Source organism: Lactuca sativa, chromosome 8 (assembly GCF_002870075.4).
Source record: "Lactuca sativa cultivar Salinas chromosome 8, Lsat_Salinas_v11, whole genome shotgun sequence".
Classification (NCBI taxonomy): domain Eukaryota; kingdom Viridiplantae; phylum Streptophyta; class Magnoliopsida; order Asterales; family Asteraceae; genus Lactuca; species Lactuca sativa.
In genome coordinates, this window is record NC_056630.2 from 338,400,342 (window position 1) to 338,472,430 (window position 72,089).

Genomic DNA, 72,089 nt, shown 5'->3' on the forward strand with positions numbered 1-72,089 from the left:
ACAGCGAAGTATAAGAGCTACGATTGCTAATCGGATTCTAAAGTCATATGTGAGATATAGTTACTAGACTTATCCGAGTTGGACACTTCTGTATTAGTGTCTAAGCCTGTAACTATATTTGGTATGTACTTGACCCAGTTGTGCATGGTCCTTTTGGGTTGCCTACTCCAAAGCAACTTGACAAGGTAATTTAAGGAGACAGAGAGACAATAGTATGGTCTAATAATATATTATAACAATAATGTATTAAAGGAGAAGAAATATTTATTTAGTTAGTATTGGTCATAAATTAATTAGGAATTAATTTGGTGACTAAAAGAGATTAATTAAATAAAGGGGTATAAACTGTCAATTGTATGATAGTTGAGTTTTGGGCTAGAGAACCTAATAGACTAAGGGGAGAACGAAATTATGATGGGGATCCGTCATATTTTCGTCCAAGGCCTTATTCCAGAAGGTTCCTTGGGCTGCTTGGTGGCTAAGCTGTCCATTAGGGTTTAGACTGAAACCCTAGCAGCCTGCAAGTATAAATAAGACCCTAGGCTATGGAAATCGGCTACACTTGATTCTAAGAGAAGCCTAGGGCCGGTTTAGCATCACTCACCATCTATCATATTGCCTTCTTGCTTGTGGGGTTTGTGAACCATTAGAGGAGTTAAAATTGTGACTCTAATCTCAAGATCAAGAAGATTACAAGGATTCAATCCACTTGAAAGAGGTAAAACACTTAGATCTATTTTCTTTATAATAATTTCGAATTATATATGACAGATCTAGGTTTGTAAGTCTTGGATTCAAAGCATGTACAATAGAGAAACCTAGAGCCAAGCATTAGGGTTTGTATGAGCACATAGGATTGTTCTTATGCATAAAACCCATCAATTTTATCATGTTGTAACCATGACATATGATACTAATTGAATACATAGTTAAGTCACTAGATGACTAAGAGAGCATTCTAAGACAGTTTTAGAATAACTAATAGAATGCGTATGTGACAATTAGTTTAGAAAGGTTCTTTATGGAAATAGCTACACAAGATGTTAATTTCTAAATAGATATAAATAATTATGAATTATAATTGGTTTTTGATTTCATTATGGAATGAAAGGTAAGTCTTGTGGGAATGAGGTCCAAGCAAAACATAATGCACAATATACTACAAAATAATAATACAATACTTTAGAAGTTGAATTCAAATAAGATTGGATGAATGGGATCATTGACAAACTATGTTGATTTTTTCCATTCAAGGATCACATAGAAATCTTTGTGACTTCGAGAGTATACTTAATCAAGCTAAAAGACTCTATGTCACAGAAGAACACCAATCATATTCTCCAATATATTTGAGTATACTTATAGTAAAGTTAAGTATGGAGATGATAGTTTTCATAGAATTCACACAAATTAAATTTTGTTAGATCCAATGATAAGGTCACTCTTTTGAGGTAAGTACGAATGGTCACACTTTAGCTATAAGACTTTATTATTCTAGAAATGGGTTTTGATTTGGATTTAGTATTTAGATATTGGAACATTATAACAACAACTATTAGATAATGTTATGATATATTGGGATATAGTCATCGCATTAATACTTGTTGTGTTCTATATTAACATTTTTAATCTATCAATAATGTTATTATTTTAACAGTTCATAGTCAGTTATAATTGTTGGAATAAATATGAAGTAAGACTAATATGAATTGGATTGGTTGACTCTCACTAGATGAAAGTAGGCAAGTGGTTGTAACCAAGTTTCATAGATACTTGTCTGAGAACAAGTATTGAACTAACCCGCATCAAGGTCATTTCATGGATCGCTATCATGAATGTTACTTGATTAAAAGGTACTATCTTTGTATCCTTAACACCTGAGATACATAGTGGGACTTAAGCGTAGGGAGTACTATGATTTCAGATGGTAAATGATGTTCCTTAACCAGGCAGTTATAAAAGCCATTTTCAGGTATGGTGTGAACTATGCAAGCGGATTATGTAGTCAATATGGGATTTGTTCCTCCTATGTCTTGAGAGTTAGACATCTAAGGCGCCTTATCAAATGTTGAACGACTAATGAGATTGACGCAATCGGTATCTCATGTTTAACATGATGTATGTAGCAAAGGGATAACTGATAAGCTTACCTTATACACCAATTGTAGCTTTGAGCTTTTTGGGAATTAGGAGTTCATAGAACGGAACAAAATCGTACGTTGTTGGGGGCAGTATGTAACACCGTAAAATTTAAAACAATTTTTCACATTTGAAAAACACATTTTAATTAAAACCACTCATTCATAAAATGTCATAACATCATATTTTAGTTTCACAAATATCTCCCAATATCAAATACATCCAATCGCATACGTGTGTACGAATAAAGCCGGCGCCTTCCCATGGTCATCACTGGTACCTGAAACACATAACACTGAACACTGTAAACATAAACTTAGTGAGTTCCACAAAATACTACAATAATCACATAATAGCCACTCGAGGCTGTAACTCTGTTGACCCTCTGGTCAATGTGTCTAAATGGGGCCCTCCAGCCCCAACTCTCTGTGGGCCCTCTGGCCCTAACACCAGGGACCCGAAAGTCCCAACTCTGTAACTCTGAATCATGCATATCACATATCAATAAATCACAACACATATTAACATGCATTCACACTGGCATATAACTCTATAATACTTTGTCTCTTAACTTTGTTACCACACTAGGTAAAGTATAGTGAAAAGACTCACCTCGGGTATCTCGGTAAATCCCTCACTCGGTAATGCTGGCCTAGCCTCCATCTAATCATATAAAAATAATACTCTATTTAGTCTAACTCTCAAGGCTAGACTATGCTCTCTTATGACACTCTCAGAAGGTTAAAAGACCATTTTACCCCTCCCATAACTCAAAGGCCCCACAATAGACCATACCCTAAAAGTCAACCAAAAGTCAACTCTCCGGGTTACCCTGCGCGTACCAGGTGTGTACGCTGGGCGTACCCGGCTGCACCACAGAATCGGGGAGTGCCTCCCAGTACGCGGCGCGTACTAGGAATTATGCTCGGCATACTCCCCTGCATGAGCCCTCTTGCTCTTGAGGTCTTAATCTGTTAAGACCTACGTCCATATTTTAGATCTGACCCCTTCTAAGCCCCTTAATCCATAAAGTTGATGACTTTAAGCCTTTGCATGGCTGAACAAGTCACTAACTCCCAAAATGATCCTACCGTCAACTCTAGAAGGCTTAAAACACATGCATGACTCCAAAGTAACATCCAAGATGGGAATTTTATGGCTCTACATCACTAATAACACTGAAAAGCGATAGATATCGGACCATGGAATACTTTACGCTCATAGAGAGGAAAGTTTCTAGCCCTAAAAAGGACACATACTACAACAACCAAAAGAAGAGGAAAGTTTTGAACTTTATACCCCCAAGGGTAGCTCTTTCCTCTGTAGATCTCAAATCCAAAATGGCACCTCAAGCTTTAGCCTCCAAGATCTCCTTTCCTTCTTCTTCACCAAGCCTTTAAAGAGCCAACAAGCTCAAATCAACACTCTCACACACTAAGAATGATGGGGCTCTCTTTTAGGTTTCACTCACTGATATGGAGGATAAGGAATGAGCCATAACACCCTTTAAATAGTGAACAAGGAGGATTAGAGTTTTTGCACCTGGGCCGGGTATGCCCTACCTAACTCTAGGTACGCTCAGCGTACCTTGCCGACTTCGTGTCCAAACTAAGCGTGTGAGTACGCACATCGTACCCCCTTGGTACGCCCAGCGTACTCACTTGCTATACATCCTCCACTCAAGGACTAAACATGACAATACAATAAAGAACAAGGATGTAAGATATGCACCTGAATCTCGGGGTGTTACAATTCTCCCCCACTAGAACTAGACCTCGCCCTCGAAGTATCATTCCTCGAACAACTCTGGATGCTGCCCTCGCATCTTCGAATCTGACTCCCAAGTCATCTCGGATCCCTTCCGATGTTGCCACTGAACCAAAACCAAAGGCACCTCCTTGTTCCTCAAAACCTTGATCTTCCGATCTCTGATCGCCACCGGTCTCTCACAATAATTCAGGCTCGCATCCACCAGAATATCCTCCAATGGTACCACTGCCGACTCATCGGCTATACCCTTCCGCAATTGCGACACGTGGAAAGTGTGATGGATCTGACCTAACTCTGCAGGTAGCTCCCACCGGTAGGCTACCCTGCCTACCCTTGAAATTATCCGAAAAGCACCGATATAACGGGGCCCCAACTTGCCCCTCTTCCTGAATCGGATCACTCCTTTCCAGGGAGAGACCTTCAGGAGTACAAAGTCACCGACCTGGAACTCGAGCTCGGACCGGCGCCTGTCCGCATAACTCTTCTGATGACTCTGAGCAGTCAATAACCTCTGCCTGACCTGCTGTATCTGCTCAATCGTCTAAAGCACAATCTCTGTACTACCCATAACACGCTGCCCGACCTCACCCCAGCAAATGGGAGTCCGACACCTCCTCCCATACAACAACTCAAAGGGTGGCATACCAATGCTCGAATGATGGTTGTTGTTGTAGGAAAACTCTGCCAAGGGCAAATACGTGTCCAAACTCCCCCCGAAATCCAACACACACGCTCGGAGCATGTTCTCGAGCGTCTAAATTGTCCGGTCACTCTGTCCGTCAGTCTGGGGGTGATATGCGGTACTAAAATGCAACCTAGTACACAACTCCTCATTAAACTTCTTCCAGAATCTGGAAGTGAAACGCACATCTCAGTCTGAGACAATCGAGATCGGCACTCCATGCCAAGATACCACTTCCCTCACGTACATCTCTGCCAACTTCTCTACGGAAGAGCTCTCACTGCTAGCAAGGAAGTGGGCACTCTTTGTCAACCTGTCCACAATCACCCAAATTGCATCGACTCCCCTAGCAGTCCTTGGTAATTTGGTGATAAAATCCATGGTAATCTGTTCCCACTTCCATTCGGGAACCTCCAACTGCTGCAACTTACCATGCGGTCTCTGGTGCTCGGCCTTAACCCTACGGCAGGTTAAGCACCTCTCAACAAACCATGCAACATCCCTTTTCATACATGGCCACCAATACTCCATCCTCAGGTCTAAATACATCTTAGTGGCCCAGGATGGATCGAGAACTTCGACCGATGTGTATGCTATCACATGCCCTCTCTGCATCAGCACCGCTCCCAACCCCAAGATCGATGCATCACAATACACCACAAAGTCCTCCATTCCCTCCGGGAGGGCTAACACTGGGGCTTCACATAGCCTTTGGCGAAGCGTCTCAAAGGAGGTCTGCAGCTCTGGTCCTCATGAAAAAGCGACACCCTTCCGGGTTAACCTGGTGAGTGGCACGACGATCTTGGAGAAATCCCTGATAAATCTCCGATAATAGCCTGCCAAACCCAAGAAACTCCTGATCTCGGACGGCGACCTCGACACCTCCCAACTCACCACTACCTCCACCTTAGCCGGGTCGACCAATATCCCCTTCTGGTTAACGAGGTGCCCTAGGAACTAGACTTCTCGCATCCAGAAATCACACTTGGAGAATTTGGCGTAAAGCCTCTCCGATCTCAGTACTCCGAGGATCTCCCGCAAATGCTCCTCATACTGCTCTCTAGATCTCGAATACACCAAAATATCGTCGATGAACACGATCACAGACCTATCCAACATCGGCCTGCACACTCTGTTCATGAGGTCCATGAGCACTGTCGGGGCATTGGTGAGTCCGAAAGGAATCACCAAAACTCATAATGCCCACAACGAGTCCTGAATGCTGTCTTCTAAATGTCCTCATCTCGCACCCTCACCTGATGATACCCCTACCTCAAATCGATCTTGGAGAACCAAGATGCTCCTTGCAACTGATCGAATAAATCATCGATCCTCGGCAACGGGTAACGGTTCTTGACCGTCAGCTTGTTCAACTCCAGGTAATCAATGCACATCCGGTGTGAACCATCCTTCTTCTTGACAAAAAGGATAGGTGCTCCCCACGGCGAGCTGCTCGACCGAATAAATCGCTTTCCCAACAGCTCCTTAAGCTGCGAGGATAACTCTTGCATCTCTGGAGGTGCAAGGCGATAGGACACCATGGCAATAGGTGCGCCCCCCGGAACCAAATCGATATTAAACTCCACTTGCCTCACGGGAGGTACACCCGGCAACTCCTCTGGAAATACATCCGGGAACTCACGCACTATCGAAACCTCCTCAACTGACCTCGGTCTCCCTGAATCAACCCGCGTATCCATCACATACGCCACAAAGCCCTTACAGCCCTGCTGTAGACACTGCCTCACCCTAGCCACCGAACAAAACGCTGACCCAGAACGTGTACCCTCGCCGTACACCGTAAGGACTCCCCCACTAGGGTCTCGTATGGTCACCAGCTGTCGCTCGCAGTCGATAACCGCACCGAATCTACTCAACCAGTCCATGCCCACAATGACACAGACACCACCCATCGCAATAGGAATCAAATCAATCGGGAACTCAACATCGAAAATCTCGAATACACACCCTCGGATCACCTCTGTGGCATAAATCACCCTCTCGTCAGCTATGGAAACTCTCAGAGGCCGACTCAACACCTCATGACTAACACTGATATGCTGACTAAAGGCCAAAGATACAAAAGACCGACTCGCACCCGAGTCAAATAACACCAAGGCAGGTACAGAATTCACAAGAAAAGTACCTACGCATAACATAATATAAGCACAATATCCTAACATCAAAATAAATACATGAAAGAATACATACCAGCCACGACATCGGGTGCTGTGCGGACCTCCTCTGCGGTCAACTAAAAGGCTCTCTCTCGTGCCCTCGTTGCTTCGGCCTTCACTGGTCGACTCTCGGTAGCTCTGATGGTGGCAGGGGCAGATCCCTGAGGTGCTCCCTGTGCTGATCCCTGCAACTGCGGACACTCTGCCTTCTGGTGTCCGGTCTGGTTGCAGTGAAAACATACTGCAAACCCCTTGGGGCAGTCCTTGGCCATATGCCCCTCCTTGCCATATTTGTAGCAAGACACTGCTCTGCACACTCCGTCGTGGCTCTTGCCGCACTTTCCACAAGTGCGGCCCCTCTAGCTCCCTGATCTCGAATCAGCGGGCTTGGCCCGCTTGGCTACCGGCTGGGACTGTGCCAGTCGCCGATCCCTCCCCTGAGACTCAGCCTCCTCCCTAGCCTGAGTCTACAACTCTATCTCCCTCTTCCGGGCATTTGCCTGAAGCTCGGAAAATGTCCGGTACGTCGAGTTCGCCACGAACTCACGTATGTCCCTCCTCAGAATGCTCAAATATCGACTCATACATGCCTGCGCGGAGGACATGTGCTCTGGGCAGAACATCACCTGCTCATGAAACATCCTCGTGATCACAGTAACAGATTCAGTACCCTGCTTGAGGGTCAGAAACTCCTGGGCCAAACGCTCCCTCTCCACCTGGGGAACATACTCATCTTGGAACATAGCAGTGAACCTCTCCCAGGTCACTGCTGCAAGCTCAGCAGGTGTATAGTGCACCGTCCAAAATTTCCACCAGTCCTTCGCCCCCAAGCGAAGCTGGTTCAGCACGAACTGGACTCTCAAATGCTCAGGAGATGAGCAAGTGAAGAAACACCCCTCTATGTTTGAAATCCATCTCATAGCCGAAATCGGGTCCCGGGTCCCGTCAAACTCCGGTGGTTTCGTGTTGCTGAACTCTCGGAACAGCAACGCATCACCACCTTGCGGCCTCGTCACAGCTATAGATGCAGTGGCTGCAGCAATAGCAGCCTCAGAAAGAGCAGCGTACTTCTCATCAAATGTCTCTATCAACGTGGTCTTGATATACCCGAACATCTCTGGTATCTCTGCCCTGATGGCCGCAGCCACCTCGTCCTGGATGATCCTATAGATCTCCTTATCCCTCGTGTCACTGGTCCCTGATGTCTGGCGAGACCCAACCATGATCTCTCTCTCTCTGAAATACATCATAAGAATAATACCAGGGACTCGCTCGAGTATACTCACACTCAAGTACTCCATCCTACTTGTTCCCTGGTACTCCAAAAATTCTTACTTGGACTGTGCACTGACCCGGTGTCTTCAGTAGTACGGGCCCAATACTACCGTCCACACCGCATCAGCATCCACCCCAAGTCCTCCTCCCAAAGTCCCACGTCCCAAGCACTCTACTCTCTCTAATCATATGATACTCATAACAGATCTCTCAAAATCTCCTCGCTGCTACCTAACCACTCTGAAATATTAAAAGCAGCAAGACTCCTACACTCAGGCATCACATATCAGGCCACTCTAGTCCTAATAAGAATACCTAGTCTACTCTAGCATGCATATCCTAGCTCATCAGATAACATATTACATCATATATTATAACACTTATAATGATGGTATTTTGGGAAATCACCGTTCGGGCGCTGGCTGTTCGTACACACGGCTCTACTCTGTTTGTCTCGCAAGTTCATCTTTTGAAAACTTGTTTTATAAATTTTTTTCTCAAATCCTCGGTTTGAGTTCAAATACGCCCGAAGGTGCACCCGAATCCCTCAAACCTAGGCTCTGATACCAACTTGTAACACCGTAAAATTTAAAACAATTTTTCACATTTGAAAAACACATTTAATTTAAAACCACTCATTCATAAAATACCATAACATCATATTTTAGTTTCACAAATATCTCCCAAGATCAAATACATCCAATCCCATATGTGTGTACGAATCAAGTCGGCGCCTTCCCGTGGTCATCACTGGTACCTGAAACACATAACATTGAACACTATAAACATAAGCTTAGTGAGTTCCACAAAATACCACAATAATCACATAATAGCCACTTGAGGCTGTAACTCTGTTGACCATCTGGTCAATGTGTCTCAGTGGGGCCCTCCAGCCCCAACTCTCTGTGGGCCCTCTGGCCTTAACTCTAGGGACCCGAAAGTCCCAACTCTGTAACTTTGAATAATGCATATCACATATCAATAAATCACAACACATAATAACATGCAATCACACTGTCATATAACTCTATAATACTCTGTCTCTTAACTCTGTTACCACACTAGGTAAAGTATAGTGAGAAGACTCACCTCGGGTATCTCGGTAAATCCCTGACTCGGTAATGTTGGCCTAGCCTCCGTCTAATCATATAAAAATAATACTCTATTTAGTATAACTCTCTAGGCTAGACTATGCTCTCTTATGACACTCTCAGAAGGGTAAAAGACCATTTTACCCCTCCCATAGCTCAAAGGCCCCACAATAGACCACACCCTAAAAGTCAACTCTCCGGGTTACGCTGCACGTACCAGGTGTGTACGCTAGGCGTACCCGGCTGCACCACAAAATCAGGGAGGGCCTCCTAGTACGCGGCATGTACTAGGAATTACGCTCGGCATACTCTCCTGCATCAGCCCTCTTGCTCTTGAGGTCTTAATAAGTTAAGACCTACGTCCATATTTTAGATCTGACCCCTTCTAAGCCCCTTAATCCATAAAGTTGATGACTTTAAGCCTTTGCACAGCTGAACAAGTCACTAACTCCCAAAATGATCCAACCCTCAACTCTAGAAGGCTTAAAACACATGCATGACTCCAAAGTAACATCCAAGATGGGAACTTTATGGCTCTACATCACTAATAACACTGAAAAGGGACAGATCTCGGACCATGGAGTACTTTACACTCATAAAGTCTGCACCTTTTGGGTTTTTAGCCCTAAAAAGGACACATACTACAACAACCAAAAGAAGAGGAAAGTTTTGAACTTTATACCTCCAAGAGTAGCTCTTTCCTTTGTAGATCTCAGATCCAAAATGGCACCTCAAGCTTTAGCCTCCAAGATCTCCTTTCCTTCTTCTTCACCAAGCCTCTAAAGCACCAACAAGCTCAAATCAACACTCTCACACACTAAGAAGGATGGGGCTCTCTTTTAGGGTTTCACTCACCGATATCGAGGCTAAGGAATGAGCCATAACACCCTTTAAATAGTGTACAAGGAGGATTAGGGATTTTGCACCTGGGCCGGGTATGCCTGGCGTAACTCTAGGTACGCCTAGCGTACCTTGCCGACTCCGCGTCCAAATTAAGCGCGTGAGTACGCGCAGCGTACCCCCTTGGTACGCCCAGCGTACTCACTTGCTATACATCCTCCACTCAAGGACTAAACATGACAATACAATAAAGAACAAGGATGTAAGATATGCACCTGAATCTCGGGGTGTTACATAGTGAAAAGTTGCTAGACATTCACCACTGTCTATATCAGTCTAATATGAGTCTTGCGCAAGTGGGAGATTGAAAGGTCTAGTATGCTCAAGAGTCATCTTAAAGTGATATTACTAATTAACATATGTTACTAATGGGTCACAATACCAAAAACTTGATATAATTGATTATTTATTAGAAATTGATTTTTATAAAATATTCAATGAACTCTTATAATTAAATTAGATATTATTTATTTCATGGAAATAGTAATGTGATGCCCTGGTTCTTAGGTATTGCTTAAATAAAATTTATTCGGTTAAGATCTACTCGACGATTTGGTTGACCCACTCGCCGAGTAGCAGCGGGGTGGGATCATGTGTTAAGTGACCTACTCGACGAGTCCAAGCTGGAACTCGGCGAGTAGGAGCTGGCAGTGGAAACCCTAAATCTTGGGGTTTGTACCTCTATTTAAAGGAGCGTTAGCCTCCTTTGTCCTCTTTACAGTCTTTGAGAGCCTCTTAAAACCCTAATTCGCGTGTGTGCCTTGGTGTGGTGTTTGAAGCTTGGAAAAGAGGATCTTGGAGCAGGAAAGCTAAGAGTGCATAGGAAATTGAAGCAAGGAAGGAGTGGGAAGTAGGATTTACCTCAGCTATCATCCTTTGGAGGTATCAAAGTGCCATTCTTACTTCCCTTTTTCCCTTTTGTTAAGTTTCTAGGGCTTTTTATGGATTTTCAAGTTGGTATGATGAGCTATGGGCTAGATCTGAAGTTGTAACTATTGGGTTTTGGTATACTACAGCATCCTATGGTGCATATACAACCCTAAATACCTTGGATCTATGTTTTCACTAATTATACATGCAAATGGTTTCGAAGGTATTAATCTTAAAACTAGCATGCATTTAACATAAAAATATAATATAGTAGTTAGCATGACATACCTTTTGATGGAGCTTGAATTCTTGGTGTATGGATCTTATGAAAATCTATTATGAAGTCCATGTAAACCTTTAAATGAAAATGTTTGATGTAAGTATGAAAACCTTAGAAAATCCCTTATTTTCTATTAGTTTGAGATGTAGTCTTCTACCAAGACCCGAATGTTTTGTTATAACAATGTAGTCTTCTACCAAGACCCGAATGTTTTGTAAGTAAATGATAGTTTTTCCTTTAATTATTTAGTACTAAAGTACTTAGTCTAACTCATCGTTTATGTGAAAGTATCACAAAATAAAGTAAACAGGAAAATGTACTACTGTAAGTGTTGTTACTGGGTACTAGGACTAACACAACATCGCATTAAGCGAAATATGTAACCTAATGAACATCCGAAGCTTGTCCAGAAAAAGTAATAATGTAAGTGTCATCGTTGGGTACTAGGAGTAACACAACATCGCAATAAGCGAAAAGTATAACCTTATGAACAATCGAAGATTGTCCACTTGTTCTCTGTAGCAGCAGCAGGTGGGTGGAGGGGTTAGCCCCAGTTATCGATCTACCTAGTATAAGTAGTAACCTTAGACCTCCATAGATGGTCATCGACCACTGGTGCTAATCAGTGGGGTTCGGAATGGTAAGTCCCGCTGAGATATCCCATTGAACCGGGATAGGAAAGATAATTTACACAGAAAGTACTAATAAATCATCCTCGTAGTTCTAAGTACAAGTATCCAGGTAAGTGAATACAAGATAATGCACCTATGTAAAAGTGTTCCTATATGGTATTCATGTATGTGTGTTGATGTAACAGGTAAGTATATGTAAACATATTCATGTATCAGGTAAACATCTGTGTATGTACTCATGTATCAGGTAATGTACTAGGATAGACTCATGAATGAACTGACTCTTGTGTGATTCCTTGTAATAGGAATAATGTTTGATATCTTCAAATTATCCCTATGATAATTTATTGAATGGTAATTAGTTGTTCAAGTAGTTTTATACACTCTTACTACTCAAGGGTGTGAGAAACTAAATGAAAGATGTAAACTATAACATCAATACATATATAAGAATATAAGTGTATATGCATATTTTTGTTGAAGAATGTAAAATAGTTTTGTAAGACATCTTAGGGGTTTTGAACAATAATTAACAATGACTTGATGTCATTTTAATTAAACATTTCAAAAGTAAAACATTTGACAACAAATTATTTTTAACATTTAAAACCATTTCATGCATCACATTTTGTAGTATGTGAAATCTGTTAAATGACAAACATAGTTATAAAATACATATCAATGATTTAATAACATGTTTGTTTCTACTTGTATCCCCCCCCCATTTAAGCATTTAAAATCATTTAAAACATTGATTAGGGGTATGAACTCACCTGTAGTTGGTGGTTCGGATGAACTGGACGGTGTAGGATTGTTAGGTGTCAAGTGAGGACTTGTACACACACTACGATCCTAAAGAACATATAATCACACATATATGCACTCAATTAGTCTCAAATTACTAATTGATAATGTTAAGACATCCTAGACATAATAAACACTTTATATAAGTGTTTTAAGCCCTAAGGATTGCATCTAAGCTATTGTGGGACAAGGCACTTGTGTTTAGGGTTCCAAAGGACCCCATATATGAGTTTACTCCTCATATACTAACACACATGGAGTTTACGGTTGTAAACTCTTGAGTTTACGGCTGTAAACTCCCAACCATTGGTGTATTGTGTGTTTTGAAGTTCCAAATGATTCCTAGAATTATTCCAACTTGGTGGTTAAATTCTTGGAAGGGTTTAAGGTCTAGAAACACTCCATTTAGGAGTTTACGGCCCCAAGGCCATTTCCTTTGGAGTTTACGGCCGTAAACTCCCTTGGAATGGTTTTTTTGTTGCTTTCAAGTCTTTTGCATATGTAGGATAGGTTCTAGACTTTTACCTAAATCATATGAAGACATTAGGCACACTTTGGTGCCCTTCTTTCATGTTTACGGCCCAAGAACCATGTCTTGGCCGTAAACTCACTTTGGAAGGTGATTTTGATGTGTTTTGGTCCTTTATTTAAGTGGAAACAATTCCTAGTAAATGTCCAATGCTTTAGGTGCCTTAAAAGCACCCTTTTGTGCATGAGTTTGGAGTTTACGGCCTAAGATACTCTTGGGCTGTTAACTCCCAAACTTGGGTGATTCTTGCTTGATTTCATGTCCCTAATACACATTTAAATGAGTCTAAGGCAGTAGCATAACACAAGGGTCGGTCTCGGCTTTGTTTCAGGAGTTTACCGCCCAAGAACACCTTGGGGAGTAAACTCTTAAATCTAGTGATTTAGACTTCTAAATCATGTTATAAACACATATTAAGCTTTCTAACACTACTCGAAAGAGGTACTCACGATTTGGGATAAAAACCCGAAGATCCGTGAGAGAGAAAATGGCTTTTCTCTAGTTGGGAATGCGAATAATGAATGAATTTGGTTCAAAATTCTATTTATAGTCCTGAGATATTTTTGGCAGAAAATATTTTTATTCCTGAAATGATCTCTAATATAATTGAGTGTTGGAATAATAGTGTTGCACAAAACCCTAGTGCACCCACTCTCCTGATATTTTCTGAAGTGTAAACCCTGAATTACTCAAACTTACGCGAAAAAGTCTGAAAGTTAACTGTGACTGCTATAACTTCAATTGAAGTGATATAGTTTGTACAGAATGGAAATTTCGGGTTGTCACAGTGTATTTGGCCTTAAAAATCTTAGCCCCAATAGTGTGGAAGCCTCAAATGGAATCACAACAAACCATGGACAAAGGATGAACTTGAGAGAGAATTCCATGCACACAAAAGACACCATGAACTCTAAAAAGTTACAATTGGCGATTTTGGGCAATGAAGTATCTATTTATATGTGGGATTTCTTGGGTCATGGATATAACCCAAATCCATACCGATGGTTTTTATGATCCATCGTTCATGTGGCCCAACTCTTTATGTATCCATACATATACTTGGTACAACATGGATCATAAGCCCAAAAAATATAAATATAACTAATTATCGTAATTCGTCCCCATAGATTTAATTAGTCTCTTTCGACCACTAAATTAATTCCAAATTAATTCTTGATCAATACTAATTAAAACATATGATTTCATATTAATACATTATTACTTATAATATATTAATAAACCATAAATAACCTTCTCTCAAAAGTTCATCCTAACAAATTGTCCTGATGATATGCAACCCAAATGGACCATGCTACTCTCGGGTCGAATACATACCAATAATAGTTATGGGCTTAGACACCTAATCCAATAGTAACTTCAGATCTGGACCCTCCTTGGATTCTAGAAACATAAAGTCGCAGTCTTGGTTGTGATTAAGGACCCTCTTGGCATGAAGTTCAATTAAGAACTTAGAATAGACATTTAGAGCCTTTATAGTCATACATGCACGTAAAGTTTGCAACTTTACGTGATAAGCATGCCTTAGAAGCTTGCATCTATGAGTTGGAGTCGTTTCATGGCTCAAAATATGTCTGTATGGAGGAGGAAAAGGACTAACTGGACTCGGCGAGTCGCAAAGTGACTCGGCGAGTCACATGATTATAGTCGTGAACTCGACGAGTTGGATGAACAACTCAGCGAGTCCGATGAAGATCGCCATAAGACTCGACGAGTTGAAGAACAACTCGACGAGTCGGATGAGTTTTCTCTGGGATATGTTGTTGGATTAATGTCTAAGTCCATAACTATAATTGGTAAGACTTGACCTAACCCGGCATGGTCCATTTGGGTTGCATGGCATCATGCACATGGATAGACTATAATAAGAGAAATAACACTTAAGGTTGATTAATTTATTATAAGTTCTAATATATTAATAGGATTATTTAATTAGTATTGATCAAGAATTAATCTAGAATTAATTAAGTGATCAAAAGAAGACTAATTAAATATATGGGTTGATTGTGTAAATCATCCATACTTGTACAGTGGGATAATGCTCCATGGATAATCAAGTTGGGCTAAAACCCATTGGATGTTCCATGGATGCTCCATGGTGTATTTGAACCCATGGATCCAAGGAAATGGAAGGCCATGACAATTAGGGTTTACCCTAATTGTAACAACTATATAAGATCATATTCTTTGGGAAAAATCGGCTACTATGAATAATAAGAAAGGGCTAGCCGATTTTAGGAGTGTTCAAGTTTCTCTCAAGTTATTCCAAGTGTATTTGGTGTTGTGTTTGTTGGGTTTTGAGCATTCTAACACTCCTAAGTGTACATGAAACCCTAAATACCTTGGATCTATGTTTTCTCTATTATACATGCAAATATGAACATCCAAGGTATTATCCTAATCTAGCATACATAACAATGAGTATAACAAGATAGAATACATACCTATTTAATGTAGAAAGTCTTCATGAAGCTTGAGTGCCTAGTGCCCCAAATGTCACACCTCAAATGGTTCACACAACACCAAATACACTTGGAATAATCTTGAGAGAAATCTACAACTCATGAAATCGGCTAGCTCTTCATTACACACACTAGTGGCCGATTTTGGTGAATAATATGATGCTTATGTAGTTAGGGTTACACCATGTAAACCCTAATTGACATGGCCTTTCATTTCCATGATCCATGGGTTCAAAACATCATGGAGCATCCATGGAGAATCATATGGGTTTTAGCTCAACTAGATAATCCATGGAGCATTAGCCCACTATATAAGTATGGATGATTTACATAATCAACCCATATATTTAATTAGTCTTCTTTTGATCACTTAATTAATCCTAGATTAATTCTTGATCAATACTAATTAAATAATCTTATTATTCTTATTATTAATATACTAGAACTTATAATATATTAATAACCATAAGTGTCTTATTTCTCTCATTTTAGTCTATCCAAGTACATGATGCCATGCAACCCAAATAGACCATGCCGGGTCGGGTCAAGTCTTACCAATTATAGTTATGGACTCAGACATTAATCCAACAGTCTCCCACTTGGATAAGTCTAAAACTAATATTGTGTATGACTTCAGGAACCAACTGGCAATCGTAGCTCTCTCGAAAGCTTCTGTCGAACTCTGACCTTGTCGATGAACTCTGACCTTTGTCAATGACTTGTCCATTAGATAAGGGATCATATATTCCTCCATTCTAGATATCATATGGACTGAGACATGGATTGTAATCATTCTCTCTGTCCATTTGTTGTTTCCCGATTTCCGATTTATGACGACTGACTAATTAAACAAATCAAATCAGTCCTGGCCCGGCCGAGCACTTCTGTCATCAACAAATCATCGAGGGGCCCACACATATAGCCTTTATCCCGAAGGTAAAACGAATGGATAAACTTCGACTCATATGGCTTGTTCTACTACTTGTTGAATCATACAGAAAGGCACGTTTTATAGCACCGAGTTACCAAATTCGTTTTCGTGCAATCAATGTACAACCAACTCATAGTAACAACTCATATCTCTAGGTTTGAAGAATATAAGATATTATTGCCTCATGATCACTCATGATAAAATCCATGAACTGATTCCAATGAGCACGGGTTGAATCCAATACTCAGAACTTATGAGCACTCATGAGTGTTGTAGCCCTTTGTCCAACATCCTAGACCTCTACAAGCCAACCCATGACAGTCTTAATTCATATCTACTTCCAACATATGACCGACCATGGATGGTTTGAATAACTTAGTCATTCCGCAAGAATAACCCAGTTTATTCGGGAAGTCAAAACATGCAAAGTGAAACACAATAATAATTGAATCGAATATGGTATTAAAACCTATGAACATAAATAAAACACCTTTTATTTATCACCATATGATTACACATTGTTCATTGTATACTGTTTCAGCTATCAACTTTATTCTTGAATTTAAAACAATAGTTGTCCCATGCTCCAAGCATGTACACTGTGTTTTCTAAACATTAGTCATGCCATACACCAAGTATGCATACTATGTTTGTCTATGATCTTTACTTTGTGAACTAGATCCATTGAACATAACTTCAATGATTCTTTTTTCACACTCCCAAATCCTTACTGCAAATACAAGAATTCCAAATTCATGTCATTTACTGAAATCTGTTAGATTCTAAACTTATATGCATTGATCCTCTTGTAATGATTATGCACAAAGTCAGAAAGACTTGACAACAATCATTACAGAGTATTCCAAAGGAGATCAGCTCCTTGGAAACATCCTTCTTCAATTAAGTTTCCTAATCTTACACAGATTGAATAATTTCTAACTTTGAAACATTTCCATATTCCATTTTGACTATCACTTCTGAACAGGAGTTGCCTCCTTACAGATTATGTCAATATGGTCCTTCCAAAATTATCACTATACTTCCAACTGTCCTTGAGCACCCAATCTTTGGTAAACCTTATATTGTCCTCGACAATTGTTTAATCCTTTTAGTCATATCCAGTTCTAAACCTTTTCCCTTCTTAATGCCCCAGGCATTTGGAAAATTTTAGAAAGGATGAATATAGCACATGTAATCGATCCTATATCCGAAGCATATGGGAATCGATTCATGATGTCTCACATAATGACTAAACAAGTCTTTTGCTATAACATTTCCATTTCAATTTGCCAAGTTCTCATAATTCAGATTATGAAAAGGGATGACGTAATCATAATCGAATTTTAGAACGCAAATAATGGACTCATATACAAAATTTCCTTATGTTGAGCCATTCCAACATGAAATTCATATATATCCTTGACTAAATGATTAAAACCTCACGATCTAAGCTTATAGATTTGAGATGAAGTATAATTTCCTCTCCCTTAATTATAGCAAAACAACTCTTTCCCAATTGAAACTTTTGTTTTCTATAAATAACATTGCTAACTTGCAATACTTATCATAATTATCATGCTCCCACTAACATGATGACTATTAGCGTAACAATTATGTTCCCACTAGCTTTGACATGTACTCAGAAATCAGCTGACTTTCTTACCAAAGATCAGATTTCAGATAGTAGATTGTTTTGATAAGACTTTATCAAAATCATACACCTTCCCTTAGATAGCACACTTGTGTCTCTAAACAATTATGAAGAGGGATGTCGTAATCATAACGATTAGACCTTTTTTCCACTTCTCACAAGTCCAGGTTAGTGTGCCGGTAAACCACACACGCTCCACTAACGACTTTGAGAATGCAAATATCACAATTGCTATCTAGCTAAAATCTACTTAGTGAAAGTGTTTCCTCACCATCATTTTCATGAATCGGAGAGAAACCTTATGACACTTAGATTTAATGGTGTATGTGTTCTTATCCATGTGAATTGTCAAAACCATAGACACAAGACAAGGATAATGACAAATCCACACTCATATGGATTGAACTCAATCTTAATTTCTTGCCACCTGGCAGCTCAAGGGCCTTCCATTGCTTCCAAGTTGTTGTGTAACTAATTGAGAACTCTAAGAACTCATATGCAAAGCCAACTTTAACTAGAATGGGCACAAAATATGTCAACACGATAGGTTATAAACCTCAAGTCGTGTGCTAGTGAAGAACTTCATGTTTTATTCTTGATTTGTTCTTGAGACTTTCAAGACCTTTAAGACTCCCATTGTCCTCTTGACATATAAGACTATCTTGTCGGTTATTCAAGAGATAGTGTGGATTCTAATCAAGACAAACACTTCACAAAATTGGCCTAAGTTGGTCTTTGTTTTATCCAAAACATCACAACTTACCAATTTCAAATGTACAAGAGTAAAAAACTTTTACTCTTACATTTGACAAGTGTTTTAAACCTTCTTTAAGACATGTCACTCAAGTTACAATCTTGGAGTATGACTCTAAGACTTGTATTGGAACGAAGTATGAATCATCTTCTTGATTTAACCATTTCAACAATTCAAGATCCCTCTTCTTAGTCATAAGAATGCACTAAGATTTCCTTAGAGAAATAATTGTGCTATGGTTTATTAATCATTAAGATGATCACAAAACTAATACTAAAGTACTCTCCCATCTTTTCAGATTTGAGAAACTTTTATCCTTCTGCCTAATATTATTCTTCTTATTCGCTCTGTCATACATTGTAACCTTTTTCCAATGTCTCATAGTTACACTTATGCTTGTAAGTATAATCATGTTTACTAAGCTTTTGTAAACTATGACAAGTAGTCTTATTAATCTTTTGTGGTGGACTTGACCAGTGCAAAAGAATGTGTACTTGATCCCTTAGTCCTTTACTTGACTCACACATCCATATGAACGAGTAATTAGTCTTAATTTTTCCAATACTTGAAAGTTCTCATTCATGATGCTATACAACTTGCATGATTCCAAGTTCCGGTCCAATTGAAACTTGGGTGACGAGAATCTTTCCTTATTTGGTAAATTTAGACATTACCACAAATGAAAGAATCAATTTCATATTTCCACTCTTGCTATTAATGGAATCATATAAGCAACAATTTTTTTTCCTCAAATGTCATTGTAAGGATATTTTAAAATAAATAAAAACAAAAATTTTCTTTTATTTTAAAACTATGCGAAACAACTTATCCTTACAATCCATTTGAAAACTTGTTGTTATCTTTTCCTAAGCAATATCTCATAACTCCTAAGAAGTAGCTCAAGAATCCGATCTTCAAACTATGCGATAGAAATCCATCTATTCCATCAGATTCAGCATATTCTTTCTTTAAGTTTCTTCACTTTTCTTTGATTCTTAAAACATCACCATGTGACCCAGTCACATCATGTATCAGGAATCTCAGAATAGAACTTAACAAAGTTAGATAGTGGACTTTACCTGAAGTAGAGTCAAACTTATTGACTTTAACATCCTCAGGTAAATTTGGCAGCTTCACAACCAATGCTCCTTTCTTTGGCAATATAAACATATGGACCCTTTGATAATGGTACACGGAACTATCACAGACTTAGCTTTTCTCTTTACCATTTGGGCAACCGAATTGACTATGGCCGATCCCATTGCATTGGGAAGAGAATGCTTTTCTAGATTTCCTGTGTCACTATTGTCAATATCCATCAAGTTTTAAGGAAGTTGATCTTAACAAATAGATAAGATCATTAAGGGTCTTGTCATAGTCTGTTTCATAGGTGTCCCAAAGGAACTCACTATGTGACTTAGAAAGTGGTTGAACCACCAACTTTCTCAAGACTTTGACACCCATCTCTCCCGGCTTGTCAATATGTGACTACATCTCCAACACGTGACCACACCTAGACCTTGCCGTGCCAGTAGGGCTTGAGTGACCTTAAACTTTTGAAGAACTTGTGGGTTAGGGAGGATAATTGGAGGAGGTGAAAGAAGTATGATTTCCAAGGGACATCATCTTCATTTAGGAAAGCTTGTTTCAAGAGATTTGGGAAGATCATAACTGTCTAAACCAGACATCTTTTGGGAGATATTCAAGATAGTTGATCTTAAGTCTTTAATATGACCCAACAAACTATTTTATAACTTAGAAGAGGTATGTCGAAATCCAAGCTATAAAATATTTGAAGGTAGGTGAATGACGATTCACCAATTTCCACCAAGATAAACGAAATGTATTATTAGGTTTTAATTGGTTTTGAAACTCCTAGATCTTTAAGATTCATTGAACCGTTCAATGGCATGTTTCAATCTCGAGTGTGCCCTTCAGGTTTTGTGACTGGGATGCCGAGGATCACAAAACAAGGTGTGAAGTAACCATGAAAATTACTTGGTACCCTTAAGTGTTTACCCCTCATTCGATGTGCCGGTTAACCACACACGCTCCATCAATACTATGATAAACATAAAGTTACCCTTTTCCTACCTTGTTAAATACGAGTTAGTGTGCCGGTTAACCACACCCGCTCCACTAACCGACTTAAACAAAGTGCAAAGTGTAATTTCATGGATTAGCACCTTATTCACATTTCCTATGTAACTAAGATTGGGTATTATTAAGAGTTTAGTTATTTAGTATTTACCATTAATACTTTTAATGAAGGGAGAATTATAGTCCTGTCAAACATGTTTGGCTAACGACCCTCCACCAGTCAAGCAAGTGGTGGGTGAGAGTGGACACGCATTAAGTTGCTATTTTATAGGCAACAACCTTATACCCACCTTATAGACCGGCTTCATGAATGAGGCGTACTAGCGGTAAGACTGACTTTACTCTTATATATATATATATATATATATATATATATATATATATATATATATTAACTTATAATATTATAAAGTATAAGGGTTGAATTTTAACTTTTCAAATTCTAAGGGCTAACTTGGAATTAAAGTATTCATAAGTGAAAACTTTTCAAATTCCAAAACTTGAGGGCAAGTTTTGAAACTATTCAAAACTAATTAATTCCATAACTTATGTGTTTAAAGTAGTTTTAATCCAAAAACTCTTCAAGTTCCATAACTTGAGGACAAGTTATGGAAGACTTTAAACTAATAAAAGAATTAACTTTTCTTTATTTTATAACTTATGGAATTAATTAAGGTTACACTTTTTTTTAATTTATTATTTAATGAAGAGACTCTTGGTCCTCCATAACTTGAGGACAAATTATGGAGTCATAACACCATTTAATTAGAACTAGACTCTTCATTTTGTAACCTTTGCCAACTTTTATGAGTTTTATAAAACATAAATGTGACTTTTCATATAACTTGAGGACAAGTTACAAAAACACATTTTAGAATCAACTCTTAGATTAATTTGGATTGAAAACAACAATTTCACTCAACTTTTCTATTAATCTAAGCAACTCAAAAGAACAAGATAATTCAAATCAAACTTTTTCATGTAATTAGTCTAAACCTTAAACTAATACAAAACATGAATCTATTGACAATTATCTTTGAAATTGGATTAGCATGAACATTACCACATCAAAAACATGTTTATAAGTCCAAAAACATCTTAGGGTAATGTTCCGAGTCCAATTCCAGCGAAAAAAAGTCGAATTTATGCTGTCTGGGGGTCCAACTCGTCGAGTGCTTGAACCAACTCGGCAAGTTGGATGCATTTTGTCTTGGACTCGGCGAGTCTGCTGGGCAGACAGCATCAAAACTCGATTTTTCAGCTCCTTTTGCAAGTATAACAAGAAAACAAGCCTAGGATCTGATACCAGTGTTGGGTTTTGAGCATTCTAACACTCTTAAGTGTACATGCAACCCTAAATACCTTGGATCTATGTTTTCTCTATTATACATGCAAATATGAACATCCAAGGTATTATCCTAATCTAGCATACACAACAATGAATATAACAAGATAGAATACATACCTCTTTAATGTAGAAAGTCTTCATGAAGCTTGAGTGCCTAGTTCCCCAAGTGTGACACCTCAAATGGTTCACACAACACCAAATACACTTGGAATAATCTTGAGAGAAATCTACAACTCATGAAATCAGCTAGTCCTTCATTACACACACTAGTGGCTGATTTTGGTGAATAATATGATGCTTATATAGTTAGGGTTACACCATGTAAACCCTAATTGACATGGACTTTCATTTACATGATCCATAGGTTCAAAACACCATGGAGCATCCATGGAGAATCATATGGGTTTTAGCCCAACTAGATAATCCATGGAGCATTAGCCCACTATATAAGTAGGGACGATTTACACAATCAACCCATATATTTAATTAGTCTTCTTTTGATCACTTAATTAATCCTAGATTAATTCTTGATCAATACTAATTAAATAATCTTATTATTCTTATTATTAATATACTAGAACTTATAATATATTAATAACCATAAGTGTCTTATTTCTCTCATTTTAGTCTATCCAAGTGCATGATGCCATGCAACCCAAATGGACCATGTCGGGTCGGGTCAAGTCTTACCAATTATAGTTATGGAATTAGACATTAATCCAACAGTGTGAACCATTTGAGGTGTCACACTTGAGGCACTAGGCACTCAAGTTTCGTGAAGACATTCTACATCAAAGAGGTATGTATTCTATCTTGTTATATTCATTATTTTGTATGCTAGATTAGGATAATACCTTGGTTGTTCATAATTGCATGTATAATAGAGAAAACATAGATCCAAGGTATTTAGGGTTGCACGTACACTTAGGGGTGTTAGAATGCTCAAAACCCAACAGTGGTATCAGAGTCTAGGCTTGTTTTCTTGTTATACTTGCAAAAGTAGCTGAGAAAATCGAGTTTTGATGTTGTCTGCACAGCAGACTCGCCGAGTCCATGAATGGTTCGTGCACTCGACGAGTTGGACCCCCTGACATCATATATTCGATTGTTTTTGCTGGAATTGGACTAGGAACATTACCCTAACATGCTTTTGGACATATAAACTTGTTTTTGATGTGGTAATGTTCATGCTAATCCAATTTCTAAGATAATTTCATAATTTCAAGATTTGTATTAGTTTGTATGTTGATGCTAATTTCTTGAAGATTGATTATTTGAATTATCTTGTTCTTAGATTAATAGAAAAGTTGTGTGAAATAGTTGATTTCAATCCATTTTAATCTAAGATTTGATTCCAATGTGTGTTTTTTTTAACTTGTCCTCAAGTTATATGAAAAGTCACATTTAAGAATCATAAAACTCATAAAAGTTGGCAAAGGTTACAAAATGAAGAGTCCAGTTCTAATTAAATGGTTTTATGAGTTAAAAATTACACTTAAAACTTGTAATTTTGATAATTTTTCATTGTAAATGGATTAACATGAACATTACACCAACTAAAACATGTTTTAAAACACCAAAACAGTTTAGGGTAATGTTCCTAGTCCATTTCCAGCAACAAAAATTGAAATTCTGAAAACTGCAGCCTCTACTCGTTGAGTGCATGAATTGACTCGACGAGTACCTTGAATTTGGCCATGGACTCGTCGAGGCCCCCCATGGACTCGGCCAGTTCATACGGGTAGAAAGCAGATAACTCAATTTTTCAAGCAGTTTGCACAAAAATCAAACAAGCAAGCCTAGGCTCTGATACCACTGATGGGTTTTGAGCATTCTAACACTTCCTAAGTGTGCATGCAACCCTAATAACCCTAGATCTATGTTTGTCTAATAATCATGCAATGTTTTTTTCCAAGGTTATGAACCTATCTAGCATACATGGGGTACAATTTTCTTTGTATAAAAGATACAACTACATACCTTGTTGTTGAAAGTGTTACTTGAAACCTTGTGAGCCTAGCACCTCAAGTGTGATGCCTCAAATGCTTCACACAACACCAAATCCAAAGACTAAACATGAGAGAATACTCTAACACATGCAAAATCGGCCAAGCCCTCTTATTTCTTTTGTGTAGCCGATTTTGGGGAGAGTTACATTGCTTATATAGTGTGTGACATTAGGTAAACCCTAATGTTCCATGACTCTTCATTTCCTGATCCATGGGTTAAATCCATGGAGCATCTTATGGGTGGAACACAACTTGATAATCCATGGAGCCTCTTAGCCCACTATATAAGATATGGAAGATTTACTTAATCTACCCATATATCTAATTAGTTATCTTTTGATCACTTAATTAATTCTTGATCAAAACTAATTAAATAATATTATTAATATATTAGAACTTATAACATATTAATAAACCATATGTGTTATTTCTCTCATTTAGTTTATCCAATTGCATGGTGCCATGCAACCCAAATGGACCATGTCGGGTCGGGTCAAGTACATACCAGAAAAGTAGTTATGGACGTAGACACCTTATCCAACAGTATCCACCATAGAAGTTTCCATAGGGCTACATGAAATGCCTATCTCCTCGATATTCGATTTTATAGGATATTTTTGTTGAATTAGTATCTAAGTCCATAACTATTTTGGTATGTACTTGACCCGATGGTGCATGGTCCTTTTGGGTTGCCTTCACCAAAGCAACTTGATAAGATGAATTATGGAGAGAAAGGATTAAATATGATTTATTAATATATTATGGGAATAATATATTAAAGGACAAATCTTATTGTTTAATTAATATTAGGAAATAATTAATTGGTAATTAGTTTTGTGACTAAAAGAGATTAGTTAAACTTAAGGGACTAGAATTGTAATTATAAGATAATTGTAATTTGGGCCATGGATTGCCTTGTATTAAGGAGTGGACGAATTCTATGGGGGAACCCATATGGAAATCGTCCAAGGCCTTAAGAAAAGGGATCCATGGGTTTCTTAGGGCTTAAGCATCCAAATTAGGGTTTCCTTGTTAGATAACCCTAATAGCCTCACTATATATAGAACCCTTAAGGCTCAAAAACGTGGGAAACTTCTCTTCTAGGGTTAGAACACGTTTTGGGCAGCCTCCATCCTCTCTCCTCTTCATCCTCTTACTTATGGTGTTTGTGAACCATTAGAGGAGTGACATTTGTGACTCTAAGCTTTCTAAAGTCAATACAAGGAGATTTGGGATTGTTATTGCTACATAAAAATCAAGGTAACATCTTAAACCTATTCTTATGTTAATATTATTACTTGTATTCTAGAATTAGGGTTTATAGTCTTGGATAACTTGCATGTACAATAGAGAAACCTAGATCCAAGCATTAGGGTTTGTATGAGCACATAGGATGTTCTTATGACTAAAACCCATTAGTGGTATAAGAGCCAGGTTGGTATCTATTGTATTGATGCATTGTATGATTAAAAAAATTCTTTTTTTGTGGTTCTAGAGGCTAGACTCGCCGAGTCCATAGATGAACTCGCCGAGTCCATGCTGACTCGACGAGTCCATGCCTGACTTGGCGAGTCGGCTCGTCAGAAGGAGGGAAAACCGGGATTTCCTGCTGTTTTTGCTTAAGGATAGTTGCCTTATCATATTAGATCAATATAAATCTGATTTTATGATATATTTGACTATATTCTTGATCTAATTGAATATATTTATCAATTAATAAAATATTTGTTTCCCTATGTGATGATTGATTAATTATTTTGATTAAATTGATAAATTGTTTTGCAAGAAATCATTAAATAAATCAAATATGGATAATTATGTGAGTAAATGTTAATTAAGATTATTTGTTATTTGATCCTTGTTGTTATGAAAAGTTTCATATTTTTCCCTTTAGGTTTTATAGTTTAAATTTGAACCCAAAAGTTTTGTTGTTTTGAAATTTAAATAGTTGAAACCCTAATGTTTTGAAAAAGGTTTCAAAACTTGCCCTCAAGTTTTGGAATTTAAATTTTGATTAATAGTTTAATTTTGATGTATATTTAAATTCTCAACCCTAATGTTTTGAAATGTTTCAAAACTTTCTCTCAGGTTTTGGAATTTAAAAGTTGATTAAAAGTTTAATTAGGAATGTTAAATTCTAAAACCCTAGTATTGTTTTGAAAAAGTTCAAATTACACCCTTATGGTTTTATTAATTAATTAAGGTGTATAATTAAAAGAGTTTTAATAAATCCATAAAAGTTTTGGTTTACAATTTAATTGAATTAAAAGTATAATTGTTAAATTTGACCACCTAATATTCTAAAAGTGTAAAATACACCCTATACTATATATAACATTATAAGTCTAATATTATATATATGTATGAGTAAAAGTCATTCTTACCGTTAGTAGGCCTCATTCACGAAGCTGGTCTGTAAGGGGTGTTTAAGGAAATTGCCTATAAAATGGCGATTGAATGGGTATCCACTCTTACCCACCGCCCTCTTGACTAGTGGAGGGTCGTTAGCCGAACGGGTAGGATAGGACGAAACCTTCCATTATAAGTATAATGAAGTATAAAAGTAACTAAATTTTTTCATAAAATTCCCAATCTTAGTTACTTAGGCAAAAGTGAATTGATGCAATTCCATGAAATTACACTTTGTGCCCTTGCGAAGACGTTAGTGGAGCGTGTGTGGTTTACCGGCACACTAAATGATTCTAAGCAAATGTAGCAAAGGGTGACTCAATGTTTGTCATAGTTCGGTGGAGCGTGTGTGGTTTACCGGCACATCGAATAGATGACTATAACATGTGAGGGCACCATGTAAGTTTGCATGGTTATTCACACCCGCTTTGTGATCCTCAGCATCCCAGTCACAAACAAGAGGGGCATATCGAGATTTAAACATGCCATTGAAATTTTCAATGAATCTCAAAGGATCTAGGAGCTTTCATAGATTTAAAACTTAAATTTCATTTTCGTTTCTCATGGTGGAAATTAGTGAATCGTCATTCACTTACCTTCAAATGTTCTGTAATTTGGGTTACGACATCCCTCTCCCGAGTTGTAGAATATTGTGTTGGGTCCTAGCCTTAGTATTTCATTTGGGTGATTTACTAAGGACTCAATCAATCAGCTAACTTGAGTTTCTTTTCTCCCGTTTTGTAGATGTCAAAGTTCGACAACTATGGTCTTCCCAAATCCCGTGGAACAAGCTTTCCACATGAAGATGATATTCCACGATTCGATCGAGGAACAAGAAATCATGCTTCACTTCCTCCACCTCCTCCAATTATTCTCCCTAACCCACAAGTTCAAAGGCTTGAAAAGTTCAAGATCACTCAAGCCCTTTTGGCAAGTAAACGTAAAGAAGGAAAGCCGGTGTGTGCACACGTCCTAGGGATGAAGTCACACATTGATAGGTTAAGAATGTTGGGATCCGTCGTCTGTGAGGAAATGGCTGTTGATTGGGTTCTTCAGTCACTTCCTAACTCATATAGTGAGTTCGTAAGAGAGTACTATATGATGAACAACGACGTGACCCTTATATATCTCACCTATATGCTTATTGATGCTGAATCAGCAATGGTTTGGCGCAATAGAAAAGCAAAGTTGATTGGTGAATCTGCCTTCAAGACCTCTATGGATATAGACAATGGCAACGAAAGACATGCTATGATCGAAAAGTTTGATCATAAGAGAAAGGCAATGTTTGAAGTAGTTCCATGTCATGTTCCAAAAGAGTCAATTTGCTTTTATTGCCAAGAGAAAAGGGCATTGGAAACGAAGCTGCCCCATTTACCTAAGAGATCTAAGAGATGGGAGATTCGAAACGTATGGCTCTAATATAGGTAAAATCCATTAACTAACTCTTTTGAGCTTCTATTCTAGATTCTTAATACATAATGTGATAAGATTACAATTGAAAAGAAAGGAAGCTTAAGGGAAGAAGTGAGCAGAATCTAACCTGGAAGGAATGGATTTCGATCGCATTTCTCGAAGATTAGATTCTTGAGCTACTACTTAGAGTTAGAATAAGATTGCTAAGAAAGATGTATTAGCATAGTTTTCCAATGAATTGCATGGTAAGGACAATTTTTTTCCGCAATAAAATAAAATTTGATTTTATATTATTTATTTATCCTTGCAATGGCATGCATGAAAATTGATGTTTGAAGGTTTCTAATATTAGCAATAATGGATTTGACTCTTAATTATGTTATTTGAGAAAATGTCGAAAATTTACCAAATAGGGAGAGTTTCTCATCGCCCAAATTTCAATTGGACAGAAACTTGGAATCATGCAACTTGGTTTCAAGATGAATGAGAAATTTCACATTTGGAAATTAGACTAATTCATTGACAAAGTGTCAAGTGAACGACTAAGAGATCGAGTACACAAAGTTGTGTGTTGATCATGTCCACCACAACAGTAATAAAGACATTCGTCATGAGTTACTAAAGGTTTAGTAAATATGATTATAGTTATAAGATTAAGTGTGATTCTGAATTGATTGAAAAAGTTTAAATCAATAGCAAAACGAATAAGAAGAATCAAGTAGGCAGAAAGATAAAAGTTTCTCCATTCTAAGAAGATGGGAGAGTACCTTTTATGTTTTATGATAGGTATTAATGATTAAGAACCATATCTCAATTGATCCTCTATGTGAGTCTTAGTATAATTGTATGTTTAAGAAGAGGAATCAAGAATTAAAAAAATTGTTAAATCAAGAAGTCAATCATACTTCGTTCCAAAACAAGTCTTAGAGTTAAGATTGTGACATTGAGTAACAAGTATTAAGAAGGTCTATAACATTCATCAAATATGGAGAGTTGTAATGTCTTGGATAAGACAAAGACAACCTATGACCAATTTATGAAGTGTTTTGATAAAAGCTACACTAACTCTTGAATAATTGTTTGTCAAGAAAAGGTTATTGACAAGAGAATCTTATATGTCAAGGAGTCAGTGGGAGTCTTAAAGGTCTTGAAAGGTTTCCAGAACAAATCAAAATAGACCTTATCGATCATCACTAGCACACGAGTTGAGGTTTACAACCTATTGTGTTGACATTATTTTGTTTATGTGCTGTTCCAATTGAGTTAATTATGCATGTGAGTTCTATGAGTTCTCATTTTGAATGCATAAAAGGCAAGGCAGCTTAATCAATGAAAGGTACATTGATAGGAAAGGGTGAGCTTCTTAACTACTTGGAAGACATGGTGGGCAACTGTGCTACCAGAAGGCAAGAAATCAAGATTAAGAAAGTTCGATCCATATGAGTTTGATTTTGTCGTAAACTTTGGTTTTCACAAATTCACATGGATAGGAACAAATACACCGTTTAAATCTAAGTGTCATAAGATTTCCTCCTTCATGAAAATGATTGTGAGGAAATACTTTCACTAAGAAAGATTTTAAGAAGATAGTGATTGTAAAATTGCATTCTCAAATTCGATTATGGTTACGGTATCCGTTTCCATAATTTGAATTGTGAGGTTTGGCAATTGTTTAGACACACATATGAACTATCTAAGGCAAAGGTGTATAAGTTCAAGAAGCCTTGATAAAACATTATCAAAGCACTAAGTATTAGAAACATGAACTTAAGAAATTCAATAAGCATTGTTTTTCTGAAAGTTACGTTGTTTCTGAATACATGTCAAAGCTAGTGGGAGCATAAGTGTTATGTTTATAATAATCATCATGATAGTGGGAGCATAAATGTTATGATAGTATGATTATTAAGGAAAGTTGTAAGGATGAAATAGTTGTTTTACTATAATTAAGGGAGAGAATATTATGCTTCATTTCAAATCTAAAGGCTTAGGTTGTGGAATGTTAATAATTTAATTAGAAGTATATAGTGTGTTCTTAAATTTCGATTATGATTACGGCATTCCTCTTCACAATTTGAATTTTGAGAACATATCAAATGGAATATTATGGCGGAAGATTGATAAAGTATCAAATCTTTATGTAAGACATTATGCATTGTGTCCCATACGCTTCGGGTATAGGATCGATTGCAAATGCTATAATATTTGACCATTTTAAAATTTCCCAAATGTCTAGCGCATTTAGAGGGAAAAAGGACAAGAATCGGTTTTGACTAATATAATTAAACAACTATCAAAGGACAATCCAAAGTTCGCCGAGGATTGGTCGCTTGTGAGTAGTTGGAAGTATAGTATTGGTAAATATGGAAATGTTTCCATATTGGATGGACCATATCAACATTATTATGAATAGATAAGATTCTATTAAGAATAAGTTGTCATATGGAAAATATGGAAACGTGTCCATATTGGGAATTGAATATTGAAAATATATGTCTAGATTGGAAACTTTTATGCAAAAGGATGTTTAAAGGAAAGTACTTTGAGTGAGAGACATCATATCTAAGGAATTGTCTTGTAACAATCTCTGATAGAGGACTTTGTAATATCATTGGCAATAGTCTTTGTGACTTTGGTGCGGTGATATCACGAAAGGATCATTGCATAAAATGTTAGAATCTAGCATAATCTATAAGTAGCAAGAATTTGATATTCTTTCACTTATGGAAAAAGGATTTGGAGTTGTGAAATGAGAATCATTGGGAATGTGCTCAATTTGGTCTATTTCACAAAGTAAGAACCATAGGTAAACATTGTGTGCATGCTAGGAGCATGGGACAAGTGTAATAATTCAAGTAAGAAGTTGATTACCCGAAACGAAAAATAATGAGTAATCGATATGGTGATAAATAAAAGGTGTTTTCTTTATGCTCAATGGTTTGAGGCCGTATGGGATTAGTATTATTCTTGTGTTTCACTTTGCATGTTTTGACTTCCTGAATAATTTAATTGGTTTAGAACAGTCAAATTATTCGAACGGGCCACAGTCGTTCATATGTTAGAAGTAGGTATGAATAAAGACTGTCGTGAATTGGTGTGTGGATTGTCTAAAGAGTATTAGACATAAGCAAATGTTTGCTGCAACATTCATGAGTGCTTATGAATATGAATTTGAGCATTGGATTAAACCCATGCTCACTTGGATCACTCTATGAATTGTATCACGAGTGATTGGTGAGACGATAACATCTTATATTCTTGAAACCGAGATGTGTGAGTTGTATCTTGCGAGTCGGTTGCATATTGATAATGTAAGTCCCAAAACTAAGGATCCAATTTAGTAATAAATGAAGTTAATTGCAATAAGATTGAGATTGAGATGAAGAAGAAGTTAAATCAAGCATGCACACATCTATATTCAGTAAATGTCAAGTACATCTGGAGAAAAGTACAACTGCTGCAGAGCTCTGACACCTAGCCAAAAGTGCAGACTGACACAACTCAGTTGCTATAAATAGTACTCCTCTTACCAGCACAAGAGAGTGCAACCAAACACATGTGTGCGGCCGCACACACATGTGTGGCAGCACACATTACATAACAAAACACAAACACTGCAAAATGACACAATTATCTATAAAAAAATGATGCCTAGCTCAAACCACAAATTATGTTCTTTCAGTCTCCCCCTTGGTTTGAGACTAGCATAGTCTTGTCATCATTCCTTTGGCTCCTCAGCAGGCTTCTCAAACAACCTCAAATCTGATCTCCCCATTGATCCCATCCACAATCTTCCATTTATGAGTGTAGCTACCATTGCAGTGTATTCTTTAGCAGCAGCTTCCATTACGTCTTTTCTGCAGATTATCTGGTGACGGGCCAAAGTCCGGATATCCCTTTCTCGAAAACGAAGAAGATCTTTTGGATTAATCAGCCTCAAAACATGTTCTTGATCTTTGAATTTGATAGCGGCAGTTGCAGTTTCGTCATCGTATGCCCAAAATTCCATGTTATCAAGATATCCCTCTTGGAAGTGCTGGGGGATTGGAATTTCTTTTTGCTTCTTTCTAGCAGGCCATAAGATAATCTTCATAGGTTTGCCTGTTTCTGGGTCGAGAACATCCTTATCCTTTCGATAAAGAGCTTTGGCAGTCTTCATGCTGGGAAAATTTTCTTTGACCTGCCTATCAAGGAACCTCTTAAAGTTTGATGCACTTGGATCTTGCGAGGGATTGTGAAAGGGGACTCTAGATAATTTTGCTAGATCAGTCTTAGTCCAAGAATTGAAATCATGGGTGCTTTTGTAACATTCAGATATTCCTGAATTTCGCTTCACCACCCACAAATTCGTTTCTGGATCGAAAGCCCACATACGGATACCAGATCTGTCACCATACTTATCGCCAAACTTTCTCTTTTTCAAATCTGTTACAGTACTTATCGCCAAGCTTTGCGATTCTCATTTGTATTTTTCATGAATAGAAGTCCTTCGCGTTGATTTGCAGTCACAATCCTTTTACCCTGTTTGATTGTGATTTTGGCTCTGCTTCCTTCTGGTTCTTTTTCAAATGTGTCTACAATGGTAGTTGTTCTTGGAGCAGGTGGGTCAACAGGTAGATCATCAGTTTCAGCAGGTGATTGAGCAGAAAGATGATCAACGACTCTATGAGGCTGTTGGAAGAGGGATTTGACTTTTTCACCAAAAGCATCATTCAAAACGTTCTTGAGATTGAAATAACTGGCTAGAATGTATCCAAGAATCGTTTGTAGATCTTTGATTTGTTTGGTCTTTTCTTCATCCTTTGCCCTGAGCTCAAAGACATATGCAGAAAGTTGATCCATTTGAATTGATTTTTCAATGAGCTGTTGGCGGAGAACTCCGATTTCCTCTCGAGGATCAGACGAAGAGAATTTGTCATCATCTGTCCGACCCTCGTTAAATGATATTCCTTTACCACGTGAAGAGGTTGGACTAGATTGAGGCAAATGTCTTACTAATCTGATGGAAGCTTCATCTAGAAAAGGTCGAGTTGGAGAATATTCTGGAATAGAAGATGATGCACCAGTCTCAAATATGGTACTTGGACCTTCATCAGTCTGCTTTGGAGGAGAGTGAGCGGAGGTTGCAGTGATTGTTGAGGTAACTTGAGGAGCACTTTTTACAGCGGGAATCACCAGACTTTCAAGAAATTGGCTTGTTCTTATGGAAGTCTGAGAAATCTGAGGTTCCGAAAAGTCAGAAATGATTGGAGCTGATGTTGAGACAAGTGAAACAGAGGGAGGAATCTCTGATGTCACATCTCCTTGGCTTGTTGTGACCTCCAAGGGCTTCGAGGTGGAGAGTATAATTTTGAGAAAGTTTCCTTCATCTCTAGTCTTGGTTGCTAGAGAAGCAACTTCATTGACTTTATTTGCACGGCTGCTGGGAATATTGAGAAGAGAATCAAAATCTTCATCACCAAGATCAAACTCTATGTTTATTGGAATGTCATCATTGAATCCTATAAAGTTAATTTCTTTCAAGAATTCTACATCATCATAAATATTATCGTCATCATCCCCTCGAGAAGATTTTGAATCATTTGCCTTCTGATAATCATGTTCATCAGCTACACAAGCTGTGGGGGAGTGATGAATTTCTTCGACTTCAGGTTCGGAGGGAGAGTGATGAATATCTTCATTTTCAATTGGCACAGATTGATCTTCCGATTCTTCTCTATCATCCTCTTTAAAAATTCCAAATTTTATCAAAGGGAATTTTCCTTCAAATACAAATTTCCCGCCTCTCTTTTGTTTCATTAGCCCAAAGGCACTTGGACCAATGGATTTGAAATCCAATATATCATTTCCTCTCTGCAGCTCGGCGTGATTCACATTGAGGATAATTTGCAAAAATCTTGGATACATCCAGAATTTGTCTCTTTTGGTCCCTTCAAGATTTAAAATCATTTCATTCAGAATGAACTTTGAGAAATTATACTCAAAACCTGCAGCCAATGCTGCAATGGCACCAGTGTTGGCTAGAGAAATCTCATTTGCTCCAGATCTCCTACCAGAAATACAGCTTACGAACACATGAGCCAAATACTTCCAACACAGAGGAAGCAACTTCTTGATTGTAGGGGGAAATGTTCCCTCATAGTCCATATGCTCCAAGACATCCTGAGTTTGATTAATATCAATCTCCATGGTATACTCAGGTTTGTCTGATATTTGAAGGGATTTTCTAATGATGCTTTCTGTTACTTGGATTTTCTTGTCTTCAATTGTTGCTTCAACAAATTTGTCACCCTGACCATTTTTCTTTACAACAGCATTTCTCCAAAATTCTTTAATCAAACTCTGGTAGATAGCAGGACTTGTATTTAGGGCGTGAACCAAGCATGATTTCTTCAAACCATCCACAATGAATTTCAAGTCACTATGGGTTGCAGGAGGGTCTTCAAGAAAAATTGCAGAATTATGAGCTTTAGCAAACTCCTGGTCTCCCATTTTAATCTGAAAGTAAACACATGAAAAATTAGGGCAACAAGGAAATGTTCAGCCGCACACGCATATACATACAGCTGCACATCCACAAAATCATGCAGCCGCACACGGTCAACCGCACACGCTTGTGTGGCAGCACACGGTCAGCCGCACACTCTTGTGTGGCAGCACACGGTCAGCCGCACACTCACGTGTGCGGCTGCACACACACAGAGTGTGGCTACCCAAACAAACAAATTTTATGAAAAATTAACAGCAAACAATAGAGAAATTTGTGAAAGTGATAAAAAATTCAACCGTGTTCATGAGAATTCTCGAGTAAGATCTTGTTTTCACAGAAACTTGATGGAAATTTTCAAAGAGTTTGAGAGAGAAAGTATGTGTGTGCGGTTGAGGCAACAGTAAATGACAGTGAAAAAGGCTCACCGCACACACGCTATATATATGCACAGAATTTACCCTTTCTCCCCCTTTTCCTTTAATAATTTATCCCAAAGCCCTTTTCACTCACAATTTTCTCAAAAATGAATTGTTTTGAGGATTAATAGAGTTTTAATTTCAAAGAATTAAAGAAAAATTTAAGATAAAAAATAAAAATAAAAATAAAAATAATAAAAATTAAAAATAAAATAAAAAAGGAACTTATTAACGACAAGAATCAATTTAAACCTATATAAATTTCTTTAACCTATTGAGGATTAGGGATCAAAGTTTTTAGACGACCATTATCTGCTTGTCGGTACCTTTCATATTCACATCTTTGTCTGGTCGATTGTCGGTATTGTGGTGCACTTAAACACGAAAAATTGTGACAAAAATAGGACACACTATAAGTGACAAGACAATGTGATCCTAAGTTCCTAGATAATTATATCTGATCCTAAGTTTCTAGATACTATATCTTAAGGACCATTAGCTGATGATGACCAGGGATATTGTTGTCCACCTAAATTGAGCAGCGAGATCTACAGACAATTTGTATGTGTTTAATTTTAAGTGTACTAGAACGTGTTTCCCGCTTCCTGATATGCCCCAACCATCAAGAACTTCCAGAGTACTTCTTACACCGGGTGAGTAGACAACCATTCAGAGAGAGAAGAGATTCATAATTTTATTGCTAACTACTTCAGAGGGGTTGAGAAGAAGAATGTTGCATATGCTGTGTACCAGGTCGGATTAGAAGTCGCGCAAAGGAGACAGCATATGGCTAACAGATAAGAAGTATTTCACACATTTATATATATAGCCTACAGAGAAATAGAGTTGCATATGTTGTGTACCAGGTCGGATTAGAAGTCGCGCAAAGGAGACAACATATGACTAACAGACAGAAAGATAGAAAATGATATTCTACAGACCTAGTTTATCGGAGTTTACCAGTCGCTCCATCCAACCGGAATTAAGGACAGAATCCGCACATCAAGGAAAAGTTAATCCACAGTTCCAAGTACGGGTTGAATTAATGTGACGACTAGATTCCCATATTTATCTCCCTGCTCAACCTATCCGAGCGTCGTATTGTCAGGCTAAACGAAACTATCTAGGTCAAGATTTGTCAAGTCATTTGATTTCCTAAGTTCATATCTGCCTAGTCATGTCCATTTAAAAATATTTCCTGCCTACCGACACATCAAACCAGAGCATAGACCCTTCAACTTTGGGTACGTTACACAGACTCAGGTTGCCTGTTATCACATGATCATATCACTTCCCAAAACATATCCCTCAAACACATTCTATAACAAGCATAATAATTTTTATTTTTCTGATTTTCTAATGTTTTTGGATTTTCTATTTTTTTAATGTTTTTGGTTTTTCAAATTTTTAATGTTTTATTTATTTATTTATTTATTTATTTATTTAGTTTTTTAATGTTTTTGGATTTTCTCCCCCTAAATTTGTGCATAAAAGAAATGAAATGCACAAATTTATTTAAAAATCAATCCTCAAAACGAATCATTTTTAGAAAATTAACCAGCACATCGAATCGAGCTTTGCTAAAAGGCTTGGTGAACAGATCTGCTACATTATTATCAGAGCGGACCTGTTCTAACCGAATAAGCGAACGATCATAACATTCTCGAATAAAGTGAATTTTAATGTCGATGTGCTTGGTTTTTGAGTGCTGAACCGGGTTTTTGGCGATTTGAATCGCAGCCTCATTGTCACAAAAAATAGGGGTTTCTTGAAAATTCAAATCGTAGTCCAACAATTGATGTTGGATCCAGATGACTTGAGAACAACAAGCAGATGCAGCAACATATTCCGCTTCTGCTGTTGAGGTTGAGACTGTGTGCTGCTTCTTGCACTGCCATGACACCAATCTATCTCCCAGAAATTGGCATCCTCCTGAAGTCGATTTTCTATCAAGCTCACATCCACCATAATTGCTGTCTGCAAAAGCATAAAGATCAAATTCGGGATTTTTCGGATACCAAAGACCCAGTTTTGGGCACCCTTTGAGATACCAAAAAATCCTTTTAACAACAATTAAATGAGAGAGTTTAGGATTAGCCTGGTAACGTGCACACTGACAGACCGCAAACATAACGTCTGGGCGACTAGCAGTAAGATACATGAGTGATCCGATCATTGATCGATAAGGAGTCAGAAGAGGTCGTTCCGCCATGGGTATAAGAGCAGGTTTTGCGTCTTGAAACCCGAACTTCTCCAGTACATCTTCCACATATTTTGCTTGATGAATAAGGATTCCGGTTGAAGATTGTTTGACCTGAAGCCCCAAAAACGTGGTCATTTCCCCAAGAGAACTCATCTCAAAATGCTTCTTCATCACCGCTTCAAACTCCTTGCAAAGTTGTTGGCTTGTTGACCCGAAAATAATGTCGTCCACATAAATTTGAATGAGAATTTGATCTGGACAGACATGCTTGAGAAATAAGGTTTGATCAATGGTACCTCGGGAATAGCCGTGATTGAGCAAATGCTGAGTAAGAGTAGCATACCAAGCTCGAGGAGCTTGATGCAATCCATACAAGGCTTTTTCTAACTTGTAAACATGGTTTGGAAGAGATGAATTAACAAAACCAAGTGGTTGGTCAACGTAAATCTCCTCCTTGACCTTTCCGTACAAGAAAGTCGTCTTGACGTCCATTTGGTATACAGTAAAGTTCATGTAGGAAGCATAAGCAAGAAAGATGCGAATGGCTTCCAACTGAGCAACTGGAGCATAAACTTATGTATAATCAAGACCCTCAATTTGTCGAAACCCTCGAACCACCAATTTTGCCTTGTTGCGCACAATGACACCTGAATCGTCTTGTTTATTTCGAAATACCCAACGAGTATCAAGAGATTTCTTTCCTTTTGGTAGCTCCACCAATTTCCAGACTCCGAGTTTTTCAAATTGATTTAATTCATCATGCATGGCTTCAACCCAGCTAGGCTCATTCAGAGCCATTTCAACAGATTTAGGTTCTATTTGAGAGATGAAGCAAGAGTAGAGACATGTATTAACATTCCCACTTTTACTTCTAGTTTGAACACCTTCGCCCAACTGGCCAATGACGTTCTCTATCGGATGATCTCGCTGAATGCGTGTAGGGATCTGATGACTAATATCATTGACAGTAACAGGAAGATTATGAATATTAATCGCTCCATCATTTGATATATGGTCTGCAGAGGATGAACAAGGTTTGTTTGAACAATCCGCTACAAACTCTTCTGCAATATTTTTTGGAAAGAGAAGTTCCATCAAATTTGAAGTTACAGCGGAAGTCTCGTGGTTCATGAACTCTCTTTCCATTGGAGTTAAAGGAGTAGCAATAGCATCAGGAGAAGGTTGTTGAGGAGGCTCAGAAGATTCAAAATGAGTAGAGGGTACCAAAGGAGGATCAGAGGAAATCAATGGAGGTCGATAAACAACTTCATCTTCTTCATCTTCACTGGGAATCTTCGAATTGGAAGTAGATCCTTCTTGATTATCTGAAGAAATATTGAATGATTTGAAAAGAGATGTGTAGTCAAATAACCAATCAGGACCCACTCTAGCATCTGTCTGATTTTCCTCAAGCCAACGAACACCAAACGATTCTACAATTTCTTTAGTCTTCTTATTGTAAACCCTGTACGCAGTTCGAGCAGCATATCCAACAAAGTAATAGTCATCGGCTTTGGCATTGAATTTGGGATTAGATTCCAAGTGGAGAAGGGTGCAAGGGCAGCCAAATACTCGGAAATGACTGACAGATGGCTTGTGTCCAAATAAAATCTCATACGGTGTCTTCATTCTGGCTTTGTTGATTAGCACATGATTTTGAACATAACATTCGGTGTTAATCGCCTCTGCCTAGAAAAATACAGGAAGCTTGGAATCATAGAGCATCGTCCTTACGGCATCTTTTAGAGTTCGATTCATACGTTCGGCAACCCCGTTTTGTTGAGGTGTTCGAACAGAACTGAATTGATGTACAATCCCTTTCTCAGTGCAAAAATGATCAAGAACAGCGTTCTTGAACTCTGTTCCATTATCGGTACGCAGCACTTTCACTCGATTGTTAGTCTGATTTTCAATCATCACAATGAATCTTTTGATAAGGTTAGGAATTTTAGCTTTGTTAGACAAAAAGAAAACCCAAGTGAAACGAGAGTAATCATCTATCACAACAAGGAAAAAAGAGTTGCGATTGATACTCAAAACATTAACCGGTCCAAATAAATCCATATGCAATAACTCGATCACTTGACTTATGGAGTTTATCTGCTTTGGAAAGTGTGGTTTTCGATGATGTTTTCCCTGAGCGCATGAAACACATTTGTCAAAAGTAATGAAATCTTTGATGGGTAGCCCGCGGACCAATTCGTTCTTCGCAAGCCGATTCAGGTTCTTTGCATTCGCATTACCGAGACGACGATGCCATAACATCGCATTTTGTTCAGAAGCTTTGGAGAAGAGACACGTGACATTGTCAGGGAAGTTGCTATTCATGTCTATAATGTAGGCATTTCCATCTCGCTTAGATCTTACAAGAATCCAATCTTCAGGGATAACAATGCCAGGTTTTAAGATCAGACATTCCTTATCTGTGAAATGAGTAGAGTAGCCCTTGTCACATATCTGGGATACACTCAGCAAGCTGTGCTTCAGTTCCGGAGCAAAGTTAACATTCTCAAAATTCAACACTCCATTTGACACAATTCCTCTTTGAGTAATTTTTCCACCCTCTCCGCCCACAAAAGAAACATATCCCCAATTAAAAGTTTGAATGTCGTGCAATTGGGATATATCTCTAGTCATGTGCCGGGAGCAGCCGTTGTCGACATACCAAGGTCTGGCGACATTCCTCTGCAACTGTCCCTGCACGATGAATGGAATTATTTAGTTTTGGGAACCCAGGTCATCACAATCCTAGGTTGACTCTTTCCTTTTACAAGTTTTTCATTTGAATTGGAGAGTAATGGAGATTGATCTGAAATTTTTTTTGGAATCCATTGAAAGTTAGGTTTCAAGAATTTGTTAGTTTGATTTGAACCGGTGGATTTCCTACTTGAAGAGTTAGAAGATCCTTTCCTGCTCTTTGACAAATTCGACTTAGGCTTGGCCTGAGTTGATTTTGGTAAACTTCTGTTATTTTTGTGAAAAACCTGTTTGTTCTTTTGAAATCTTTCGAATTTTTTCTTTTAATGTTGTATTCAAATCTCCATTTCTAGAATGAATTTTGGGAATTTTTCTAGTCAAAGATCGTCCCTAAAATTCATTCTCCCTCCTTTTTGTTGTATGAGATACAAACATCCGGTTCATACAATTTCTTGCAATGTGTCCAGCAGTGCCACAGTTAAAACAGATTTGTTTGTTATCAGTAACTTTGACACTACTTTTGACAATGTTATTCTTTGCTTTTTCATTTTTAACACATTTACACTTGCAAGATTCATCATAGAATTTAGTAACAGATGTGTAAGAAGCAGAGACATGTAGATCAGGTTTAGTAGTTTGATCAGAAACAACATTATTAGAAAGAACATTGTCAGACTGAAATAAAATACCACCCGACACAAAAAAGTTTGTGTTTGATTTTGACACAGACTCATTACTGTAATTAACACCAGACTCAATCACAATATTATTTGACTCAAAAGTTTCAGCAGCATGCTCCCCCTGAACTATTGATATATCTGCACTTGAAGTAAAAACGTTAGTATGCAAAGTCTCATAACTAGACTGTATTTCCTGGTCAGAAGCTGACTTTCCATACACCATGCAAGGTTCTCTGTCAATTTCTTCTTGAGACAGAGGAATAGTAGTGTAATTGTGATTGAAAGGAGGAGGGACACTCTCAAAACCTAATCCAACTTTTATTTGATTTGCATGAGTAATATCTCTCCAATGTAATTGACCTTCAATTAATTTTGCAATCTTTTCACTTGACCCATCGTACTTTTTGAAATTAAATTCAGCTTTTTCAAAACGATTTTTCAATGTGTCAAGTTCCAAGGTTACAGCAGCAAGCTTTCTTTTGAGATGATCATAGTTCTCGCATTTATTGCTGTAATCCTCTTGCAATTTTTTAAAATCTTTTGTTTTATTTTCTAATTGAGTTTTTATGGGCTTTTGATTTTTTCTAAGAGTATATCCCTCATATTTCATGTCCTCGTTCCCTCTTTTGATTATTTCAATTTGATCTCTCAAAAACTTAACAGTTTTAATACAAGATTGAGAACAACCGAATTCACTAACCTCAGATTTGACTGGTTCAGGAGTGGTCTGAACCATGAATGCAAACTGCAAATTCATCATCTCCTCCTCTGGATCTGCTTCAATTTCTTTACTTTCATCCTTGACTTGAGCAAGATTTGCCTTTTCAGCATCTGAAATGTTTAGGGCCTGAACTTGATCTTCCTAGTTGAACGATTGAGCTACCATTGCCATGTTTGCAGACTGATTGTTTGAAGATGATCCTCTGTTGTTGCTGTGAACGTAAGTTACTGGCACCATGGTTCTTTCGGAGTTTTCTCGCTGATTTGGTTTTGGACATTCCCTTGCAAAGTGTCCTGGTTCATGAAAATTATAACAACGTAACTTTCCTTTGCTAAAACCCATCTTTTTATCAAAATTTACACCCCAATTATTCTCTCCAGTCTTTTTTGTGAATTGTTTAGCCCTGAATACTGCCATTGCCATTTGCCAAGTAATATCCATTTCTTCCACATCTTCAGGATGGATTTGATCAAGATCAGTGAATGAAAGTGGTGGAGAGAGTTCTCCAGCAACAAAGGCATTGTATCAGTTCACCAACCCAGTAGCTAAATCCATATTTTCCTCTTTTTCTTTTGTAACTGAACTTTCGGAACCAATTCCATGAGATTGAACTGAAACATCTGTGGAGGGAAAAACACTAGATCCAACTTGAGATATAGTTTGAGGGATTTGAGTTTGTTGCATGTTAGGTATGATGTATGGTATGTTTTAATGGACTGTATGAGGTTGAACTTGAGGAACTTGGAATTGAGTATTTTGATGAGTGGTGAAGCTTGAAAAAGCAGTGTTGTTATTTTGAAGTCCAAGATTTGCTGTAGAGTATGAATTGGCATGATTGATTTCTCTTTGTTTATCATCAAGATCGCAAACTTTGATGATTACCATTGTTTCAGACAAGCTTAAACAGTTTAGGTCTTTTATCTTTTTAATCACTGAGACAAACATGTCCCATGATTTTGGAAGAGAATTTAGTAACTTCTTGTTGATTTCAGATCTGGTAACCATCACACCTGCGGAGCTCATTTTAGTGGTTAGTGTGATAAATCTTTGCAATTGATTTTCCAATGTTTCTCCCAATACATGATTGAACATGTTGAATTTTTGTCGGAGCATGTCTTGTCGACTTTGCTTCATGTCTTCATTTCCTTGATAAACTTCTATGAGTGCTTCCCACAATGCTTTTGCTGATGTATACTCACAAAATCCTTGTGCAATTTCAGGAGACATTGCCATAGTCAGTGTGGCAAGAGCCTTTTCTTGTTCTTCAACTCCTTCAAAATCATCATCAGTGTAGTTTTCAATCTGTTTGTCAATTACCGTTCCATCTTCTAAAGTAGAAGTAATCCGAATTGGTCCTCTTAAAATGCTTCTCCAAATTTTGAAATCCTTCATTTTTATGTATTTTTCAATTCGATATTTCCATTCAGGAAATCCTTCAGCTGATAGCAATCTAGGAATACGAGTAGTTGTTCCCATAATTGCATCCAAATCTTGATGAGCAATCATGTTTTGAGATTCCATTTGAGTAATTTCAAACCGCACACTAATACACTTAAACACACTCCTTAACTGCACACACTAATCCAGCCGCACACCGATTTGAACCGCACACACCAATGTGACCGCACACTGAATTGAACCGCACACACCAATCTGCCTGCACACTAGATTGAACCGCACACACCAATCTGACCGCACACTAGATTGAACCGCACACACCAATCTGACCGCACACTAAATTGAACCGCACACAATTATAACACCTTAACCGTCAGTCACTTTAACAGCACACACACTCTTGGCAGCAAACAAGAAAATTCCAGCAAATACAGTAACAGCACACACTCAGTCAGCAGCAAACACAATACCAGCACACACTTAATTAGACACACTCCACCGCACACTCACTTTAACCACAAACCTTCAAAGTCAGCAGCAAACCTTCAAAGTCAGCAGCAAGCCTTCAACAGTTCTTCGATCAAAATTCTTAAAAATACATCAACAATTCTTCGATCAAAATTCTTAAAAATAATGAAATTTTGCACTCAAAAAAATAACTTCAATTGATACCAAAATGGCTCTGATACCAATTGTAAGTCGCAAAACTAAGGATCCAATTTAGTAATCAATGAAGTTAATTGCAATAAGATTGAGATTAAGATGAAGAAGAAGTTAAATCAAGCATGCACACATCTATATTCAGTAAATGTCAAGTACATCTTGAGAAAAGTACAACTGCTGCAGAGTTCTGACACCTAGCCAAAAGTGCAGACTGACACAACTCAGTTGCTATAAATAGTACTCCTCTTACTAGCACAAGAGAGTACGGCCAAACACATGTGTGCGGCCGCACGCACATGTGTGGCAGCACACATTACATAACAAAACACAAACATTGCAAAATGACACTATTATCTATAAAAAAAATGATGCCTAGCTCAAACCACAAATTATGTTCTTTCAGATAATATGTAAACGCACTAGTAACTTGGTGTTATAAAACATATTGTTGTGTGTGATTCGGTGAGTGAGTGCAAGCGAGCATTGAATCAAAGTTTATCCGTTCCTTTTATCCAAAGAAGGATAAAAGCGATATCTTTGGGCCCCTCGATGATTTAGTAATGACAAACGTAAATGCTCGGCCAGGCTAGGGCAAATTTGATTTGTTCAATTAGTCGGTCGTCATAAATCGGAAATCGAGAAACAGTACAAAGAGAATGATTAGAAATCATGTCTCATACGATATCTAGAATGGAGGAATATATGATACGTTATCAAAAGGACCTGCGTATCTGATAGGATCAGAGTTGACAGCGGCTTTAGAAAGCTACGATTGCAGATCAGGATCTGAAGTCATACCCTCCAGCACCTCTGAATCATCAGTCATACACCTTTATTTTGTTATTCTTTAGAAATCAACCCAGAAACTGAAATTCCTTCAATCATTCCTAGACCTCCCAAGATTCTCACGAATGATTTTTCATCTAATGGATTTATGAATATATCAACAAGTTGATTAGTGGCTTTCACAAAGTGAACTTTGATATTGTCATCCTCAACATGATCTTTTATAAAGTGATAGCGAAGAGCAATATGCTTTGTTTTCGAATGTTGCACAGGATTGTGATAAATGCGTATAGCACTTTGTGGATCACAATACAATGGAATTTTCTTCATGTTGATTGCATAATCACACAGTTGGCTTTGAATCCATATGATTTGTGAAGTGCATGTTGCAGCAGCAACATACTCTGCTTCTGGTGTGGAAATCAAAACACATGTTTGCTTTTTTGATTGCCAGCTTACTAACCTCCCATCTAGTAATTGACATCCGCCACTTGTGCTTTTTCTATCAAGATTTCAACCTCCTAAATCATCATCTAAAAATGCTTGTATGAAGAATCCAGATTTAGAAGGATACCACAATCCTAATGAAATTGAGCCTTTGAGATATCGAAAAATATTTTTCACCATTGTTAAGTGTGGTTCTCTTGGATTCAATCGATATCTAGCACAATTACAAACAGAAAACATAATGACATGTCAACTTTCCATAAGTTAAAGTAACGAACATATCATGCTTTTGTATAAAGTAAGATCAACAGTTAGTTTGTCTAAAGAAGGTGTTAGCCTTGTTCCAACTGCCATTGGTACTCGTAATTTTGTGCTGTTCGTCATGCCAAAATTTTCAAGCAGATTCTTTGATTCATAAAGATTCCTTATCTTCTTTGACGAATATTTGGTCCTAGAAAATTGTTTATTTTACCCATCATGCTCATCTTGAATTGACTTTTAATTAGATTTTCGAAATCTCTAGACAAAGCAAGGTCAGTTGAGCCAAAAATAATATCATCAACATAAATTTTAACAAGCAGTAGATGATCCCCAACTTTCTTTCGAAATAGTGTGGGATCAACTGTTCCTTGTTAAAATTTTGAATGTTTTAAAAATGAGGAGAGAGTTGCATACCATGCTCTTGGTGCTTGTTTTAACCGATACACGGGTTTATCTAAAATATAAAAATGATTAGGAAATTTTTCACTTATAAAACCTGGAGGTTGTTCAACATCAACAGTTTCTTCAAGTTCCCCATTGAAAAAAGCACATTTAACATCCATCTGATAGACATCAAAATCCTTGTGTGTTGCATAGGCCAAAAATATCCTAATAGCCTCAAGTCTTGTGACAGGGTAAAAGGTTTCATCATAATCGATACCTTCTTGTTGCGAATAGCCTTTAACTACAAGCCTAACCTTATTTCGAACAATATTATCATCTTTTTATATTTTATTTTTGAAATTCCATTTTAATCCAACAATCGAAACATCTTCTGGTTTAGGAATTAATCTCCAAACCTTGTTTCTTTCAAATTCAGACAATTTAGATTGCCTTGCAACAACTCAATCTGAGTGTTCCATTGCAGCCTTAACTAATTTTGGTTCAATTTTCAAAATAAAGACATTAAACATGCAAAACTCCTGATGAGCATTAAGTAGCTCATTCTTTGCATGAAGTTGAGCTCTAGCTAACACACCATCTTGTGGATTTCCAATAAATTGTTCTTTTGGATGATTTCTTGTCCATTTCTCCAATGGTGGATAAGTTGGATCAAAATCCAATGGTGCATCTTCGAACATTTCTTCATTCTCTGAACCTGCAACATAATTATTATCATTAAAATCATGAAGAGTTTCATATTGATTATTATTCGACGCATTTAGCTCCCCCTTGACAACTTCATTTTCGGTTTGCTCCCCCTCAACATCATCATCCATTCTCCTATTCTCCCCTCGAAAGAATGTTCCCCCTCAATATGAGACTTTGAATGCAAGTGCTCCCTCTCCACTTGATCATTTTAATGGGTTTTGAGCATTCTAACACTCCTACAGTGTACATACATCCCTAGAAACCTTGATCTATGTTTTTTCTATTATACATGCAAATATGATTTTTCCAAGGTTCTCATCCTAACTAACATACAATGGAGCAACCATACTACAAAAGTCTAGTTAGATGACATAACTTTTCATGGAGCTTGAAGTCTTGAACCTTTATGAGCTTATGCCCCAAGTTTTACACCTCAAATGGTTCACACAACAACAAAAACTCTTGGAATAACTTGAGAAGAAGAATACTTGCACCAAAATTGGCTAGCGCTCTTTGTCTTATGAACTAGTGCGAATTTCATGAACTAGAAACCTCTTTATATAGTGTGGAGGATTAGGGTTACATTCATGTAAACCCTAATACCCATGACCTTTCATTTCAATTGGATCCATGGGTTAAAACTCCATGGACTATCCGTGAAAGCTTATCCCAACCTAAATGAACTTTGCCCATCCTATATATATATATATATATATATATATATATATATATATATATATATATATAAGAGTCCATATTCAATTTGTTCCTTTCGATCACTAAGTTAAATTAATTCTAAATTGATTCTTGATCAATACTAATTAAATAATATTATATCATATTAATATATTAGAACTTCTAATATATTAATATAAATCATAAGTATCCTTTTTCTCATTTTGTCTATCCAATTGATCTGATGCCTTGCAACCCAAATGGACCATGCTACTCTCGGGTCGAATACATACCAATAATAGTTATGGGCTTAAACATCTATTCCAATAGTGTCCCACTTGGATAAGTCTAAAATTGTTATTGTGTATGACTCCAAGATCCTGACTAGCAATCATAGCTCTTAAAGTCGCTGTCAAACTCTGACCCAGTTAATGACATGTCCATTAGATAAGGGATTATATATTCCTCCATTCTAGATATCATATGGACCGAGACATGGATTATAATCATTCTCTCTGTCCATTTGTTGTTTCCCGATATCCGATTTACGAAGACTAACTAATTGAACAAATCAAATCAGTCTAGGCTTAGCCATGCACTTAGGGTTGTCATCACTAAATCATCGAGGGGCCCACGGATATCCCTTTTATCCCTCCAAGGGTAAATGGAATGGATAAACCTTGACCCAAGTGTTCGCTTGTACATACTCATCAAATTATACATAGCGATATGTTTTATAACAACCAAGTTACTGGTTGCGTTTACATATGTCAATGTGCAACTGACGCGTAACTACAACTCACACGTCTCCGTTTGAAGAATATAAGATATTATTGTCTCATGATTCACTCGTGATAAAATCCATGAAGTGACTCAAATGAGCGTGGGTTGAATCCGATACTCAAATCTCATTCTAGGAGCAATCATGAACACTGCAACCACTTTGTCCCAGACAAACTACAGACCCTTCATGACAGTCTTGCCTCAATACATGCAAAGTGAAACACAAGAATAATCGAATCTAATATGGTCTCAGAACTTATGAATACAAATAAACACCTTTTATTTATCACCATATTGATTACACATTATTCATTGCACAATGTTTCAAATAATCAACTTAATACTTGAATTAAAACAATAGTAATGCCATCCTCCAAGCATGCACACTATGTTTTTCCAAACAATAGTTATGCCATACACCAAGTATACGCATTATGTTTGTCTATGATCCTTACTTTGTGGAATAGATCAATTGAACATAATTCCAATGATTCTCATTTCACAATCCCAAATCCTTATCGTAAGTGTAAGAATTCCAAATTCCTGCCATTTATCGAAATCTATTAGATTCTAAACTCATATGCATTGATCCTCTTGTAATGACTATGCACAAAGTCATAAAGAGTTGGCAACAAACATTACAAAGTACTCCAATGGAGATCAATTCCATGGAAATGAAGTCTCAAATTCAAAGTACATTCCTTTGAACATCCTTCTTGCATTAAGTTCTTCTAATATGACACGGATTGACTAACTTCCACCTATGGAGACATTTCCATATTCCCATTTTGACTATCACTTCTAAACATGAGTTGCCTCTCTTTTAGAATAAGTTAATTATGTCATTTCCAAAAATTTACACCATATTTCCAACTATCCATGAGCAACCAATCATTGGTAAAACCTCAGATTGTCCTCAACATGTAACATCCCAAAATTCCAAACTAAAAATTTCTTTTATAAATCATTACTTAAAACATATTTATCAATCCATAACATAATCAGAGTATTAATTTCCAAAACATATGTTCATTATCAGAGTAAAACATCCCAGGCAGTTTAATCCATGGTGTGTGCCATACGATCACCCCGAGCTCTTCCCTCTGCTGTCAGGAGTACCTGAAACTAAAACTGAAAACCGTAAGCACGAAGCTTAGTGAGTTCCCCAACCTACCACATACCCAGCATAAACACATACAACATATACTGGGCCACGCCCGCTACTTCGTGCCTCGCCCGCTACAACGGCCCCGCCTGGCTTCGAGCCCTACTCGGATACATATCTGTTTCACATATGCCTCGCCTGTCACTGGGCCTCGGTCCGCTAACATATAATAGCACATAAACATATCACAAAACATAAGCTAAACATATACTAATGGAACCCTGTCCATGCTCCTACTAATAGTGAGATCCCGGCCCAACCGACACTCACTCTTTCCCTAACTTGGGCCTCGCCCCTGTTCTGCTGCTAATGAGATGTGGAACACCATCCTCACTCTTCTATTGGTGAGATACGGGACCTCGCCCACACTCACCTCCCTACCAGGCACATACATGTATCACACAGACAACAAGTATAAACTATCATATAAGCCATTCCTTGGGCACCCGCCCGCTATCATTGGACCTCATCCTGAATATCATATTAGCATACTGTGCCTAGGGCTAACCCCCGGGTCTTGTACTCATGACTACATGGGTCGGCATTATGGCCATACACCCATTCACACAAAGGGAAACTCACCTGCGCTTTCTGAACTTGCTGATAACCCCTCTAGCTGCTTCCCGGCAACTCTCTAAACTCCTGCTCCACTAGCTCCCTAAGCTACCAATATCAATGCAACACTTAGTCTAATTGTCCCCCAAAAGTCAACTAAGTCAACTCTGGTCAAAGTCAAAGTCCTGGTCAAATTCAACCTTCCAGGTCAACCCTACTCGCCGAGTCTGCCTACTGACTCGCCGAGTTCATATGCTCAGAGTCCTTCCATTCGCGACTCGACTCGCCGAGTCAGTCCATGACTCGCCGAGTCCATTGATTTCCGAGTCCTGACCTGTCCAACTCACCGAGTCCCCACTGAACTCACTGATTCAAGTCTCAACTCGAAGGGTTCGGGGTTTCACGACTTGACTCGCCGAGTCCAAGAACAGACTCACCGAGTCCAAGGCAATCTTCAACAAACTCGTCGAGATGTTCTTCCAACTCGCGGAGTTCCTGCCCAACTTCATCCAACTCACCGAGTTGCTGCAGTTCTTAATACATTCAGTGGATTTTCGAGCCATGCAGGGGCTCCAAATCATAGATCCATACTTCCAAAGCCTATCCCTCACGTAAAGGCGCAAACTTTACGTGTAGCTAAGGAGAGCTAGGCCCAAAACACTCCAAACTTGATTTTAAGACAAAGAGGCTGAACAACCAACCCAAAGACTAATGCTTTATGATTTTCTAGGCCAGAATACACTTAGATCTGAAGTAGCAACTTCAGATTTGGGCTCCAACTCGAAATGATCCAAGGATATGGCATACAAGCCCCAAAACTCATAACCAAGATAGATCTAGATGCAAAGAAGTCCAAGTACTAGTTTATTACCTCCAAATGCTCTAAAATGTCTTCCCACTCCCGGATCTATAGCCCCTTCTCGCACTCCCAAGATCCTTCTTCCTTCTCCAATCTTTAATGCACTATTCAAGGCAAGAATTAGCTCAAAAACGGATATGGTGGCTAGGGTTTGGTGTTGTGGGTTAGAGAGGCAATAAAGGAACCCTTGGGAAGAGAATGAGATGTTTAAATAGTGAACAAAGTCCCGGATTTAGGGTTTCCCTCTTCAGACCGGACTCGCCGAGTCCATACTCCGACTCGCCGAGTCGGTCACTTACTCCTCGACTCGGATCCCGCTCGGACTCGCCAAGTTCCTCCTTGGATTCGACGAGTTGGCCCTTTAACTTAGGGTTTTCCTTTCCTTTCTTGGTCTTTCTGATTAAGGGTGTTACACAACAATTGCTTAATCATTTTAGTCATATCAAATTCTAAACCTTTTCCCTTCTTAATGCCGTAGGCATTTTGAAAATATAGAAAGGATAAATATTATAGCACATGTAATAGATACTATTCCCGAAGCATATGGGACACGATTCATGATGTCTCACATAAAGACATGATCCTAGACCAGCCTTTTGCTACAATACTTTTTTATTTGCCATGTTTTCATAATTCGACTATGAAGAGGGATACCGTAATCGTAATCGAATTTTGAGAACGCAATATATATAGAATTTCTTTATGTGGAACCATTCCGACATAAAATGTGTATATATATATATATATATATATCTTTGACATGTATTCAGAAACCAGTTGGACTTCTAGAAATCAATACTTTATTGACTTTCTTACCAAAGTTCATATTTCTGATACGGGATGCTTTGATAAGAATTTATTAAAATCATACACCTTTTCTTAGATAGCTCACATGTGTGTCTAAACAATTTTTAGAACTATGAAAAGGGGTGTCATAATCATAGTATCAATTGTTTAGACCTTTGCCATTTGTCACAAGTCTATGTTAGTGTGCCGGTTACCCATACACGCTCCATTAACGACTTTGAGAATGCAAATATCACAATTTCTATCTACTTAAAACCTACTTAGTGAAAGCGTTTCCTCACCATCATTTTCATGAATCGGAGAGAAACCTTATGACACTTAGACTTTATGGTGTATGTGTTCCTATCCATGTGGATTTGTCAAAACCATAATCACAAGACAAGGTTAGTGACAAATCCAACCTCATATGGAATAAACTTGTGCAATCTTAACTTCTTGCCACTAGGAAGCACAAGGACCTGTCATTGCTTCCAAGTAGTTATGCAAACAACTGAGAGCTTGTAGAACTCAGATGCATAGTCAACTTTAACTTGAATGGGCATAGAAATAGGAATATGTCAACACAATAGGTTACAAACCTCAAGTTGTGTGCTATTGATAAACTATAGGTTTTATTCTTGATTAGTTCTTGAAACTCTTTTAGGATCTTTTAGACTCCTACTATCCTCTTGACATATAAGACTCTCTTGCCAAGAACCATTCCTTTACAAACAAATATTCAAGAGATAGTGTCGATTCTTATCAAGACAAACACTTCTCACAATTGGCCTTAGTTGGTCTTTGTCCTATCCAAAACATCACAACTTACCAATTTCAAATGTACAAGAGTATAAAACAATTTACTCTTACATTTGACAAGGGTTATAAACCTTCTTTAAGATACGTCACTCAAGTTACAATCTTGGAGTATGACCCTAAGAATTGATTTGGAACGAAGTATGACTCATCTTCTTAATTTAACCACTTCAACAATTCACGACTCCTCCTCTTAGCCATAAGAATGAACTAAGATGACCTTAGAGGATGAATTATGATATGGTTTCATAATCATTAAGATGATCATAAAACATGACACTAAAGTACTCTCCCATCTTTTTCAGATTCGAGAAACTTTTATCTTTCTGCGTAATTTGATTCTTCTCATTCGTTTTGCCATATGCTGAAACTTTTCCAATGCTTCAGAATTACACTTAAACTTGTAAGTGTAACCATATTTACTAACTTTTAGTGAATCATGACAAATAGCCTTAGCAATCTTTGTGGTGGACCTGACCAGTGCACAACCAAGTGTACCCGATCCTTTTATCCTTCACTTAACTCACATATACATGTCAACAAGGAAATAGTCTTAATTTTCCAAAGATGAAAATTCTCATTCATCATACAATATAACTTGCATGATTCTAAGTTTCAGTCCAATTGAAACTTGGGTGATGAGAATCTTTCCTTATTTGGTAAATTTAGACACTACCACAAATGAAATGATCAAATTCATATTTCCATTATTGCTAGAAACATACAAACATCAATTTTCCATAAATTCCATTGCAAGGAGATATAAAATAAAACAAAAAAATATTTTATTTATTTATGAAATGTGGAAAAAACTTTTTCCATACAATGAAACTTTAAATGAAATCTATGCTATTACATATTTCCTAGCAATCTATCATAACCCCTTAGTAGTAGCTCAAAAATCCGATCTTCGAACCATGCGATTGAAATCCATCATCGTGATCAGATTCATCATATTATCCATTTAAGCTTCCTTCCCTTTGTGTAACACCCTGTTCGGAAAAGCATTCATTTATGGATCTAGAAGTCAAGGCTAGGGGCGTTTTGGTCATTTATGGGTTTTGAGTTTCATTCGAGAAGGTTTTGGACCGGGGTGTGTTGTTAGAAGCGTAGGACTTTTCGCCACCTTTCCGTAGATATAATGTTCATCGGAAACGGATCTAGGATGAAGGAGTTATGACACTTTGAAGATATTATCAATAATGGCCCTTATGGAGAAAAGCTCGCATAGAAGGCCATGCATGCAATTTGGAACGCACATCAGTACGCCCAACGTAATGGAACAAGTGAACGCGGGTGTGGGGAGGCGTACGCCCAGCGTACGCTCAGAGTCTTAAAACCCTATTTTTAGGGTGTGCCACTATATTAGGAGCATAATGGATCAAACCCTAGCCCATTATCAGCCTCCGTAACTTCGGAGAAACCCTAGCACGCCCCAACCCTTCATTTTGTGAGATCTTGACCTTAGGAAGCTTAGTTTGGTGGTTTAAACCTTGGAAGAGAAAAGAAGAAGAGTGACATGGAGGAACCTTGGCGGCCAGAGCTTATAGATATGTGATAAAATCATCTTTTGGAACACTTTGAAGGTATAAACCTCACAACTTTACTTAAGTATGCTTAGATCTAGTATGGTTTAGTGTTTTGTCCAAAGGTGAAAGCTTTATGGCTTAAACCATAAATTTGCTTACTTTATGGCACTTGTAACGACCCAAAAATCATAACCAAAAATTTCATTTTTAATTTAATAATTAAACCACAAATGTCAACCATTCATGAAGAACATATCACATCAGAGTATCATGTCTATTTTATTTTATCAGAGTAAACATCCCAGGCTAAAACTCATTTGGTGTGTGTGTGTCATGCGATCACCTCGAGCTCTTCCTTCCGCTACCGGAAGTACCTGAAACCATAACTGAAAACCATAAGCACGAAAGCTTAGTGAGTTTCCCAACCTACCACATACCATGCATAATCACATACTACAAGCACTAGGCCACGGCCGCTACTTCGGGCCTCGCCCGCTACATCGGGCCCTGCCCGATCCCAGGCCCCGCCTGGCTTCGAGCCCCGCTCAGTATACAGATCTGTTTTACTTTAGGCCCAGCCTATCTCTGGGCCCCGCCCGCAAAACTCATGCAAACATATAACCATAGCACATAACACATAAACTGAACATACTGTACACTATTACTGTCCTAAGGCGTCACCTATCATGGGCCTCGCCCCTGTCCTGCTACTAGTGAGTCATGAAACCCTGTCCACACACCTACTGATAATGAGATACGGGCCCCAACCCACACTCAATACTTTCCTACCTCAGGCCTCACCTCTGATCTTCTACTAATGAGATATGGAACCCCGTCCATACTCTACTAATGGTGAGATATGGAACCTCACATACACTCACCTCCCTACCAGGCACATACAAGCATCACACAGACAACAAGTAAAATCTAACATGCAACTTTCCTTGGGCTTACCTTGGCATTGGAGTTTGATCCGGAATAACTAACACATAAACCATCCACAGGAACCCGCCCGACATCGGACCTTGGTCTGGAATAACTACTAGCATACAGTGCCTAGGGCTAACCCCCGGGTCTTCCTACTCATAACTACATGGTCCGGCATTGTGGCCGTAGACCCATTCACACAAAGGGAAATGTTGGGTCGAGTAGATTGCATCATGGGCTCGGTCCTTAGCCCAGTTTGATTGTCGGTATTGGGCCTGTCCAACCATGCATATTTTTGTACTAGGGTTTAGTATATAAGCTGCATGCATTAAGACTTAGAAGTTATCGCTTTCATTGTTTATTTTGTTTAAAGTTTTGTAAACCCTAGCTCGCCTCTACATCGGAAGTTCTTCATCGAGCTCTGTTGAGGCTTGACTCTGTTTTGAATCATAAGCATATATTTGATTCTATTCTGTGTTCATTATCATATTGTTTTTGACTTTTCTGATTTCCATAATCGTACTTATGAAAGATCTAATCAATCTAAGAGTTTTAATCTCTTCAATTGGTATCAGAGCAGGAGACTGTGTAATTCATACACATCTCTTCTGTCGAAGAAGTTATTAGGGTTTTAATTCCGCATTGATTGATATTTATTGAGCCGTCACTCTATATTTACGTATCTCGTTAATTGTTGATCTAACCCTAATGATATATTACAAGTCTGATCTTTTACAGGTTATTGATCAAAAGTCTTTACAATGTCCATGGATGATTCACAAACCAATCTGATGAATATCTCCGACAGCATAGGGTCTACAACAAGAATACCAATCTTGAATACACAAGACTATGAAGTTTGGACGCATCACATTGAAGATTACGTGATTGGATCGGAGGACAATGGATAATTAATCTGGGAAGCGATTACTGCAGGCCCATTCGCTAACTCAAGCACATCTAGGATTGTTAAAACACAGAAAGAGTACAATCAGCTTGTCAATGATGTCAAAGATATTCCTTAGGATGAGAAGGAGAAGTTTCAATGCAACATCAAGGCCTTGAGGATGACAAGGTTTGCGCTGCAGTCGGATATGTTTCGTTTAGTGAGTTCTTGTGCTACAGCTAAAGTGATCTCTGATAGATTGAAAGAATTATACACCACTGACGAAGATTTGGAACATTCAATACAAACTCTCTTGCTGTCTGAATTTGGTGACTTTAAGCAGAAACCTGAAGAGAAACTTGTTCAAACTTTTGATCGCTTCAAATATCTTTTAAGTAAGATGATAAAGCATGGGATTGAAAGGAAAGTTATCAAACAAAAGGTTACTTTCATGAATGGCCTCAAACCTGAATGGATAGTTGTTGTGTCAATTGTTAAAGCTCATGAACAGTAAAAGTCTCATTCTCTGGCAAAACTAGTGGGTATTTTGAAATCCCATGAGAGTGCTCTGTCTAAGGAAACAAATGTGGTTTCCAGTCTGGGTTCTTTAGCTCTTGTCTCTAAAGAAAAAGTTCGGTTGAAGAAGAAGAGGAATTAGATCTTGCAAATTATGATCTAACCGGTGAAGAATACGCCATGATGGAGTCCAATCCCAGAGCACTCGTTAAGAATAAATTCCCAACCAATAAGAACTGAAATTGGCAGGGTAGTTACAACGTCAAAAGGATCAAGGAGGAACCGAAGACGGGGTCAAAGTCTGAAGAGTCAAAGAAGGAAGCAAAAGTTAGAGGAGACTCAGGATTCGACTGCCATTACTGTGGAGCAAGAATCATTTTGCTAAAGACTTAATGCTGAGAAAGAATGAAGAGAAGACAAATGAAGAAGATGAGGAAGCGAGCCTCCTGAGAAGACTGGAGGAAATAAAGAAAAGAAAGTTTGCTCCTAATAATACTGCCATGAATGCTTTAATTGTGCAGGATACAAACAACAGTGATGAATTTGTTGGTGTGGAGGTCTGGTCCACAAATTATGAGGATGATGAAGTTAGGAAGTGTCACACCCCAAAACCAAGAATGGCGGAAACGTTCTGGGGCAGAGGACGTCATCTACAGTATCACAACAATGTAAAGTAGTAAACAAGCAACAACATCATCCATTGCATTAATAATATAATTATTATACAAGTGTGTTCTGTCAAATTTTGATAAACACTAAAGCATAAATCAAAATGAAAGATGAGTCTTCAACGAGCTCCATCTTCCCTAGTCCTTGCATTGGTACCTGTCTATGATGAATTGAGGATACAAGTAATTTTGAAAGCGAGTATCAGCTTTAAAGTTGGTGAGATCATAAGTATTTTAGTGTCTTAATTTGTATGTAACAATTTGTATGTAATGAAATTGTAAGTATTGAAAATGTATACGAACTGTAAATGTAAAAATGTTTGTAAAACAACTGTAAACGTTTGAAAAACCCTAGAAATCCCTATGATTCCTACTATTATATGAAGTGTGTCTTCTACCAAGACCTAACTGTTCTCAATGTAGTCTTCTACCAAGACTTAACTGTTTTAAATGTTCATTTCATGTAAAAGTGTGTAATTTTCCCAAGTGTAACTATCATTAACAAAATATAGTTTTTACATTAAATGTTTAAGTGAAATGATCACTAAATATATGTACAGGGAAAATTAATGTAGTAATAAAATGTAGTTCAATAAGAACTAATGTTGTACTAACTACCTTAAACCGGATTTATATTAAGGCATCATGTGATTAATTGTACCATACTATCGACTGGTAACAACGACATAGGAATGGTCGTAAAATGGAATGTTGTTTGGCACCCGCAGACCTGCAGGTCCGGCTGTAGCTAGCAGCAAGGTGTAGGATAGTCAATCCAGTATAGATCTATACGCAAACTCACGCTTTCCCTCCAAGAGAATTCTGGCTACAACTCGGGCCATGATATTTAAGGCATGCTCCGATACAATGGATCACAATTATTAACGTATTCATGTATATGTAATGTAATGAACTGTTCTAGCTGTAATGTACGGGCTCTCTACCTAGCAAGTATAGTAATGTACTCGTTCTAGTATCGTTGTATATGTTCTCTTTCTAGTATAGTTGTATATGTTCTCTCTCTAGTATAGTTGTATATGTTCTTCTCTAGTATAGTTGTATATGTTCTTCTCTAGTATAGTTGTATATGTTCTCTCTCTAGTATAGTTGTATATGTTCTTCTCTAGTATAGTTGTATATGTTCTTCTTCAGTACAGTTGTATATGTTCTCATAGTAGTAAGTATTGACTCATGAATGAACTGACTCATAATATGATATTATGTTCTAGTAATAGTTCTAGTATCTTCCTAAACTACCCATATGGTAGTTTACTAGTAATCTAACTGGTACGTATGGACATGGATGTATACCCTTGCTACCCAAGGGCATGGATGAACTGGAAGGGCCTTTATGACTATATATGTACATATGTTATATAACTAATATTTAAACGACCTTCGGACGAGTACCCGATATCCCACCAGACCACATCTCAGGCGCGAAAAGGAAAAAGGGTGGATAGCCTTCCTAATCTTTTAAACATTTCTTATATAACTATACATATAGAGGCATGCAATTTATAATATAAAAGCATAAATAAGTTTTGTAAAACCTTTGAACATAATTATCATCTTAAGAAAAGATCGACTTAATGTCAATCTATAAAACGGTTTGAGGGCATGGGTTTGATAAAACAATTTAGTATAAGGAAACATTTGTTTGAATCACAATTGTAAATAAGTTTGAAATAAAACATACAGAGTAAAATGTCCAGTGTAATAAGGAGTTTTAAAACATATAAAATGTTTATGAAAATCATTTGAAGTAAACTGTTTGGTAAAACGGCTAATGAGTAGTAAATTAATTAAATGCTGCTTATTAATCACATGTGATTGATATAATAAGTGGCATGATTCTACTTGTATCCCCCCCATAAAAATTTAAAAATAGTTAAAACATTGATTAAGGGGTATGAACTCACCTGTTATGGGTGATACGGATGAACTGAAGAGGTAGGACCGCTAGGTGTCAAGTGAAGTCTTGAACACACTATATGATCCTAATTAACATATAACTTCACATATATGTAATAAATTAGTCTATACACAACTAATAAACAAGTCAAGACACCCTAGGACATGCTAAACACCTTTATCAAGTGTTATTAGCCTCTAGGATTGCATCTAAGTGTTTTTAGGGGAAGCTATTGTGTGTAGGGCTCAAGGAAAACTCCACCATGAACTTCACGGCCCTAATAACACTACCAAATGATTTTACGGCCATGAACTCATACCTATGTGTCCATTTGATGTTTGATGCTCTATAAGGCCCTAATAAGCATTTCTACTTAATGGCCTGGTCTATGGAAGAATTTAGGGCATTATATAACTCCTTTTAGGAGTTTACGGCCCTGGGACCATATTCTCTTGGAGATTACGGCCGTAATCTCCCTTGGGAGGATGTTTATGGTGTTTTCAAGTCCCCAAATTAAGTAGGAACTAAACTAGGCTATTGTACAAGGCTTAAGAAGAGTTTATGGCACCATTTTGCACCATTTTATGGTGTTCACGGCCCTAGAACGTTTTGGGCTGTGAACACTTTTCTCTTGGTGTTCTAAGTGTGTTAGCTAGTCCTAAACTCATTTAGGTACATGCCCAAATTAGTCTGTTGGCTTAAGGAAGGTTTTAAGGGCATTTTGGCACTTAAACATGGAGTTCACGGCCCAAGAACCTCCTTGGCCGTGAACTCACTTTCATCCTTGTTTCTAATTGATTTTGGTGTCCTAAACATGTAATGAAGGCTTCTAGTTTGAGTTCTAAGGATTTGAGGGTCACTGGGACACTTTTGGCCCTTAAAATGGAGTTTACTCTCCGCGTGTTCATGGGCGGTAAACTCCCAAATCATGGGGTCTTGATCCGATTTTGATATTTTCTAGTCATATACACACTAGCATACATGCCTAAGGTAGTTACCTAACATGGGGAAAAAGACTAGGTAGCATTTAAGCCACATATAAGAGTTTACTCTCCAAGAACATTCTTGGGCGGTAAACTCCTGAATCTCACAGATTTGCTATGTAATCTAAGTTATTATGCACATTATATGCATTATAAGACAACTAGAGAAGTGTACTCACGATTTGGGATAAAAACCCGAAGATCCGTGAGAGAGAAAATGGCTTTTCTCTAGATGGAAATGTAACTAATGACATAATTTGGTTCAGAATTCTATTTATAGTCCTGAGATATTTTTGGCAAAAAATATTTTTATTCCCGAAATGATTTCTAATATAATAGAGTATCGGAATAACAGTGTTGCACGAAACCCTAGTGCATCCACTCTCCTGATATTTCCTTAAGTGTAAATCCTGAAAAACTGCGAAACTTATACTCGAAGTCTGAATTTTCACTGTAACTGTTCTACTTCTATTGGCCTCAAATGGTTTGTACAAAATGGAAATTTTGGGTTGTCACAGGAAGCCCACTCATGGAAACGCTATGCTGGCAAAAGAAGAACATGCAACAGGAAGATGCTTTGTGGTGACTGAGGGTGTGTCCCAAATGAGAGGATACACAACCGATGGGGGAGATGAAGATGAAAAGGAGTGATAGGATAGGTGTTTTGCTGCCAAGCCTATCAATGCACAAATCAAAGAATGTGATGAGTTGATCAAAAAGGTATAAAATATTCTTGCTTCTATAAAAATTCCTGTTACTAATTATGAAAAGGAACTTAATAACTTAAATTTAAAATTCTCGAGCATAAGTAGAAATCTCACCCAAACCCGTGTCACAAATTCTAACCTAACTGATCAAATCGGCAGGATTTCATCAAAGAGTGTGGAACGAAGGATGTGGATCGAGCAAAAGGAAAAGGAGTTAATTAGATCTAAGGATGACTTTATTTATTTGCAAAGAGACAATCTTAAACTTCTTAAACAGCGAAATGTGTTTTGTTTATATGCTAAGAGACTCTATTTTAACATCCTTCAGTTGCATCTTGATTGTGAAATAGGAAAGAGGATACATCGCATGCTTTTACCCTTCCTTGGATTAAAGGAAGATAAAATCGATGCTGAAGTCTACAACTGTGAAAGTGTTGTATCTTCTAACGAAGTTTCTCCAACATATAAAAAAGGTCTGGACAAAATTGAATCCTACATAAAGTCCAAAGACCACAACGACATGCTCAAAAATCTGTCAGACGAAAATGATAGATTAAAATTGAGAATCGAAACTATACAAAAATTTGACTCTTTGAATGCCAAGTTAAGTTCAAAAAATAAAATTGATGCTGAAAACACATCTGAGCTTAATGAGGATGATGATCCGAGTGAAATCTCTGTAGAGGATTTGGTAGACTGTTCTGATTTTGCCAAAAGTGAACCTAAGTCACACAAGAACCTAATTTCTAAAAACTCCATTGAGTTTGCTCGTTCGTCTACTGACAAAACCAAAGTTCTCAAAGCCAAAGCTGTTGTATACGAAAAGGTACAAACTACTCCAAACCAAGTCTACAGAGTACCGGGTGTCACTCCACAACAAACTGCAGAGTTAACAGCTATGGTAGAAGAAGACAATGCTGGAGGATGTGACGAATTTTTCTGGTCGGCCCCAATAGACAACGCAGATGAGACAAAGGGTCTTTCTCAGAAACATTCATGGAGAGTGAAAGGTAGATACATACCTAAACCACTAAATGAGCCTACAAAGGATGATGTGCCGAGCACAAGTGGCACTAAACCCCCATTGGACGAACCGATGCAAACCACTAGTGATACTTCTTCGGTAAAAAGTGAATGTTGTGCTCATACTTCGAAAAGAAAGGCCAACATTCACAGAAATCCAAAACAGGTGGCTGATAGAAAGCATAAAAGAAATCTGAGATACAAGAAGAATCTCTCTGAAAGAAAACAGTTTTGGAATTCTCAAAATCCTGACTTTATAAGGATAGAAAGGAAGCACAAATCACAAGAAGACTCAAGGAACAGGAAGGGAAGTTTCGGCCCCACGATGGGAATAAACCAAAAGAGCAGTTTCAGTCCTCACTACAACACCAACCGAAAGAATGGTTTTGGTCCCTCTACTGAAAGGAGCCGAAAGGATGGTTTCGGTCCTTCGACCAATAGGAGCCGAAAGGATGGTTTCGGTCCTTTGACCAATAGGATCCGAATGGATGGTTACGGTCCTTCAACCAATAGGAGCCGAAAGGGTGGTTTCGGTCCCTCGATTGAAAACAACTGAAAGGAGAGTTTCGGTCCTTCATCCAGTGACAACCGAAAGAACGGTTTCAGTCCTTCATCCAGTAACAACCGAAAGGAGAGTTTCGGTCCTTTATCCCATAGCAACCGAAATAGTGGTTTCGGTCCCCGTCCATACAAGTCCAATCAGAAAAACAAGGATTCCAAAGTCAGTTCTAAATTCTACTCTTCTTATTCAAATTCTTGTCCTTCAGTTACTTCAAAGGGAAAAGGAAAACTCTACCCTGAAGATAACAATCTTCCAAAAGAGAATCAAAAGAATACCAATGCCAACACCACAAACTCCAGTCCTACTAAATCAACTAAAATTAAAGTTTTCACCATTAAAAGAAACGATGAAACAACTTTAGTTAAACGCACATACATGGTTGATATTTCTCTTACTATTGCCTGTCCTGTAAAAGGCTCACAAGGACCCAAGAAACTTTGGGTTCCTAAATATGCTTAATATTTTGCAGGTTATTCATGACGAGCTGTTTGACGAAGAATGGTACATCGATAGTGGGTGCTCACGTCACATGACAGGAAGGAAGGAGGAACTGAGGAAGTTTCGTTCTCTCAAAGATGGTGGCATTGTAAAGTACGGCAACAATTCATTTGGAACTATCAAAGGCTATGGAATGATCACTAATGGCGAGTTATCTATATGGAAAATAGCATATGTTGAAGGACTTCAACACAATCTCATCAGTGTATCACAGCTGGTGGTTGACACTGGAAAATAGCATTGTCGAGAAGAGATCAAACAACATTCTGCTGAAGTCAAAGTGATAGGGGTAAATGTTGTTGGGTTTTGAGCATTCTAACACTTCCTAAGTGTACATGCAACCCTAAATACCTTGGATCTATGTTTTCTCTATTATACATGCAAATAAGAACTTCCAAGGTATTATCCTAATCTAGCACATAAAACAATGGATATAGTAGGATAGAATACATACCTTTTTGGTGTAGTAAGTCTTCATGAAGCTTGAGTGCTTAGTGCCCCAAGTGTGACACCTCAAATGGAATCACAATCATCAAAACACTTGGAATGACTTGAGAGAATTCTACACTCATCAAAATCGGCTAGCCCTTTCTTCACTATCTCTAGTGGCCGATTTTTCCTCAATAATAAGATGCTTATATAGTTACACAATTAGGGTAAACTCTTAATTGTCATGGCTTTCCATTTCCTTGGATCAATGGGTACAAATACACCATGGAGCATCCATGGACCATCCTATGGGTTTTAGCCCAACTTGATTATCCATGGAGCATTAGCCCACTATACAAGTATGGATGATTTACACAATCAACCCATATATTTAATTAGTCTTCTTTTGATCACTTAATTAATCCTAGATTAATTCTTGATCAATACTAATTAAATAATCTTATTATTCTTATTATTAATATACTAGAACTTATAATATATTAATAACCATAAGTGTCTTATTTCTCTCATTCAAGTGCATGATGGTATGCAACCCAAATGGACCATGCCGGGTCGGGTCAAGTCTTACCAAATATAGTTATGGACTTAGACATTAATCCAACAGTCTCCCACTTGGATAAGTCTAAAACTATTATTGCGTATGACTTCAGGAACCAACCGGCAATCGTAGCTCTCAAAAGCTTCTGTCGAACTCTGACCTTGTCGATGAACTCTGACCTTTGTCAATGACTTGTCCATTAGATAAGGGATCATATATTCCTCCATTCTAGATATCATATGGACTGAGACATGGATTATAATCATTCTCTCTGTCCATTTGTTGTTTCCCGATTTCCGATTTATGACGACTGACTAATTGAACAAATCAAATCAGTCCTGGCCCGGCCGAGCACTTCCATTTGTCATCATCAAATCATCGAGGGGCCCATAGATATCGCTTTTATCCCGAAGGTAAAAGGAACGGATAAACTTCGACTCATATGGCTTGTTCTACTACTTGTTGAATCATACACAAAGGCACGTTTTATAGCACAGAGTTACCAAATGCGGTTTCGTGCAATCAATGTACTATCAACTCATAGTAACAACTCATATCTCTAGGTTTGAAGAATATAAGATATTATCGTCTCATGATCACTCGTGATAAAATCCATGAAGTGATTCCAATGAGCGCGGGTTGAATCCAATACTCAGAACTTATGAGCACTCATGATTGTTGTAGCCTTGTCCAACACCTTAGACCTCTACAACCCATCATGACAGTCTTAATTCATATCTACTTCCAAAATATGACCGACTGTGGATGGTTTGAATAACTTAGTCATTCCGGAAGAATAACCCAGTTTATTCGGGAAGTCAAAACATGCAAAGTGAAACACAATAATAATTGAATCCAATATGGTATCAACCCTTTGAACATAAATAAAACACCTTTTATTTATCACCATATGATTACACATTATTCATTGTACACTGTTTCAGCTATCAACTTTATTCTTGAATTTAAAACAATAGTTGTCCCATGCTCCAAGCACGTACACTATGTTTTCTAAACACTAGTCATGCCATACACCAAGTATGCATACTATGTTTGTCTATGATCTTTACTTTGTGAACTATATCAATTGAACATAACTTCAATGATTCTCTTCTCACACCCCCAAATCCTTACTGCAAATGCAAGAATTCCAAATTCATGCCATTTACTGAAATCTGTTAGATTTTAAACTTATATGCATTGATCCTCTTGTAATGATTATGCACAAAGTCAGAAAGACTTGACAACAATCATTACAGAGTATTCCAAAGGAGATCAGCTCCTTGGAAACATCCTTCTTGCATTAAGTTTCCTAATCTTAAACAGATTGAAAATTCTAACTTTGAAACATTTCCAGATTCCATTTTGACTATCACTTCTGAACAAGAGTTGCCTCCTTACAGACTATGTCAATATGGTCCTTCCAGAATTATCACTATACTTCCAATTGTCCTTGAGCAACCAATCTTTGGTAAACCTTAGATTGTCCTCGACAATTGTTTAATCCTTTTAGTCATATCCAGTTCAAAACCTTTTCCCTTCTTAATGCCCCAGGCATTTGGAAAATTTTAGAACGGATGAATATAGCACATGTAATCGATCCTATATCCGAAGCATATGGGACACGATTCATGATGTCTCACATAAAGACTAAACCAGTCTTTTGCTATAATATGTCCATTTCTATTTGCCAAGTTCTCATAATTCAGATTATGAAAAGGGATGCCGTAATCATAATCGAATTTTAGAACGCAAATAATGGACCCATATACAGAATTTCCTTATGTTGAGCCATTCCAACATGAAATTCATATATATATCCTTGACTAAATGATTAAAACCTCAGATCTAAACCTTATAGATTTGATATGAAGTATAATTTCCTCTCCCTTAATTATAGCAAAACAACTTTTCCCCAATTGAAATTTTTGTTTTCTATAATTAACATTGCTAACTTGCAATACTTATCATAATTATCATGCTCCCACTAACATGATGATTATTAGCATAACACTTATGCTCCCACTAGCTTTGACATGTACTCAGAAATCAGCTGGACTTCTAGAAATCAATACTTCATTGACTTTCTTACCAAAGTTCAGATTTCTGATGCTAGATTGTTTTGATAAGACTTTATCAAAATCATACACCTTCCCTTAGATAGCACACTTGTGGGTCTAAACAATTATGAAGAGGTATGCCGTAATCATAATGGCTAGACCTTTTTTGCCACTTCTCACAAGTCCATATTAGTGTGCCGGTTAACCACACGCGCTCCACTAACGACTTTGAGAATGCAAATATCACAATTGCTATCTAGCTAAAATCTACTTAGTGAAAGTGTTTCCTCACCATCATTTTCATGAATCAGAGAGAAACCTTATGACACTTAGATTTAATGGTGTATGAGTTCCTACCCATATGAACTGTCAAAATCATAATCACAAGACAAAGATAATGACAAATCCAAAACCATATGGATTGAACTCAATCTTAACTTCTTGCCACCTGGCAGCTCAAGGGCCTGCCATTGCTTCCAAGTTGTTATGCAACAAACTGAGAACTCTAAGAACTCATATGCAAAGCCAACTTTAACTGGAATGGGCACAGATATGTCAACACGATAGGTTATAAACCTCAAGTCGTGTGCTAGTGAAGAACTTGAGGTTTTATTCTTGATTATTTCTTGAGACTTTCAAGACCTTTAAGACTCCCACTGTCCTCTTGACATATAAGACTCCCTTGTCAAACATCCAAGAGATAGTGCGGATTCTAATCAAGAAAAACACTTTACCCAATTGGCCTAAGTTGGTCTTTGTTTTATCCAAAACATCACAACTTACCAATTTCAAATGTACAAGAGTAGAAAACTTTTACTCTTACATTTGACAAGTGTTTTAAACCTTCTTTAAGACATGTCACTCAAATGACAATCTTGGAGTATGACTCTAAGACTTGTATTGGAACGAAGTATGACTCATCTTCTTGATTTAACCATTTCAACAATTCAAGTTCCTCTTCTTAGTCATAAGAATGCACTAAGATTTCCTTAGAGAACTAATTTTGATATGGTTTCTTAATCATTAAGATGATCACAAAACTGATACTAAAGTACTCTCCCATCTTTTCAGATTTGAGAAACTTTTATCCTTCTGCCTTATTTGATTCTTCTTATCGATCTTTTGTGGTGGACTTAATCAGTGCACAAGAATGTGTACTCGATCCCTTAGTCCTTTACTTGACTCACACATCCATGTGAACAAGTAATTAGTCTTAATTTTTCCAAAACTTGAAAGTTCTCATTCATCATGCTATACAACTTGCATGATTCCAAGTTCCGGTCCACTTGAAACTTGGGTGATGAGAATCTTTCCTTATTTGGTAAATTTAGACATTACCACAAATGAAAGAATCAATTTCATGTTTCCACTCTTGCTGTTAATGGAATCTTATAAGCAACAATTTTCTTTCCAAATGCCATTGTAAGGATATTTTAAAATAAATAAAATCAAAAATTTCCTTTTATTTTAAAACTTTGCGGAAAAACTATCCTTAAAATCCATATGAAAACTTGTTGTTATCTATTCCTAAGCAATATCTCATAACTCCTAAGAAGTAGCTCAAGAATCCGATTTTTCAAACTATGCGATAGAAATCCATCTATGCGATCAGATTCAGCATATTCTTCCTTTAAGTTTCTTCACTTTCCTTTGATTCTTAAACCATCACCATGCGACCCGGTCACATCATGTATCAAGAATCTCAGAATAGAAACTTAACAGAGTTAGATAGTGGATTTTACCTGAAGTAGAGTCAAACTTATTGACTTTAACATCCTTAGGTAAATTTGGCAGCTTCGCAACCAATGCCCTTTCTTTGGCAATACAAACATATGGACCCTTTGATAATGGTACACAGGACTATCACAGACTTAGCTTTTCTCTTTACCATTTGGTCAACCGAGTTGACTATGGCCGATCCCTTTCCATTGGGAAGAGAATGCTTTACTGGATATCCAATGTCATCATTGTCAATGTCCATAAAGTTTTAGTAAGTTGATCTTAACAAATAGATAAGATCATTAAGGGTCTTGTCATAGTCTTTTTCATAGGTGTTCCAAAAGAACTCACTATGTGACTTAGAAAGTAGTTGAACCACCAACTTTCTCAAGACTTTGACACCCAACTCTCCCGGCTTGTCAATATGTGACTACATCTCCAAGATGTGACCACACCTAGACCTTGCCTTGCCAATAGGGCCTGAGTGACCTTAAACTTTTCAAGAACTTGTGGGTTAGGGAGAATAATTTGAAGAGGTGAAGAAGTATGATATCCATGGGACATCATCTTCATTAGGAAACCTTGTTTCACTAGATTTGGGAAGATCATAAATGTCTAAACCAGACATCTTTTGGGAGATATTCAAGATAGTTGATCTTAAGTCCTTAATATGACACCCAATATGAAATATTAAGGCTAGGACCCAACAAACTATTTTACAACTTAGAAGAGGTATGCCGTAATCCAAGCTATAAAATATTTGAAGGTAGGTGAATGACGATTCACCAATTTCCACCAAGATAAACGAAATGTATTATTAGGTTTTAATTGGTTTTGAAACTCCTAGATCTTTGAGATTCATTGAACTTTTCAAAGGCATGTTTCAATCTCGAGTGTGCCCTTCAGGTTTTGTGACTGGGATGCCGAGGATCACAAAACAAGGTGTGAAGTAACCATGCAAATCACTTGGTACCCTTAATAAATTACCCCTCAATCGATGTGCCGGTTAACCACACACGCTCCATCGATACTATGATAAATATTAAGTCACCCTTTACCTACCTTGTTAAGTCCAAGTTAGTGTGCCGGTTAACCACACACGCTCCACTAACGACTTAAACAAAGTGTAAAGTGTAATTTCATGGGTTAGCACCTTATTCACATTTTTCCTAAGTAACTAAGATTGGGTATTATTAAAAGTTTAGTTACTTAGTATTTTCATTAATACTTTTAATGAAGGGAGAATTATAGTCCTGTCAAACCCGTTCGGCTAACGACCCTCCACCGGTCAAGCAAGCGGTGGGTGAGAGTGGACACCCATTAAGTTGCCATTTTATAGGCAACAACCTTATACCCACCTTATAGACCGGCTTCGTGAATGAGGCGTACTAGCGGTAAGACTGACTTTACTCTTATACATATATATATTATTAACTTATAATATTATAAAGTATAAGGGTTGAATTTTAACTTTTAAAATTCTAAGGGCTAACTTGGAATTAAAGTATTCATAAGAGAAAACTTTACAAATTCCAAAACTTGAGGGCAAGTTTTGAAACTATTCAAAACTAATTAATTCCATAACTTATGTGTTTAAAGTAGTTTTAATCCAAAAACTCTTCAAGTTCCATAACTTGAGGACAAGTTATGGAAGACTTTAAACTAATAAAAGAATTAACTTTTCTTTATTTTATAACTTATGGAATTAATTAAGGTTACACCTTTTTTTATTTTATTTTATTTTATTAAATGAAGAGACTCTTGGTCCTCCATAACTTGAGGACAAGTTATGGAGTCATAAAACCATTTAATTAGAACTAGACTCTTCATTTTTGTAACCTTTGCCAATTTTTATGAGTTTTATGATTCTTAAATGTGACTTTTCATATAACTTGAGGACAAGTTACAAAAACACATTTTAGAATCAATTCTTAGATTAATTTGGATTAAAACCAACTATCACATAATATATTCATTAATCTAAATTCACTCATAAAACAAGGTAACACAAAAAACTTTTGGTGATCCATAACTTATTCTTAAGTTATGGAATCCTTTAAAACATTAACACCAAATTTTGTAACTCCATAAAAACTTTGAATCAATTTTTTTTTTTTTAAAACCTTTTCAAATCCATAACTTATGGAGGTTTCAAAAAAAATAAAACTTTTTAGATCAAACTTTTAAAACTAATAAAATAATCATATTATTTTATCTTTTATTAAATTTGACCTAATTCAACTCATAAAGCAAATTATTCAAATTTTACAAATAATTAGTTTTTCACAAGAACAAGTAATTATTTTAAAATTTGACAAACTTCATGTTTTTTTTTTCCAACTTTGAAAATAAAATATTTGCATCAATATAACAGAAAACAACCCGTGGCTCTGATACCACTGTTGGGTTTTGAGCATTCTAACACTTCCTAAGTGTACATGCAACCCTAAATACCTTGGATCTATGTTTTCTCTATTATACATGCAAATAAGAACTTCCAAGGTATTATCCTAATCTAGCACATAAAACAATGGATATAGTAGGATAGAATACATACCTTTTTGGTGTAGTAAGTCTTCATGAAGCTTGAGTGCTTAGTGCCCCAAGTGTGACACCTCAAATGGAATCACAATCATCAAAACACTTGGAATGACTTGAGAGAATTCTACACTCATCAAAATCGGCTAGCCCTTTCTTCACTATCTCTAGTGGCCGATTTTTCCTCAATAATAAGATGCTTATATAGTTACACAATTAGGGTAAACTCTTAATTGTCATGGCTTTCCATTTCCTTGGATCAATGGGTACAAATACACCATGGAGCATCCATGGACCATCCTATGGGTTTTAGCCCAACTTGATTATCCATGGAGCATTAGCCCACTATACAAGTATGGATGATTTACACAATCAACCCATATATTTAATTAGTCTTCTTTTGATCACTTAATTAATCCTAGATTAATTCTTGATCAATACTAATTAAATAATCTTATTATTCTTATTATTAATATACTAGAACTTATAATATATTAATAACCATAAGTGTCTTATTTCTCTCATTCAAGTGCATGATGGTATGCAACCCAAATGGACCATGCCGGGTCGGGTCAAGTCTTACCAAATATAGTTATGGACTTAGACATTAATCCAACAAATGTATCCCTTGAACCTCAACCCAATTCGAGGTAAACCAGCTGTGTGCTTACTCACAAAGGCTCACTCTGATGAATGTTGGTTATAGCATAGAAGACTATCTCATCTGAACTTCAAGGATATCAACAAGTTGGTCTTGGGTGATCTTGTTCGAGATCTAGTAGTTCTAAAATTTGATAAAGAACATCTATATGCAGTGTGTGAAATGGGAAAGCAGAGTAGGCAGAGTCATCCTTCTACTATCAATACTAAGGTGATAGAACCATTGGAGTTATTGCATATCGATCTATGTAGTCCATCGTCCATCGAAAGCATTGGAGGAAACAAATCCGTTCTGGTTATTGTGGACGATTTTTCAAGATTTACATGGGTTTTCTTCCTCAAGCAAAAGTCTGAAGTCACTCCAAAGCTTAAGCTCTTTATTAAGCAGATAGAAACGCAACTAAGAAAGGTGGTTCGTAATGTGCGGAGCGACAATGGCCTGGAATTCAAGAACAAAGACTTTGAATATTTTCTTTCTGAAAAGGGGACGACTCACAATCTCTCAGCCCCTTATACTCCACAGAAAAATGGCATTGTTGAAAGGAGAAACCGATTCCTGTGTGAAGCTGCTCGCACTATGCTATGCTTCGCTTCCTTACCTCTGTATTTCTGGGCTGATGCAATTGCTGTTGCATGTTATACTCAAAATATATCATATTTGAATAAGCGGTTCTCCATTACCGCTTACGAGATCCTGAACAATCGAAAACCAAATGTGAAATTCTTTCATGTGTTTGGTTCAAGATGTTTCATTTTCAACTCCAGAGAAAATCGAAATAAGTTCGATGCTAAGGCTGATGAAGGAATTTTCTTAGGCTACTCTCTGAACTCCAAGGCGTATAGAGTTCTCAATAAATGCTCTAAGAAATTTGAGGAAACATACTATGTCACCTTTGACAATATTTATATTAAGAAAATGAAATCAACAGAAGATGCATCGCAAGAGATCTTTCCAAAGAATGGTCAAGTTACTATCTCTATCTCGAATCTTTTCGACGAATTCATGCTCTTGTTTGATGAGCCTCAAAAAGCGATTGACTCTGAATCAACTGCAAAAGACAACAAAGTTGATAATCTGAAACAAGTTATCGACGACGCTGCTAAAAAGATGGCTGATGACCAATCCAAAGAAACCGAAAGAGCAGACGCAAGCGAACCTTCAGGTAACCGTCCTAATGTCCAGGGGGAGGGTCCAACTCCTCATCACGATCAAGGATCTTCATTTCAGGGGAGAACTCATCGCCAAATACATCAATCTCTACTGAAATACCAACCAATGAAGGGGATACAAATGCTGGTCCTGAACAGGAGTCATTCTTCGAGGGGGAGAACACCAATGTTGGTGATGATGACATTCCGTCTGAACTAGAAGAAGAAATCAATGCTGAATTGGATCCTATCTATGATCCAAAATTTCCTCCACTTATCAAATGGACCAAAGATCACCCTCAAAGTCAAATTATCAGGTAATCTTCAGAAATAGTGTTAACTCGCTCTCAAATCAAAGCGAAAATGGCTGCACTCTTTTCAAAAGTCGAGTTTTGTATGTTCAATTCCTTCGTTTCAAAATTTGAACCGAAGACAGTTAACTCAGCTCTTGATCATTCAGACTGGGTTCAAGCCATGCAGGATGAATTAAATGAACTTGAAAGAAACAATGTATGGCGTCTTATTCCAATTCCAGAGGATGCTTCAGTTGTCGGTCTCAAATGGGTATCAAAAACAAGATGGACAAAGAAGGGAATGTTATTCATAACAAAGCGAGGCTGGTGGTCAAAGAATATTGTCAGGAAGAGGGAATCAATTATGAAGAAACCTTCGCTCCCGTTGCAAGATTAGAGTCTGTTCGTATCTTTCTTGCATACGCCGCTCACAAAAACTTTGAAGTCTATCAAATGGACGTCAAATGTGCCTTCCTCAACGGTGAACTTGAAGAAACCGTATATGTTGAGCAACCGCCCGACTTCATGAATGAGAAGTATCCCGATCATTGTTATATCCTTGACAAAGTTGTATATGGCCTCAAACAGGCTCCTAGAGCATGGTATGAAACTCTCACTCGTTTCTTAAAAATGTCTAAATTCAAACAAGGTTCGGTTGAACCAACCTTCTTTCGTAAGCGAGAAGGTAACCACCATATGATAGTCCAAATTTATGTTGATGACATCAT